Source organism: Podarcis erhardii (assembly GCF_964252035.2).
Source record: "Podarcis erhardii genome assembly, chromosome: 6".
In the NCBI taxonomy this organism is placed as follows: Eukaryota; Metazoa; Chordata; class Lepidosauria; order Squamata; family Lacertidae; genus Podarcis; species Podarcis erhardii.
The window spans coordinates 77597908-77666118 of NC_138510.1; the positions used below are offsets into that span (position 1 = coordinate 77597908).

The 68211-nt window shown below is 39.5% G+C and overlaps 5 protein-coding genes and 1 long non-coding RNA gene across 8 annotated transcripts in view; 2 read left to right on the forward strand and 4 right to left on the reverse strand.

Moving 5' to 3' along the window:
* Nucleotides 1–3424: 3424 nt before the first annotated feature.
* On the reverse strand, nucleotides 3425–11332 carry DR1 (down-regulator of transcription 1). The gene is made up of 3 exons (XM_081866210.1): nucleotides 10758–11332; nucleotides 7057–7220; nucleotides 3425–5432 (listed from the first exon to the last, which is right to left on the reverse strand). Exons 1-3 carry the CDS (start codon nucleotides 10975–10977, stop codon nucleotides 5286–5288), a joined length of 531 nt encoding a protein of 176 aa, XP_081722336.1. The 5' UTR covers nucleotides 10978–11332; the 3' UTR covers nucleotides 3425–5285.
* Nucleotides 11333–14903: 3571 nt separating this feature from the next.
* LOC309343911 (retinol dehydrogenase 8-like) lies at nucleotides 14904–22677 on the reverse strand (the record flags this gene model as incomplete). The annotated part of the gene is made up of 6 exons (XM_081866128.1): nucleotides 22266–22677; nucleotides 21374–21539; nucleotides 20333–20508; nucleotides 18668–18761; nucleotides 16621–16804; nucleotides 14904–15143 (listed from the first exon to the last, which is right to left on the reverse strand). The coding sequence occupies exons 1-6, from the start codon at nucleotides 22360–22362 to the stop codon at nucleotides 14904–14906; spliced, it is 957 nt and encodes a 318-aa protein (XP_081722254.1). The 5' UTR covers nucleotides 22363–22677.
* Nucleotides 22678–23614: 937 nt separating this feature from the next.
* Nucleotides 23615–51269, reverse strand: CCDC18 (coiled-coil domain containing 18). 3 transcript variants are annotated; one of them, XM_081865685.1, is made up of 29 exons: nucleotides 50693–51269; nucleotides 49007–49185; nucleotides 48730–48883; nucleotides 48395–48559; nucleotides 47446–47555; nucleotides 45277–45405; nucleotides 43113–43209; nucleotides 42114–42235; nucleotides 40789–41098; nucleotides 39386–39468; nucleotides 39137–39288; nucleotides 38755–38972; nucleotides 37103–37213; nucleotides 36664–36795; nucleotides 35810–35944; nucleotides 35408–35485; nucleotides 33064–33180; nucleotides 31849–32016; nucleotides 30634–30776; nucleotides 30008–30171; nucleotides 29484–29697; nucleotides 29295–29394; nucleotides 29014–29130; nucleotides 28202–28345; nucleotides 27103–27306; nucleotides 26747–26884; nucleotides 25985–26173; nucleotides 24819–25254; nucleotides 23615–23942 (listed from the first exon to the last, which is right to left on the reverse strand). In XM_081865685.1, the coding sequence occupies exons 2-28, from the start codon at nucleotides 49150–49152 to the stop codon at nucleotides 24847–24849; spliced, it is 4248 nt and encodes a 1415-aa protein (XP_081721811.1). In that variant the 5' UTR covers nucleotides 49153–49185; nucleotides 50693–51269; the 3' UTR covers nucleotides 23615–23942; nucleotides 24819–24846. The 3 variants fall into 3 exon arrangements, 2 of the variants coding, with proteins under 2 accessions (XP_081721811.1, XP_081721810.1); XM_081865684.1 differs by lacking the exon at nucleotides 50693–51269 and having other exon boundaries at nucleotides 49007–50287; XR_014157396.1 differs by lacking the exons at nucleotides 23615–23942; nucleotides 24819–25254; nucleotides 25985–26173; ... (1 more) ...; nucleotides 27103–27306; nucleotides 50693–51269 and adding an exon at nucleotides 27677–27802 and having other exon boundaries at nucleotides 28113–28345; nucleotides 49007–50291.
* Nucleotides 46493–47434, forward strand: LOC309344060. Its single transcript, XR_014157590.1, has 2 exons — nucleotides 46493–46539; nucleotides 46871–47434. It is a non-coding gene; the product is annotated as an uncharacterized lncRNA (long non-coding RNA).
* A 101-nt stretch (nucleotides 51270–51370) lies between the features above and the next one.
* TMED5 (transmembrane p24 trafficking protein 5) lies at nucleotides 51371–55523 on the forward strand. The gene is made up of 4 exons (XM_081866186.1): nucleotides 51371–51677; nucleotides 53931–54028; nucleotides 54207–54381; nucleotides 54771–55523. The coding sequence occupies exons 1-4, from the start codon at nucleotides 51489–51491 to the stop codon at nucleotides 54987–54989; spliced, it is 681 nt and encodes a 226-aa protein (XP_081722312.1). The 5' UTR covers nucleotides 51371–51488; the 3' UTR covers nucleotides 54990–55523.
* Nucleotides 55524–59446: 3923 nt separating this feature from the next.
* Nucleotides 59447–68211, reverse strand: part of MTF2 (metal response element binding transcription factor 2) — a 21800-nt gene continuing 13035 nt past the window's right edge. The window contains exons 9-15 of the mRNA XM_081865933.1: nucleotides 67934–68057; nucleotides 65746–65813; nucleotides 65277–65447; nucleotides 63794–63902; nucleotides 63578–63630; nucleotides 63361–63462; nucleotides 59447–62185 (exon numbers count right to left, since the gene is read on the reverse strand). Coding sequence (XP_081722059.1) covers nucleotides 61831–62185; nucleotides 63361–63462; nucleotides 63578–63630; nucleotides 63794–63902; nucleotides 65277–65447; nucleotides 65746–65813; nucleotides 67934–68057 — 982 coding nt within the window. The 3' untranslated portion in view covers nucleotides 59447–61830. The remainder of the gene's footprint in view (nucleotides 62186–63360; nucleotides 63463–63577; nucleotides 63631–63793; nucleotides 63903–65276; nucleotides 65448–65745; nucleotides 65814–67933; nucleotides 68058–68211) is intronic.

Below are 68211 nucleotides of genomic sequence, written 5' to 3' on the forward strand. Positions count from 1 at the left end.
TTATCACTGATCTTAATTATGGTTCAATAGTTGTTTTTAGTTTTTTATTATTATTACTGCCTTGACATTTTATTACCATCAAGCAATATATAAATCTTGTGAAATACAGATAAATTTCAATTTCTTACCCATCATTCAATGTCCAAAAAAGCTCATAATGAAGGGTCCAGACTCACTTCTTTGGGGAACAAATTTAATAACTATAGGGCTTCTACCTCCATTCGCAACAAATTTAGTGGTGGAACTACCAATTGGGCCCACTCTGATAATCTTTTAACACCCAAGAGGGCCTGTAGAAAATGAGTTGATCTTTTGGATATCTGGACCCTACATTGTTAAAATCAATGCTGAAATTAATGCATGTAACATTTTAAAATACTCATACTTATTATGAAAAAATATCCCTGTTTTTCTTTAAAGTTAATAATCAAACCTTTGTAATAATTAAAGGAAAGTTTCCTTAAGATAGAAAGTTTCACTATTTCTCAGGCAGCAGCAATAAATTATTGTGTTAAGCATGAGCACCACCTAGTGGTACCTAGTGGGGCAACATTCTTACAGTTGTCCACCACCCACACTCCCAAACATAACTAAATTTGAAACACACAAAATAATTTTTCTCGCATGAGTAGATGACAGTAGTTATGAGTTAGCCTCTGGGGAGATTGGAGGCTCAGTTATAACAACCAATCACTTTTGCTGTGCAGCAGACCCTGTAACTTAAACCTTTGCAGCAATAACACTGGGCCAGTAGCTTTCAAGTGTTCGGCGGGAACCAATTGCACTCAAGACATCCACAAAATGACCCCAAACAATTTTGTCCTTCAGGAAGCTTGTGCGAGTCAAGATATTTCATGAAAGCATTTGCTCTTTTCAACAGACATACTTGAGCATTTCCTCCAGAAAACTGCTAATCAAGTACTTGCAGCTCACTGAGTAGCCCAGTGTTATTTGTATATTAATTATAGCAATGAACTTACAGCATGACGTTGTGGAATTAAATTTATGTGTAGCAGTTGTCGCAGGCAATTGCTCAAAGCAGGAAAGAAACGTATGGCCCTAGTTTCACACTTACTTTCTAGTTCATCGCTTTTGAAAACACAGTCTGATCACTAGGTGGAGCTTCTTCGCTGATTACTTTTAAAAGAAACAAGATGGGGGAGGAGAAACAGAAGTCAGTTAATAACATGTACCATATATTGAAGAACTAAATAAATTTAAATTTTATTTATGTTTAAATGCATGGATTTGAGTGTGATTTTCCTTGAGCCACTCTTGAGAAGCTGAAAGCAGGGTAGGGGCTGCTTAACTCTTCCCCACCCCCCTTGCTGTTTCTGTGCTGAAAATTATATACCCACCCTTACGCATAAAACAGCTGCTTTCTGCAAAGGAGCTAAAGGAAGTCCACAACATGTCTCGCTTGGTTCTTTGTGGTGAAATTTGCACTGCAGAACACACAGCATTCCTTTGGTACAAATTTCTGGTCCTGCTAAGATTACTACTCTACTTCAGGAGAAATGGGGTCCACCACTGCAGGAGACAGAAAGCTAGATTGGCCCAGCAAGGATTTTTTATATTAAGTAAAAAAGTCTGATCCTCGCTTCTGCCTGTCTGTCTCTCTACAAACTACCCCGGCTCAAGGCTTGGGCAGGGAACGGAAGGAAAACAAAGCAAATTAAATTGAGAATTCATCTCATTTGATTTGGGATAAAGCTTTTTGTTGCTGTTAAAAGGTTGCTTGCTTGGCAATGCACATATTCCGACATTAAGCAGAGAAAATGCCCTCCTGTGTGAAAACAGGACAAGGGCTGGAATCCAAAGAGCGACTTCAGGCACACCCAAGGATTTCGGCACACCCAGCAGGATTCTTGCTGAGTTGTTTTTATTGCTTTCTTTGAACAGGAGCCTCCCATTGAACACAAAAAGGAAACCGCTTCTGAAAGTCCTGAGTTTGCCATGTGGCAGGGAGAGGTTCTGTTTAAGGATAGCAAGTCCAAAGGCCTCTCTGAGCACAGAGGAAGTACTTGCGCAGCATTTTGGATCCCAGCCAAGGTCTTCTCCCATGCAAGGCAGCGTCATGCTTCCACACCTTCCCAGGCCTCAATTTCTCATTTCAAAGCATGCTTGGGAACATTTAATTATGCCATCACCACCCTGGGACTGATCTTGCATTAACCTTTGCCTAGTGCACTGCAGCCAGAAAAGCTGTTATACATGCCAAGCAGCAAATATTAAATGCACACCCAACTCAATTTATTAATAAACTGCTTTGGAGATGGATGTGGAAACAGCTACTAACCTGAGCCCAAACCACACAATAGCATCACTGCAATTATCACTAACATTACTTAAGATGGAGGTTGGGAGTAGTGTAGGAAAATAACTTCAGGATGTTTTATAATTTCTTACTTTGCAATTTCTGGGCCGTGCAGGTCTTTCACTGCTCTTAGCATACTTCTAGTTCTTCTTCCAGTCGCAAGCATTGGAATTCCGCAACCAAAAATGCCCGTTTTCATACATTCAACTCCAGAAGCTGGGAATTTTTTTAAAGCAGCGCAAATTAATACCAGAAAGGAAATTTTAAATAAGGGATCCAAAGAGAACATTTGCACACAAAATGTAAGGAGCTGATTACTTTGGCGGAAACTGGAGATTTTCCAACTCTGACATTGTCTTGCTTCTATTGCAATTTTCTTTTAACGCAAGACTATACAATAGCTGATATACTTGTTGAATTATTCACAAATCCAGTATTTATTTGACATAATGTTGTATTTAAGAAAAAACCATTAAAACTGACATGAAAAAAGTGAGCTATCTTGAATTCTATACACAATGAATTTAATTCTGCTTGAGATGAAAATACAGCACATACATATTTCTGCATACCAGAAATTTATCATGGAGAAGACTGGAAGCTCCCATCAGGGGAAGTTTCCATTTATGTACTGGATTTTTGGATCATAGCCAGTAAATCATATCAATAACACTTTCTCAAAATATCTAAATAGTCATCTCAAACTATAAAAGTAAATTAATGTGGTTCCTTAAAAAAATTAAAAAGTACTTACTTGGACAGATTTGTTTTTAAAAAACAGCACACTCCTAACCATGTCTTCTTCGAAGTCCTGTTGGAGCTGACACCCAGGTAAGTGTGATTAGCATGGTAGTCCAAAATGTGCTGAAATGGTACAGGATCTACGAACAAACTGTATGTGATGCGACTAGAAAGAATACGTTCTGTCCCTGGAAGAAAATTATGCAAATTGAAAAGAACCAGACCTAACACGAAGGACGCTTATAGGCATCTCTTTGGTGAGAACATCTTGATCCCGTGAAGTTTGCAAAGTTGGTTCATGGCAGAACAAAATTAAGTTTCTCTATTATGTGACAAACTGTGAAAGTTGGATATTGAAACGTGGAATATAAAAACACATTTGAATTTTATTGCTTGAGGAATACAGCATATGAAAAAGCACAAGAATGTTCAAAGGAAAGGTCACAGGGATTCAAACATATTATGATACATACCAGATGCAGTAAAATATTAACCTGAATTCTGCATCAGAAAAGAAGTGTGAAAATGTATATCTTTCTTTAAAAAAAGAAGACTTATTTCAAATAGGAAGGGCAAGGGTGTTACAGTACAAATTAGGAAAGCCAACACTGCACATTAACATGGTTTTACTAGCCTAGTGTTTCTACCTTTGGTACTTCAACCTTAATGAAGACAATCTTTCACCAGATTTTGCCCAATACTTTTCCTGCTGAACAAATATGTTTCAGCTTAACATTCAAACTAATTTATCTCTCAGCTACCAGTGTATAAATAAGGGTGCAAGTTATTTCAGGTGAAGCTCCATAAAACTCAACTAACTGCAATTCAAGATCGTAGTTTGACTCTCAGTTTGGCTCTCTGCTTCAGAGACAAGACTTTCTTCATTCATTCTCAGCTCTTGCATAATTTTCTATAGCCATCAAGGCTGTGCTAGAATTTTTTTTAAAAATTGCAGTCTTGGTAATGTTGCATGATGCATTAATATGCAATGCATGAGATTCTCCCTCCCTGCAAGCAAGTACCAGAAAAATATGCTGATGTATCTTCAAGTATATTTTCAGATTCTAAAAAGGACTCTATTGTTCCTTATTATCAACACAAATAACAATCTAAGCATTGTTATATATATAAAATCCACACCTATAATGCCCCAGAATAATTAGGTCTTGTTGGTCAGTCTTGGGGCTCAGTCACCAAACTGAACTTGGAATTGCAACACTTAGAACTAGTACCCTACTAGTTTCTAATGTAGAAGCAGCCAGTTTCACAGATAAAACTTCTCTATTGGTACACTAGTCTTGAAAACGTCGTGTTAATAGTGTGCTGACAAAAAAAGTACATTGGAGTTAAATGAAGATTCCTCTCATTGCAAGCATGCTTATTAGTTCCAATATTTGCTTTCATAGACCTGACTATTTCAGCATTCTGAGTCAAAACAGAATTAAAACAACTCTGTTCCACCAAACTCCATTTGAACACTTGGAACATGCACGATGCATGTTAATACCACCTAAAGTTAAAATTAAATGGCTGTGAAACAGGAACAGATTTAATTCTTCAAAGCAGACAATATTTGAAATGAAATATTAATGTTGCTCATGACACTGAATTGATGACATAATAAAGGATTGGGTTTGTTTTCACCTCTATACAAAAGAAATTCAATCTGTACAACTATTAAACATACATTTTCCTAGTTTGGCAAAAACGTATCATTTTTCAAGATTGGTGGTATATGAGCACAGAGTATATATTGCCATATATATATCGTTTTTGAAGACAAAGAATTCAATTATGCCGAACCCTTTGCTTGGCTGCGCCGTTCCAATAAACCAAAACAAAACCCAAATTAAAAATTTCTACAGAAGATTCTATGGTTAAAAGGGAAGAAAAATGCAAATGTGAATTTAGAGCCTCTGTATAAATTTTGCTATATTTTATAAACTTTATTGTAACACTGTTTGTTGATCAAATAAGTGACACACTGCTATCTAAAATTTCCATAAACACCATTAAAAATCCAAAGTTGATATGATACTGAACCTTAAGTCTTCAAGAGTTCAAAGAGACAGTTTCGACATGTACAGCACACAACAGCAGACATCCCTAAAATACCAACGGCCGGTCCAAGATGCAGACAAAAGTGACGGGTAAGCATTCATGTCCTGCACAGCAAAACCAGCGAAAACTATTTCCTTGCGGGGACTGAAACTCAGCCCAAAAGATTTCAGATGTCGTCCTCCTCATCTTCATCTTGAGAAGAGCCTGCCTGGTTGGATGCACTGGCCGAGGCAGCAGCAAGCTGTGCTTGTTGGGCTGCTTGCTGCATTTGTAGCCATTCCTGCTGGGCTAGCTCTGCCTGCTGCTGTCTAGCCTAGGGACACAAAACCGTAAGTTCAGTGTCTATAGCATGACCTAACACAGTTGTGCACAGACACACACATGCGCACGGGGAGATCAGTGCAGGAGGTAAGCCAAGAACATTATGGCATCCTCTCGTGATCTGTTTCGAGAGAAGAAATTAGGACCACTACTTCACAAGTGAAACAACATCATCATCCGTGGGTCCATACGTTGCCTAACCCTGCTGCACACTTGAGAACTTCCCGTCGTGTTTAAAAAAACATATTGCTGGGTTTGACACAAACTCCAAATGAGGGATGCTCACGAGAAAAAGTATTTCCAAAGGTACAGCACTTTTGGAAGAGCTAAAATTCCCTAGAGCAGAGTTTCCCAAACTTGGGTCCCCAGCTGTTTTTGGACTACAATTCCCATCATTCCTGACCACTGGTCCTGCTAGCTAGGGATGATGGGAGCTGTAGTCCAAAAACAGCTGGAGACCAAAGTTTGGGAAGCCCTGCCCTAGATTGAAGAGTGTCTTTCTCAGACAATGCAGGGAGAATGGGAAAGAGATCATTTCCCCTGTCCCACTGCACTTTTCAGGTTGGTTGGAGGAAGGGGTTTGTACTAGTCAGATTTGGTTTCCCCTCCACAACTTCTCTTTTGCTGTGGGGAGAAGAGGGACTGTGCTCTTCTCCCTCTTGACTCCTGCATCTTTCCCATTTCAACTTCCTTTCTCAGTACAAGAAGGGCTTAAAAGCAGGAACAGTTCTGTCAACTAAGGCTTCAGGCAGGCTCAACCAATGGACTTGGAATGGACCTGATGCCATCACATGACACAGAGTGTCTTGGAATCCAGTGAATTTTCAGCCAACTCAGCCCCTCCCTCAGAACACTCAATTTTAGCGATTTCCACTGGCAGGGATACAACTAGCAGGGGCCATACCTGCCCACTCATGCAGCCAGCAAGAGGCCAGCTGAGCAAGGAGAGCAGGACACAGGGACACCTTCACCTAATCCAACCCTTAATCCCAGCTATTTGGATTGCTGTCAGGTATGCTTAATGTATAACTCCAGATAGATTCTGCAATCTGGAATTAATCAGAGAGAACCCAAAACCTATACCATTTCAATTACATTAACCCTTGTCAGAAATGGATTTTGGGAGACAGGCTTTTAATGATATCCTGATTTTGAAGCGGAAAGGACACCAAGGAAGTCTGACTGAATCAAATGGTGTTTACTCCAAAATAAGTGTGCACAGGATTACAGCCCAAATTAGTTCCCAAAAATTATCTGTACTTAAAAGAGACCCAAAGAAATAAATGAGAATTAAGTTAGTCATAACCAACTGAAGTCCCATTGATTTCATTTCAGTATACAAAGTTCAGGTGCAACCCTATATTTTTGCATTGACACATTATTTGATGTAGCTATTTCAAGCTAATACATACTGAGACAGTCGCATCCATTTATACCCAAGCTGAATGAATCAAGTTTTGCATATTCAAAGAATGAAAACTCAAGTCATTTCCAAAATTTAGATTTGTATGCAATATCCAAGTCTAGGATGCTTAGCTGATTCATCTTCACAAACTGTATCTTTCCACAATTAAATGTGGAAATATAAGCACTGCATATATTGTTCCCTCACTTACTTTTGCAAATAACTCTTGTTGCTGCCTTAGGAGCTCTTCTTCAGGAATGCCAAGATTTTCCAAACGATTATTAGCCCTTCTTCGCTTTAGTGCTACGGTTTTGCATTCTTGTAAAACTTCTTTTACCTCACTGATGTAGGAGCCAAAACCTAAGCTTTCAAGTGCTAGGGTAAAAAAAGGTTTCTAGTTAGTGAAATTCAAGCATTTTAGGCAACAAGACACCAACTTAACCATCAGACACAGTCGCCACTACCACAAAAAACATACAATGATTGCTATATAGTTACCTTCTGAGGGAGGGAGTAATTTTGGACTACAGAAATCCGCAGATTGGCATATCTAAGTCAGGCCACTTCTTTTAAAAAGACAAAGAACATATGATCTGAAGTTACAGGTTACAGGTAGCCGTGTTGGTCTGCTGTAGTCGAAACAAAATAAAAAAAATTCTTCCAGTAGCACCTTAGAGACCAACTAAGTTTGTTATTGGTTATGAGCTTTTGTGTGCATGCACACTTCTTCAGCTACCTTCAGATATCAGGTATCTGAAGAAGTGTGCATGCACACGAAAGCTCATACCAATAACAAACTTAGTTGGTCTCTAAGGTGCTACTGGAATGATTTTTTTTATATGATCTGAAGCTTCACTTAAGCAAGCTTTGCCTTTTTTCAAAAACAATTCCTTATACTGGGCAGCACTTGCAAGTAAGTGACGTATTATTGACTTCTATCCCTCTACTAGCTGAGTAACAATCTGTTATAGGCTATGTATGGTGTGGATATATGCAAGTTGACAGGGAAGCCTTTTCTACTTTACGAGCAATTTGGTACATGAGATGGTACTGTTTAGCGGCTGCTGCTGCACAAAGGCAAGCTAATCAGACTACCCAACCTGAGGTGTTTTTCAAGATGGGGAGAGAGAAGGTGGGCATTTTGCAGGCAGTAGGCTGTCCAATGACAGGCTGTTGCTAGTGGGGAACACCCTGAGGGGGAAAGTCCACAGGAAATTACCCCTCTGGTGCCTCCCCTTCATGGGGCGCAACAGGAGGCAAGTGCCCGATGAAAATGGTAGGCTGATGGTGGAACGGTTCTGAGTGAGAAGCAAGGAAGTGAAGATTTCCCAAAGTGAGAAACTGAGAGCAAAGGAAAGCTCCCAGGTGAGAGCTGGGTTTCTCATTTTCTGAGGTTGGGCAAAGGGATTAACAGCTAGTTTTGTACAGATAAGTATATGTACTTGTATACTGTTTCTGCACTTTAGATATTCTGCTGATTTCTCCATTTTTTTCAGAAGGCTGTTGTTACTAGATATGCATTAGGTTTCCTAATTGCACCTGAGAAATTGCACCTGTATTTTTCGCTCTATAGGACGCACCAGACCACAAGACGCACCTAGTTTTTGGGGGAGGAAAACAAGGAAAAAAACTAGGTGCGTCTTGTGGTCTGGTGCGTCCTATGGAGCGAAAAAGTTATTACCGTATTTTTTGCTCTATAAGACTCACTTTTTCCCTCCTAAAAAAGTAAGGGGGGAAGTGTGTGCGTCTTATGGAGCGAATGCAGACTGCACAGATGAAACTCAGCAGCCTAACCAGTGGTCATCATTTCAGTGCCCATAATTTCTCATTGTTTCTCCCATAACAACAGTTTGCAATTATGCAAAAGAACTTTAGAAATTAGCATAATTTACATATGTCAGGGACACAAGTGGCACAACTCTCAATATAGGGTGATATCCAAATGTTTCTAAGCCCACTATTTCAGTGGGTCTGCTCTAAGAATGACTTAACATTGTATATCATCCAAAGTATCTTCCTGTATTAGGGTCTTCCTATTACAATAAAAAAAAGTTTAAGAGCTATTTCCTGTGCTACAGCTCTGTGCAGGTAACAGACTTTTGTTCATGTAGCAGAACTTCCTCTCTCTCTCCTGTCCCCTTCAACCCTCCTTGTGTGACCTCAAAATCAGGTCCAGCGGATTGAGGGGAGCTCCTGAGCAGATTTTGTGGGGGCATAGCTGATATGAATGTGCCATTATGCAAGCAGAACTTCTCTGGTGCAGCACTGCACAAAAGTCAAGATGAAGCAGTAATACCCCGAAAGGCTATAGCTATCAACAGCTACTAGCCTTGGCAACCATACATTACTTCCAGGCCCAGAGGCAGCATATCACTGAATACCAGTTGCTGGGAAATGATGATTATCTTCATATTCTGCTCAAGAGCTTCCCAAAGACACTGGGAAACAGGATGCTGAACTTGACAGGCCCTTGATCAAATCCAGCTGTACTGCTCTTACACTCTAAAAACAGGGTTTCCATTTCAGGCATCTTACATTTCTTAATGCTGAAAGTAGTATCATTAAGCAACAGCTGAATGAAACCAAGACTCCAGCTACTTTCACTTTTGCTGTTCTGAATGCTGAACTGAACATGAGTAACATGAATTTTAAAGGGAAAGTAACATAAAACAAAGTAATAGCCTAATGAAATTTGCCCTCCTTTTTTGTAGGAAAGAGCAACTATATATATTTGACTAAAATCCTCTTGTTTTATAAAATGGAAACAATTAGATAAGGAAATAAAGAGAGGAAAAGTTGTTTGCAACAAACTGCAAGGAATCTATGGTAATGTTGGCTATAATTGATGTCATTGACATCCTATGCCTTTTAAAATGTGTTTGGAGGGGGTTATTGGGTTGTAGTTGTTTTTATTTTGATTATGTATTTTGAGGTTTTGTATTCTGATTTTATCCTGTGAACTGCCCTGAGACCTGCAGGTACTGGGCAGTATATAAATTCAATAAATAATAATTTTTTAAAATTAATATTTTCTGGGATTTTAACATATTGTATTTTATTGTTTTGGTGTAATTGTTGTAAACTACCCTGGGATCTTAAGGTTTAATCCTAACCACATCTACAAAGAAGTAAGTCCTATTGAGGTAAGTGGGGTTAGGATTGCTTGCCTTAATTGATGAACAGTGGTTTAGAAATCTAGCTAAATGAAAAGTAGTGGAAAAAATGAACACGTGTGAGAACAATTGCATAATGGCGAACTCCCCTCTCATAATACTCTTTAAACTCTTACATCCTGTTTCTAAAAAAAACACCAAAAAACAAGAGGCTTTTACTTCAACTCAGATTCATGTAGCTAAACACAAAAAGTGCTCACTTTACTAAACCTATAGCTATAATTTGCAAGGAGTTTTAAAGAACTTTACTTGGAAGTTCAACTGACATCAGCAAGTTTCTCAGACGTGCCTGGGAGTTTATGACAAACAAAGATCTTCTGCGTTTCTAGTCCTTAATGAAGCTGTAGCTCTCGGCAAATGCTACGCAGTTGCCTGAAGGGGTGAAATGTTTATCTAGTCTACAGCTCACCAGAGTCCTCCAGGCAATCCAGCCTTTTGTAATTCTCTGCTACACAGCACACTGTAAGAGTTTGGCGGTGGTTGGATGCAGCGCTTAACCAATTCTGAAGTTGTAGCAACAGAAAGCCTACGGAGAATCACAGAATCGTGGAGTCGGAAGGGACCCAAAGGTCACCCAGCACAACTCCCTGCAATGCAGGAACCTTTTCCCCCAAATGTGGGGCTCGAACCCACAACCCTGAGATCGAGATGCTGTACCGATTGAGCTACCCCACAGCAAGAGACCAGAGGGTGGCAAGTGAAGGGCACTAAAGAGGTAAGAGAGCAGGCTGCCCCTTGCCTTGGATGACGTGCTCCGGGGAGATGGTTTTCTTCTCCGACTTGTTGCAGATCTCGTTGGCCTCGGAGGAGATGAGGTGGATGAACTCGGTGCAGCAGTTGACCACCAGCTCCCGGGCGTCGTTGGCCACCCGCACGTTGGGCAGCGTCTCCTTGATCATCTTGTTGATGGCGGCGCGGGGGATGGTCAGGTCGTCGTCGTTCCCGGAGGAAGAAGCCATGGCGGGGAAGCCCCGTCAAAGGCCGCCCAGGCAGCGCCTCCTCGAAGGGGAAGGGCTCCGGGCCGGAGACGGCAGGGGCGGCCCAACTGCCGCCCCGCGCCGAGGTTGCCAGGAACGGGACCGAGAGCCACGCGGGAGCCTCGGCGGGAAGCGGCCAGCCCCTCGTCGTCCCGCCCCGGGCGGCTCCTCCTCCACAGCCGCCCGCGTCACTACAGCAACGGCGACCACCGGCGCCGCCTCCGCCACAACATCCCTTCAGGCGCCCGGAGGCGAACCGTCAGCGCTGCCGCCTCAGAGAGAGGGTCGGGGGAGGGGAGGGGAGCCGGGATGACAGACAACCCGCCGCCGGCGAAGGAGGAGGAGGAGGAGGCTCCGACTTCTTGCTCCCTCCCTCCCTCCCTCCCTCCTCACGCGCCGCGCGACGGTTGCGGCAGGGAACGGGGCTGCCGAAAGGCTCGCGAGGGTCAGCCGACACACAAGGCTGCGGCGCGCGGCACTTCCGCCGGAAGCGCTTTCCTTGCGCTTTCCTCACCCACTCTCCTCCTCCCTCACGCCGCCAGTTCCGCTTCCGGTCTGGCCCGGAAGCGGCTTTGTGGTACTCGAACGGGGTGCGTGGGTCTGGGCGCGGTTGTGGACCCCTTTCTGTCTGTCCCCTCACTGGTGCTTTAGGCTGCTTCCCCCTCCCCCCTCCACAACCTGGGTATCCAGGGCGCTTTTGGGGGGGGACTACAACTCCCATCAGGCCTAGCTAGCAGGACCAAGTGGTCAGGGCTGATGGGAATTGTAGTCCAATAACGGCCCTGGGGAAACACTGGCAGAGACAGCGGCAGTGTAGTTTTCCGCCATCTCGTCGCAAAGGGGCTCCGTCGAGAGCGGTAGAGCGGCGCGTGCGCCGAAGCCCTTCCGGATCGCCGCCTCGGCGGTGCTGGAAGTCCCGGACGACGGGTTGTTGTTGGAATTTCGCAGGCGCAGAAGCTTAGATCCGGGATCAGCTTGGAAAGAACCGTTAAGGCCACAATGCTGCTGTCTGCGATTACGTCGCCTGGGAGTAAACTCCATTAAAACTATAATATTGCGCTGTATGGTGTATCCTTTTAGTTGTGTGATTTATTTATTTTTAAGTTAGTATTTCTATTCTAGAGAGCCAGTGTGGTGTAGTGGTTAAGAGCGGTAGACTCATAATCTGGGGATCCGGGTTCGAGTCTCCGCTCCTCCACATGCAGCTGCTGGGTGACCCTGGGCTAGTCACACTTCTCTGAAGTCTCTCAGCCCCACTCACCTCACAGAGTGTTGGATGTGGGGGAGGAAGGGAAAGGAGAACTTAGCCGCTTTGAGACTCCTTCTGGTAGTGATAAAGCGGGATACCAAATCCAAACTATTCTTAGTTCAAGCCCCAAGTTGGGCGAAAGATTAATGCTTTGCACAAGGTCGCTTCCACTACAGTTCTATGATTTCTCTTGTCTTCTGTTGTGGAAATCTAAATGGGAAAAGAAGGTGGACCTAGACTAGTGAAGCCTAAAACACAACCCTGCATGTGTCCATGAAGAATTGCATATGGCTGTTACCAAGATTTAAAGCCATGAACTTTTTACTAAGATAACTATGGGCTGGGCATTCTCTCAGCCTAATCTACCCCACAATGTTGTTAGGAGAAAATGAGCAGGCAGAAAACTATTTTGCATTTGTTGGAGAAAGTAGCATTTGGTGGTGGGTTAAAGTGGCATTTAATAATGGTACAATAAAATATGTCATAGTCTCTGCTGTGTGTGTTTGTTCCTTACCCACATGTGTGCATTTAGGCTCCCACATCTGATTTAATAATAATAATAAGGTATAAAAGGTGTACCAGGAAACCTGGTATCTTTTGTAGAAGCAATGCATGTGAATATTATCACCATTAAAAGTAGAGTCAAGTTATTAGGCAAACTGCAGTTTTTATTTTTTTAGAGCTAGCAGTGCAAACAGTTCTCTTCCTTGAATGATAACCCCATACACTGCACAGTGTACTTGTTTGGTGCATACATTGCCAGCTCATCAGCTGCTTTTCCTTCTGAATGCTGATTTATTCAGGATTAATAATCTAATACCTATTAACAATTAGAAATATTTGAAAAGCATAAAATGTCTTCAGTACAAGAATGGTTACATTTGACTTTTACTAACTTGGTGGATAAGATTATTCTAAATCCAGTTTAAGGAAAGCCATATGAAAAAAAAACTGCATCAAGAACCACAGGTGAAACCTGGACATTCAAGAGTGCACTACATCTCTTTCAGCTGAATGTACATTTCTAGCCACATTCTGAACCCACAAGTAACATGTAAATGCTTTTAAAATGTGTGAATACAGCTAGATTAGGTTACAAACCACTACATCATTTCTTGCAATCTCTGCTGAAGCAATTTGTCTTCTACCCATTTAATGTACACACAGTAAATTATATACAGTTAGGATCCTGGGTACATACCAATTCCAAAATAGCTAAGAAGAATGTTATGTGAATTGACCTTTATTGTAAGTGCCACCAGCAAACAGTTGTACTTTCTGTAGAGGCAGTATCTAGAAATCCTCACAAATATATGAGAATATGGTATGTTGTGTGGAAGGTATATTCATAGCTGGCAACTTTCCCCTTTTTTTAAGGGAAATTCCCTTATTCCAAATAGGAGCCCTCGCAAGAAAAGGGGAAAGTTGACAGCTATGGGTATATTTAAGATAGAGTAGGAGAGAAGCTTGAACAAAGAAACTGAAAATTGGTTGGAGCAAAGCATATGAGACATAGAGCAACATAGTTTGCTGTGCACGAGAGGGTTATATGCAGTAAGCAGGTAAAAGATATGTTAGGATCCAAAAGGCTTCATTTAAAGATACTATGTGTCTTTTTTGTAGCTTCATCCTTCCTCTGGATAAGCTGCCCTGACAGCTCTGGAACAGCATGTTGAAACTTAGTCTGATCCAGCTGGGCTCTTCTTATGCATAAAGTGTAAAGCTTTCAGGCTGCTGGTGAGAAGAATTGCATCTTTAAAGACTTCTCTAATTAAAAACAGGAACCATTTCACATAGAAACATGGTCTGTTAGGGAGACTGTGAGGCATGATAAACCCTTTCCCCTGACATGCTACTTTTCCTTGTAAACGATTCCCCCCACATGGGGAAACATTAAAAGTGCAACATGTACACACCCATTGCTAGCCTAAAGTGGTATATGTTGCCCTTAACAGATCATTTACACAAAAGCACTATTTGATCTTTCAATAGATTTCACATTATGCCTACCCAGTTTTGCAGGTAAATGAAAGTATGTGTTGGAAAAATATTGAGGTGGTCAGAATAGTATATGGACAGACTTAAAACGAAGAGATTTGGACCATACGCCTGGTACAATTGGCAGATAGCCAGATTTCCTCCATTCTGGGACACGTAGCTTATAATTTCAGTCATGAAGAAACGAAAGCAAAAGACATGGAAGAAGATAAATACCCACACAGGAACATATTGTTTGATTTAACTTGCTTGCTAGATGAACTCGGAAGCTGTGAAAAATGAACGAAGGATTAACATCGGATTGATTTATGGGAATCACCTGGAATAACTTAGAAGCAGAACAAATGTGAGATGATTGCCATCCCCTGACCTAAGAGCATGGGAAGTCAAACAAAGATTTATAAATTGGCATAATATTTGGACTGCTTATTTTATAATTTGGAATGTTTTTAATGTGGCTTTTATTGGATTGTTAAATTTTTAAAAAGAAGTAAGCCCCACCAACTTCAGTTGGACTTGCCCCTAAGTAAGGATTGTGTATAGGACTGTAGCTTCAGTCAGGGCTATTTCAGATGTCTCCCATCCCACACAAGCACTTACACATAAGGAAACATGGAAGTGTGTGAAACAGCCCACATGGCAGCTGAAATCACCCATTTGCTCATTGGGAGGATCGTCCTCCTCCCAAGTCAAAGCTTTTTCTGCTTTTCCAACGCAGCATTTTAATGAAGTTAAGACTCGCACTGAAAACCTTATCATGCTGAAAAACCATTTTGTAGAAGGTATCGATAGGCAGGTCTCCATTTGGATCGGCATATTTCAGTGTTGTAATTGGAGTGTATAATGTGTTGGTCTGGTGGCGAAAAGGAGGATTTTCGGCCAGAATTATCTTCACTGTATGCTGTAAGGATGAGAAGAGAAGGCATGATAACATTCTGGAATTGCAACTGGCCACCACTAAACTAGATTTAAATTTGATGATAAGTGAGACTAAAGAAAATATAAATTTTTTTTGGAAGAAGTGCTAGATTATATTTGAATGAGTGGACATGAGATTGTAAACAAGTTGATAATTTGTTTGGAAAAAATTTTCAACGATGTAAATGGGAGCGGGAGACGTGAGGGAGTCCAAAGAAGTGATGAAATTGTTGTAAAAGAAGTAAGATCGTTTATTATGTGTGCATTTATATTTAAAAACCTTAATAAATATTTATATATATATAAAAAAAAACATTCTGGAATTGCACCAGACTGAGTGTGTGTGTGTAAATATATTTGGAAGTGGGGGTGGAGAACGCAAAGAGAAAAAACTCTGGGGAATAAAATCAGCAGTTTAACTCAACTGTTTGGGTTGCTTACATTGTTCCAGCAATGATGTTTTGAAAGTGAGCTTACTGGAAGAGCAGGAACAGTTTAAAACACACACACACACACACACACACACACACACCTCAGACTATTTTTAATCTGAAACTGCTATATCAGTGACACTCTCAGAACATTCCTTCAAGATAAGTGTCCCCTACCAGTAATAGAGTACTCCTGGTTTCAAATGTGTTACTTGTTTCTGGAAAAATTGAGACCGAAGAAATGGAATGAAGCTTCCACTATCACCCGCCCACTCACCACCAATCACAGCCATTGCTAACAATCGCCAAAGTTATTGGCCACTGCCAATCTCCTGTCCACTCACCACCACAAACGCCAATCCCCCGCACACTTACTTGCCACCAAACGTGCTTTCGCCAGTCATCGCCAACAATCGCTAAAGTTATTGAGCTTTTTTGGAGGGTCACAACTGATCCCCTGCCTGCCCACTTGCTGTAGAAAATCGCCACCATGCCCCACTCTGCATTCAGTATCCGTGTATAAGATGACCCCCAATTTTTGCCTAACGTTTTAAGGCAAAAAACATCATCTTATACATGGAAAAATAGGGTACATAACATAGTAACACACACACACACACACACCACCGTTTAAAAAGGTCATAGACTGTGAATTAGTCAAAAACCTGGGAGAAGAGGAATGTTTTTGCCTGGCGCCTAAAGATATGCAATGAAGATATTATCCACTTGAGCTCATCCTGAACATGCAAGTGATTTCGGTAAGATGCTCAGACAAAGGTTAGCCCATTGCCTAGTTATATTTGCCGTTGGCTAGACTCTTCCTGCCTAAAATGTTATTACTCACATTAACAGAGCCTTGTGAGTACAGATATTTTTAGACTTGGCTGTCACTTCCCCCCACTTTCATTGGATTGTAATTTCATCAGAAGCTGATGCTGAGCAATTGCCAGTCGCATAATGCCTCATAGCTGGTGAACCATAATTATGTAACCCAGTCTTAAATTCCACAAAAACCTTCCAATGCATTACCTCTGCTATGTCTTCAGCTGTTTGTCCCAGGGTCTGGAAAATTTGCTTGTAATTTTTCAGGTAAATATTTACAAACATGTCTGCTGTTTCTTTATCTGCAGCCGAAAGATCCATGTTCATCCCATCTTCAAACACTTTTCTTTCAAACTCTGTAACCACAGGCCCTGGTTCTATTAAACTTAGACTGTTTGGGAAAATAAAGAAACGGGATATATTGTGTAAGTCATCTACTATACGCATAAGATGGTAGATGCAAACCCTTAGTTACTGGGCATAAATTGGCAAAGAGTAAAGCCATGCAACATAGTGCTTGATTTTAGCATTAATTTTAATCCATATCCAGAAGTGAATATTCAAAACGACAAGTTTGTTTTCTTGCATTTCATCCTTGGATATCCTTAGTAAAAGGCTAAAGATTTATACGATCTGAAGATTGTATATGAGTGCTATAACGTGGTTTCCAGGCCAGGGGTCGGAAATCGCGTGCACGATCCAGCCCACAGAGGAATCTCCGTTGGAGTGAACCGGCCCAGGCGGGGTAAACCTTGCAGACCCCTGTCCTAGACACTCTGCCAGTCGACATCCGTCTGTCTCAAGAGACAACGGAGTGCACTTTCAAGAACCATATTGTCAGGAAAGCAGTATTTAATGTCTGGACAAAATACAAAGACTTATTGGAAAATAAAACTCCAAGGTGGCTTTCACCATTGGAAGCTAAGGCCCGAAAAAGACTCAATATGGAGGCCAAATGGCCAAAGTATTGGGAAATATTAGAAAAAGATGGAGACAATTGGAAGTTGCAGAGTTTGGAGAAAATGAAAGACAAAGTGCGAGACTGGTTACACTACGCTCAGATTAAAGAAGTTTTTAAAAATGACAAAAAGTTAGGGTTTCAGGTGGAGAAATCGAAGCTGGAAACAGAATTGTTAGAACCTAGGACTAAGGTACTTTCAAGAATGTATAACTTGCTGTTAAAATGGAACACACAAGATGAAACGGTCAAATCAGCTATGATAAAATGGGCACAGGATATTGGGCATATGTTTGAGGACTGGGAAAGGTTGTGGACTACTGGGATGAACTTTACTGCATGTAATGCTTTGAAAGAAAATGTTATGAAAATGATATATAGATGGTACATGACCCCAGTCAAACTCGCAAAAATATACCATTTGTCTGATAATAAATGTTGGAAATGCAAAGAAGATGAAGGAACATTCTTTCACCTCTGGTGGACCTGCCCTAAAGTGAAGGCCTTTTGGGAAATGATATATAATGAGCTGAAAAAGATATTTAAGTATACCTTCCCTAAGAAACCAGAGGCCTTCCTTCTGGGTATCATCGGTCAGAGGGTGGTAAAGAAGGACCGAACTTTTTTTCTGTAAGCAACAACGGCAGCAAGGATACTTGTCGCTAAGCACTGTAAAACCCAAGATTTACCCACACTGGAAGAATGGCAGACGCAACTGATAGACTATATGGAACTGGCCGAGATGACTGGCAGAATCCGAGACCTGGGAGAGGAGAGGGTGGAAGAAGACTGGAAGAAATTCAAGACTTATTTACAAAAACTTTGTAATTTGGTTGAATGCTAAGAAGGATGCTAGATCATAAATAATTTGGCACCATTAAATTAGATTGAGTTATGAAGATAAGTTAGATTTAGGAAAGCATAAATTTTTGGATAATCATCAGATCATATTTAAATTTCTAGGATTTGAACGTAGGGTATCTGAAACTAGAAAAGTAACATGGGAAAGATAGATAACAACAATGGAAACAAGGCGATAAATTGCTGGAAAAATTTTTATTGTGATGAAGGTAGGAGTGGGAGGCGTGAGGGAGTCCAAAGAAGTTGTGAAACTATGTTGACATATATGCTATATTGTTTATTTTTGTGTATTGTATTAAAAAAAATGTTAATAAATATTTCAGAAAAAAAAGAGAGACAATGGAGTGCACCTCCTGGGGTGAAGTTAAACAGCTGCTTTAGCAGCACTGAAGTAAATTTAAGTTAAAGTAATAAATGAGCCAGGCTGATACTTACTTAAGTTTAAACTTGAGTGCTTGTATGGCTAAACTTTCACAGAATCCTTCCACCGCAAATTTAGATGCAGCATAAACATCATTGAACAAAATCCCTATAGATTAAAAAAAATAGTGAGTTGCTAATCTTAATATACCCTGGGCTGATGATGAAACCATCGTGTAAGAGTCTCCTGTGTACTATACACAACATCAGATCAACATCATTTTAGGCTGTCAGCATTACAAATGCTTTTTTATTTAATGAAAATTAGAGTGAATCACTTTCAAGGCCCAGAAGAAGGAACAACGAACGCACATTTATTTTGCCCCTCTTTCACCTCTTGCCCAAAAGATTTTGCGACAAAGCTCATTTACTAAATGGGATGAATGCACATGCCATCCTTCTTTCAAATCACATCCAGTTTTCAGGGAAGGGGATGGAAAAGGCACCAGATGGTTCCCATCCCTTAGGTTAGGCAAATGTTTCTAAGTCCATGCAAACCGAAAGCGTTTCAGATAACATTTTGGATAGCACACAGGCAAGTAAACTTCAGTCTTGCCGTTGCTTCACCATAAATCTCCAGCCCAGTCCTTTCCCCCAGAAGGGCTTGACATAACACTTCTGTACAGTCTTTGCTGTTGCTACACACTGTGGCACAACTCCATTGACACAATGTTCTGGGTTACAATGCCACAAATAAGGGCATTGTGTTGCAAGAGCAGACTTTGCTCTTTAGCTGCAGATTGCAGCTCAGTTGCCTATAGGACTAAAATCATTGTCGTCATTGATCTTGTTTCTTGCCCGAAAACCACAAGCCAGCTATCTGGCATTCCTTTACTTGAATAAGGGAGGGAGGAAAAGCCACAAAAATCACTTTCTGCTGAATCAGGAGCAGAAGTAACCAGGGCTGAGATGTTTCAGCGTTAGCAAAACTTCAGCTGGTGCCAGTGTTAAAAACTGAGGTATGAAAGCTAGGAGCTAAAGGGCATCTTTAATCTAGGTTATGGGTGCAACAATGGAATGTCTAGGCACATTTTTGTAACAAGAACATAAAGCTGAAAATGAATGAACTGCAGCTAAAACATTATGTTCATTTTTCACATGATCTAGTCCTTCCCCTGCCCACCCCCCTAATATTCTACGAGGGTCTTTTCTCCAGTCTTCCATGAGTAGCTGGAAGTGGGGAGACAGAAAGAGGTCCTCCTTCCCTTCCACTCTGCAATTTTAATCTGAAATCTTGGGTGCAGTACTGTGCCCAGAGCTCAGAAACTACTCGTGCTAATGAAACTCCCTGATGCAAAATGCGCCGTCCTAGAACAATGGGAGTTTCAAACACTGGCTGATGGAGAATTAATTCTGGGGAAGCACAAAGGGCAAATCTAAAAGGTAGTGTTACCTTTAAGCCACTTAAAATGGGATAAAAATGTAGGATGAGATGGCTCTTGAATATGGGAACATAAGAGCCTTCTGGATCATGGAGTCCAGCACCCTGTTCTCACTGTGGCTAACCAGATGCCTATGTTAGATGCCCATAACCGGGAGCCTATTACAAGAGTCCTCTCCTGTGGTTTCCAGCAACTGACATTCAGAAGCATAACTAACTCAAGCTGTGGGATCAGAGCATAGCCATCATTAAACTGCAATACACGCTGCATTAATTAATTAGATGCAATATTACTTTGCCTTGTACTCCCATGACACTGCTAATAATCACGATATGTCCACTTTTTCTCTTCTTCATGTCGGGTAAAATCTCCTTCAGCAGTCGGACTAACCCAAAGAAGTTTGTATCCATCACGTTTTGCATCTCTTTGATAGTCTGGCATTCAATAGGTCCAATGAGTCCCATGCCGGCATTGCTAACTGTATAAATGCAAAACAACAACAACGACCAGCCATCACTTGCCACTCAAGTTGCTCTTATTCTTTTCATGTGCAACAAACGTGTGGGACCACCTATTAACCCAGGTCTCTGGCCAGTTTACAACAATAAATAAAAAATGTAAAACAATAAGCACCATTGCAAACCAGCATCAAAATGCTAGTATGAACACAGCAGCATAAAATCATTTTAAAACAAGCAAGGGGTGGAAATTAAGAGCATGAAATGTGTAACTTGAAAGGGGAATAAAAATATTTTCCTTGGCTGCCTAAAAGACTATAATGTAGGTACCATTAAGCCTTTATGGGGAGGGTATTCCATAAACTGGGATGCAGGTGATGCTGTGCGTTAAACCACAGAGCCTAGGGCTTGCCGATCAGAAGGTCGGCAGAGGTGAGCTCCTGTTGCTCGGTCCCAGCTCCTGCCAGCCTAGCAGTTCGAAAGCACGTCAAAGTGCAAGTAGATAAATAGGGACCGCTGCGGCAGGAAGGTAAACTGCGTTTCCGTGCGCTGCTCTGGTTCGCCAGAAGCGGCTTAGTCATGCTGGCCACATGAACCGGAAGCTGTACGCCAGCTCCCTCGGCTAGTAAAGTGAGATGAGCGCCGCAACCCCAGAGTTCTCCACGACTGGACCTAATGGTCAGGGGTCCCTTTACCTTAGGGTAGTAATACAATCAGGAGCTCCCAGAACAGGCCAGTTATTGTGAGGATGAAATGAGTAGGAAGAGAACTGCCTTGAGCTCCTTGGAGGATTGGTGGGATAGAAATGTAACAAATAAATAAATATTATTTTTTACATTAAAATATATACATAAAATGAATGTTCCATTGGTATTTATTACTTGCCTAGGACATCAATACGCCTTCCTGGGATGTTACTGACACACATTTTAATAGATTCATCACTGCACACATCCAGCTGTTTAATCTCTAAGGTGTTTCCAACAGTATTGCCTGCAGCTTCTATCAGTTTATCCTGTTTGGCCAGATCCCGCATTGTAGCATAAACTGCAAAAAAAAGGAGGAAAATAAATATCACAAACAGCAGTATTTAGCCTTTCCTTTCAGAAGGGTTATAAAAATTAAACACCGATTACATAAACCTTCAGCTCCAGACTCTAAGGTCATAGAAACCCAACTATATTTCCATTTGATAGAGGCTCCAGATTAGAAGAAAATAAAACAGCATGGTCGGAACCTAACACACAATTAACCCATTGAAACCAACTGGTTGCAGCGTTCAGGGCTTCTTTTTGAACAGACATGTATGGAATTCCACTTCCTGAACACTGCAACCAGTTGGTTTTTCTCTCTTTTTAAAAAATTGCATACTTCCATACAAGTGGATAGAGGATTGTGGCTGTTTTTTTTAAAAAAGAGAAAGAAAAATAATCAGCTGACATTAAAAATAGAAATATTCCATCAATTCTAATTTAAACATATAGATCAAAATAAACAGCTCCTGTGTAGCTTTGTTTTAAGAGCAAAGAACTGAGTGGGACTTACTTCTTAATAAGCATAGGACCAGGCTGTAAAATAATGGAGGCTAGTGACATTTGCTTCTCCAAAAAAGAAAAGACCCTTACACTTTTGTTTCTAAAATTAAATTGCAGAGACTGCAAGGATGCAAAGTTGCATCAAGTCATGCTATGTAAAGCTTTACTACTCAACATAGCTCACACTAGGTAATGTTCAGCAACACAGGTGAGCAAAATTAAAGAGAGAAAGTGTTACCTTTGAATCTTTTCTGTTCATCAGTGGCCATTTTTACAGCCAACGCCAACCCAATTCCTGAGGAACAACCTGTGATGAGCACAGTTTTCTGAGCCATTGTGGATGGTAGCAGATGCGCTGGAAGGTTTCCCTTAGACAGTCTGTGGATAGTCTGGTAGCTTTGCAGGACAAAAGCTTAATACTCCCCTGGATGCTTTTATCCACAGGACTTTAGGTGTCAGCAAATCTAAAGGTGCATACCTATGCATTACAGAGCTAAGAAGATAATCTCCGTATGGACAGCAATAAACAAAAATAGATGTTTGGGCATGGTTATATATAAAGGTTGCATAATCTGGCTTGATGATACATTGTAGGGAAGTTAGGCTTTAAGGTTTCAGCAGTTTTTAAACTGAAATTCTGAACAACAAAATATGAAGGGTGAGTTATCATAATTTAAACAGGTAACAGGACTGGAGATCAATTATACCAAAACCTAGAGGACAATACTTTGCCCAAGTTGTATTTGCAAATGCCATGCATCCTTCAAATAGGTGCTTTAATTTCAAAAGATCGGAGGCAACTCAAAGTCAGTTGCCTCCTTAAAAGAAAGTCAATTGGAGCCTTCAGTCTTGGCAATCCCCATTGTAGGGCACAAGTATTGTGGCCGAATTACATTCTTGCTGAAGCTACCCTTTGTTTCAGGCAGTACTGGTGTTGATGGCTGCTTGGACACTGAAGGTCTAGCAGAAACATATCAAGGGGTTCCACAGCAGGGAGACACCGTCAAGGCTATCAAAGAATGTATGGTGGAGGCAAGCCGGGCTGGTCTTTCTTGGTCTTCCCAATTTAAACATGCACTATGTAACACTTCACATTCAGCATCTAGAAGAGGAAACAACTTTCCTTCTGTTATGTGCTGCAATATCTGTTTTCTGTTAGATATTCCTGTTGACATTTTTTTAAATGCCGTGTACTTAAAAAAGAGATTCATCATGAGTAAAGGGGGCTTGTTAGGAGCAAAAGGACATATGTAATAATAGCTCTTGATCTGAATGTTATTGCTAAGGTAGAGGCAGACATGAGAGGCTTATAGAATTATGAATAGCATGGCTTGCCCAGGGATATAGTACATTCCTCTGATCTCTTTCTCATAACTGTGGGTCACCCAATAATATTAATTTGCATTGGGTTCAGAAAAACAAAAGGAAGGACTTATTCACACAACACAAACCCAAAATTCAATACCACAAGGTAAGTTGGTGCCTTTCAGTTTTTAAAAAAAATAAAAATTGGACAAATTTATGGATTTCCCCCCTCACATGGTAACTATAGCAGTGGATATGTAACAGAAAAGCCAAGTAACACAATGTGTATTGTTTGTTTATTAATTCAATAATAATACATTTAGATGAAATATTCAAGTATCAGGAAAAAAGTTTTTTAAAAAATCAAGATCCTTCAGATTTCTCTTTAAGAGAAAAAAACAACACACCACACCTTTATTACTGTACAAATTACTTCAAAACAGTAATAAAAAAATAGAATTGGGATAAATAGGAAGGGATTATGAGTCACTATGTTTCTCAAATATATACAGGGTTTGTATAAAATGGCACATCATTATATTCATGAAGACAATAAATCCATCTGTGGTTGACTGCTTGCCAGCACACTGTTACTTCACAATCTTTGTGCCTGAAACAGATATTAACATAGGCATTAACTAATGTGAAATTCATGCAGACCTCAAGTTCTAGTTAAAATGAATTACTGGTCTCACACTAAGTACTTGAACAAGCATAATAATCACCCAACTGCCCTCCCCTTATTTGATACAGAGAAGGCCTTTGATAGGATCCTATGGTCTTCCTGGGTAATTTACAAATAGGATAGTTTTCCTCGCCCCCCTCATTCTTGGTAAGGAATGGAATAAGCCTTAATTTTTTATTTGTGTTTGGAACCTCTGACCTGTGCAACCCATGGATATACAGTATCCATGCAGCTGTTAGGGAACAAGAGATAGTCTTATTTGTGGATGACATACTACTCACTATCACAAACCCAGAGAGATCCATCCCTACCCTGACAGCTCTCATAAATGATTTTGGACACCTCTTGGGATACAGCATTAACTGGTCTAAATCAGAACTTATGCACTTGATGATATCCTACTATCTATCAAAAGCATTCAATTACATTATTCATAATGCTCTATTTGCAATTACAATCAGGTAAAAACTAGTTCAGAAGAAAATTCCTCAAAACGGTTTTCAGGTTTAGGCTGCACTCCTACGCACACTCACCTGATAGGTAAGCATTGAACAGTGGAACGTACTTCTGCAAAGGATCATGCTTTTTATTTTTGATTGAGCTTGTGTCCTTAAAAAAAGGGGGGGACCCTATATGCACTCTTGATACATTTGTAAAGTCTGTCCACATCTTAGTAGTCATGCTTGCTCCACAAAATGTAACTCAAAGAGGAAACAATATTATCATTTCCCTGCCCCAACTCCAGACAAAGTGCACTGTGCCCTATTTGCCTAAGAAATACTATGGTACAGAAATACATACTTGAATTGTCCTTTACATCAGGTGAAAATTATGGAGAATTTTCAGAACTCATCTCTTTGTTGATATATTTTAGCATGCCACTAAGAGTTTGGAAGTCACTGCTATCACAAGTCTCATCCTCTTCCACAATGTGTGTCAAAGGATCAAAGGAGGATTCATTTGGACTTTTTGGTGAGTCGTGAATTGTGTCTTTTGGCTTCCTACAAATTACCAAAGAATTGGTTGTAAAAATGTTTTTCGGTTTTAATAGATTTCCATCATCTTTAAAACTTGGATCATTAGCGCTTGCAGATTTTCTCTGAGAATGCCTGTCAAAGTCTGGCTCTTGATCTAACCATTGATGAGTGGATATGCTTTGTGGGGCTGATAGTTGCTTGATGCTTTCTGTTCTTTCGTGACCTGCAATTCTAGCTTGTAGTCTTGTTACTTCAGATTCCTAAAAATGTAACAAAAACAAATAACTCAACACTTTAATTAAGAAAATATTATGCCTTTCACATTAGCTTAGCACTGCATTCGGTGACAATGTTTTCAGCATTTTCCTGTCCCACTTCATTGGCTGCCATCTACAGAGGGCAGGAAGACACTGAACATGATTGGGCTTCCTATTTCTTATTCTAGGTATTATCCAGAAATGGGAAGACATAGGTCAACAACAGCCACCCCCTAAAAATGTCTAGTCAGGCTCCAAACCAGGGGAAATTTTTAAGTCCCATAGTTGCATTCCCTGGGGTTGAACACCCATCACGAGTTGAGCTAGAGGCAAAAGTGGATGGAACTCTTAGCAATGGATGGAACTCTTAGCTTTGGATTCCATCATGCAAAAGCCAGAGGTTTGCACACACCCCTACCTTTCCATCTAGCCAAGCAAGAGGCACCATCAAGGACACATTCCAGCCAAGCAAAGGCACTCTAGGAAGATACAGAGTACGGCCACTGAGAGGCAGGTTCTGGGGAGACAGGATGTGGTCTGGGGAGAGTCTCAGTAGCCAAATATGCTCAGAGGACCATCTTTGGCCCTCAAGTCTCACAAAAGCCTAATTGCTAATAATCTTTGGTAGTAAGTATCAGTGAAGTTGGATAATTTTATTAATTTCTCCTTGTACAGGAGATTTTTTGCCATGCTGCCTTGTATGTCAAGAAAACACATTCTTGTGCTTACTCACTTTGAGAAGCAAAGCTTCATTTGCTGCGTCAATCATGTCATTTCTGGACTGAAGCTGTTCTTGTAGATTACAGACAGTGCCTTGTGCATCTTCCAGGTCTAGCTTCAGCTGCTGCAACTGCCCATAAAGGTGATGAGATTTAGATATCGACTCCTTCCGTTTTGTTTCCTCTGTTTCATGTAAGAGTTTCTGAAGAGATAAAGGTAAGACAACAAAATATATTCAAAACTTTATGATCCGTTTATTTAAACTTATAATAGAGGCATGGAACAAACAGCCTTATTAAGCTAATTTCCCAATTGATACATAATTACGGAATTCTTTGTTCAAATGACAGTCCCCAAAATCAAATGTTCTGCTGTTAAAGTCACATCTATCAGTGTTGATTTAGTAATTTAATGAAGGTAGCTAAACTTATGTTTGGGAAGGGATGAGAAAGATGAATGGTCCTGAAGCATTGGGGAAGGCCTATTGCTGAGTAGTACAGCATCTGCTTTGCATGCAGAAGGTCACAGGTTTAATCCCCACCATCTCTAGCTAGGGCTGGGAGAGAACGCTGCCTAAAACCCTGGAGAGCCACTGCCAGTCACTGTAGGTTGGCCAATGGACCTTCCTATGTTCTTCCTTATTTGCAATGCCAGAATCAAGTTTTCCTTTTAAACCAAGGTGCCAGTCTCTAAAATTCCAAGATAAAAATTAACTGTTCATTTCTAATACATCTAAAAATACAACACATGTTGGTAAAAGCAATTTTGTTTTTACCTCTGATGTATAAGACTGCTTTAGTGAATGTATTTCTGCTGAGAGCCTCCTAATCTCTGTTTGCATTCTTGCTTCTAACTGGGCTTCCCGTGCCTGAGCTGCCCCTAGTTGTTCTGCCAAATGATTTGTACGACTTTCCTAAAAGGCAATTATGAAATGAATAATATCAGCAACAATATATTTAAACATGTAGTATATAGTCCTCCTTCCTCCTTTCCCTTTCTGCTTGCAGGGAACCAATGAACCCCCATTAAAGTGAGGAAGCCGTTGCTGCTCCATACACATTGAATTGGGTACAGGAACACTCCTGTATCGGGCCAATTCTGTTGACAGGAAGAACTATGAAAAACGGTTACTTTTTCATGTAAGAGGTGGTTCACTTCTTCCAGTTCAAGAGAGAGCCTATCCACATCTCTCTGAGCTTGAGCCTGTTGACGGCGACTTTCCAGTAGCTCCAAATGGACCTTTTTCATCTGTTCACGTTCTAGCCTCAGCTGCTGACCCAAATCAAGTATTTCTTTGTGCTGTTCTGCCATGAACCTTTCCTGTTCCTCCACCTTCTAAAAGGGGTAAACAATGTGCATTAACAAAACTTAAGCATTTTTACATTCTTTTTTTTTCATTTTTAACATAGCATTCTGCTGCCATGCCTTATCAGATCCATTATCTGTGTAGCCTTCTGTCCTCACTATGATAAATAATCAGTAGCATATTAGGGGACTTAAAAGACCACCATGAGAGGAAGGGAAACAAACAATGAGGCCACAATCCTATATAGACACTTACTGTCAAACTGATGGATTAAGAGCACAAAAAGCTGCTTGCATGGGAAGTAATATTTGCTAATTACTTCTTATAAGTGCAAGGGCACTTTTATAAGTGCCCTTGCACTTATAAAAATCTGCTGTGAAGCATGGGAGGAGAGGTGTGTGTGCGTGTGTATTCAGCAATAATTAAATAAAAAAAAATTCAGACACCCCTTGCTTCCTTCAGCAGGAGCCTTCTGTTTATGGAAGAGCAAATCTGGATTCAACCCCTTATGAACAGGAAGCATTTCTCTCTATCCTTTATGGTTTAGTTTTTTTTTTTATAATAATTTTTATTCATTTTCCAAACACATAATAAAGACAAGCGAAACACAAAACAAAAACATACAAAACATTTAAACATGTATAACTTCATAATCTTATTTTCATGCACCTTCTTTCCTTCGACTTCCCCATACCTCCCCATCATTGCATCCTTGTTTTACGATTCTTTAGCAACCCTTTAGTCAATTTATCTATAATTCCCTTTCATTAAGTTTTCTTTAATTTGTTAATTACAGCTGTAATTCTCTGCTTCTTACCCCTTGACATCTTAACACTCCTCAATCCTTTATGGTTTAGGCTGATGAAAAAATCAGATAGTGGCTATAGTCACAGAGAAAAACCATTATGCAAATAAAAAACTTACTTTCTCAATATCTGTTACTTTTTCCTGTTTTCTTCCAGTTTCCTTTTTAAGACGATTTATCTCTTGATCTTGTTGGAGGATGTTCAACTCTTTCTCCTGAAGTTCACCTTTGGAATGCTGTAGCTTGCTCTCTAAACTCTCAATCTGGCAACAGGGTGTAGGACAGGAGAATTATCTATTTTAGGAATTGTAACAAAAGCCCCACAGCACATCTTATATTCATTATGGGAATCAAACTCTACAACTTCTGTTTAAAATCTACAGTTGGTCAGTTGTGCAGATTCTGTGACAGTATTTAACTCTTCCACTTTAGTTAATGCAATAGCATTTTTCATTAATTGTGGTTCAAGTTGGCTCCTTCCCTTCCATTTTTTTACCCTCATACATATGTAGTTTCAGAAAAGGCATCCTCAGAATGGGCAGGGCCTGCAACTGCTGACACCATTAAAGGAAAAGGGGGTCACCTATGTGGTTGGTACAAAAGAATGTTGCAGCACCAATGTGTTTCAGGTAACTGTTTTGTCTGTCCCACTAATGCACTGATTGTGTATACACAGGTAACATGTGCTGTGAGCCTTATTGTAACTCACTTGTGATTATGGTACTGTTCTACTTGTGCAACTGTTATAATTTTATGCACATTAATGGCACAACATGTATTGCTATGTTTAAAAAAACTATATTGTTAGTTAAGATACACACAGCCCATATACTGTTTCATGCTTCAAAACTTCCGCAAGCTATTATATTAGTAAGGGTTACATTTGACTTCAATACAATAATTTTTTCCCAACAACAGATAATCAAAGCACCTGTCTGTTGCATTCCTTGATCTGCAACTCTGCTTTTTCCAAATTTCCTTCTAATTTAATTATTTTTTGTTCCAATTCTCCCCTGTGCTCACGAATTGACATATCCAACTGTGTAACCTAAAAAGGGAGAGAGAGAGAGAAGGCAGAAACATGAAATAAGAATTAGAAGTTGCTTATTATATATGAAATTATGCACCACAGAGTTGTGGTTATCACTTAGGCCCCCAAAACATGTATGAGGCTTGTCAAAATTCATGAATTGTACTGATAAAAGTTCTAACCTGAGCTGCTCTTTGTTTCAAATCCCAATTCCTTTCTTTTAATATCTTTTCCATCTCAAGGAGTTCTTGCCTTTTGTTCTCAAGTTCATCCTTGCAGTCTCTGCAATTTAAATTTAAAAATAAAGCATAAGGTTTCCAAAGTACTAGTTCACAATGGTGATGAAGCTCAGTAACAAGGGTTCAGCCTACCTTAGTTCTTCTGTTAAATTCTCGATAGCAGCATACTTCTCTTCCAGAGCCAACTGTGTTTCCTGTAGCATATTCCGAAGTTCTTGCAGTTGTCTCAAACTAGTTTTTAGCTTCCCAGTGGCATTCTGCAGGTCAGTCTCCAGCGTTCCTATTTTCTGCTCAGAATCCTTTTGCTGTGTCTCAGCTTGAAGCAGCTTATCTTCTAACTGTTTCACTGTAGTGCATATGGAAAGCAGAAAAGGATGTTTTGTGTGTGTGTGTGTGTGTGTGTGTGTGTGTGTGTGTGTGTAGACTGAGGACTACATACTGAATTCACGGCTGTGTTCTAGCAGTGAAAAAGCTAGCATCTGTGCTAGTCATACATATTAGACAGCTCTGCAAAGATTCTACAGCCCTGTTCCCTGTCAGTTTCTTTCATGTAGGCCTACTATTCCAATGTGTATTATCCTTGAGAAACACATCACATTCATTTCAAAGTAGTTATGTATGGCCTTTGCATTGAAAAAGCACAGTAAAGAGACTACCTTGCTGCGTCTTTTTCTGCAGTTCTTCATGTTTCTCCTCCAAAGTCATTTCCAAGTGGCCCAGCTGCGATGCTTTAGCGTGACCATCTCGTCTTAAGTGAACTAACTCTTTCTCCATGTCTATTAGCTCATCTTTACATTGATCCATCTCTATCTTAATTTGCCTAAACAAGCAGAATTAGAAAATCTCAATCAGTAACTGAAATAAGCATGTTCGTCATGCTATTCTAAGCAAAATATAGATCTACGGCACACTGAGTTTGAACTTGAGTATTTAAGAAGTTGGAACTATGTATCTGTCTCCAAATAAGATGGGTATATAACAGCACAATAGCTTATACCAGCTTTCCCCAAACTGTTGCCCTCTATATGTTTTGAACCATAACTCCCATCAGCCCCAGCCTGCACAACTGATGGGAGTTGTAGCCCTTGATGTCTGGAGGGCAGCAAGTTGAGGAAGGTGGGCTTAAGCTACCAGGCCCTTAATGCTTGAACTAACTTGCTTAAAAAGTTCTGTTCTGGAAACCTCTTCTTTCAAAAGATGATACATTCAGAAAAAGAATTTAAAAGTAATGATATATGCAGTATAGAGATTTAAAAGGACCCATCCATAGAAGAGAACCTACCTGATTGTGCCTGTGAGTTCTGCTATTTTTTGTCTTTTCAAATCAGCTTCTTCAGAGACTAAATGGAGATTCTCGGTAGTTTTTCTCAACTCTTCCTCCATAATTTCCTTCTGTTTTTGAAGTTCTTGCTCTAATTTTAATACCTATTTTTAAAAGGATTTAAGAGAGGTAAGTGTGTAGACATACACAGAACAGCACTGTTAGGCTATTCAATATTTATTTACTTATCCAAAGTTTAGAGAGAAAGCCAAGAAAGAGCATTTGCAGGTATACATCCCCTGAAACCACAAATATACACATGTGCAAGTTTGTGTATTTAGCTTTATCTTAAAGGCCTTTGATTACTGTTTGCCCAATGGATAAAGTTCCTCTCCTTTGGAAATAATTGTTTTCAAGATACATGTCCAATAACAAAAAATAAATGTCCGTTCACCTTCTGATTCACAGGTATAGAGCATAATTCTCCAGTCAAAAGACAACTAAGGCATAAAACTACTGAAGAATTACCAGAAACCAGTTGCAACAGAGAAGTTAATTTTAATGTAACAAGACTGCTGTGGAACTGATGGCTTGGAGACTGCTCAAGTGGTACCACTACCCTAAAGTCAATTTTTATTGGTATCAATGAAAAGTATAAAGCTTCCATATAATGGACACAATGCATTATATGGATTGTAAAACATCACTCAAACAAAATGAAACTAAAGCAGGGAAGTGCATATTTGCACATTCCTAAAAACACTTAACTATGGAATAAGCTCCAACACACGCAGTGGGACTTCTAAATAATCATGCATAAGATTGTACTGTAACTATAGCAACAGGCTATTAGTATGCAAATAAGCTTTTACAAACTTCAGAAATAAAAAAAAAAAGTTGTGCCATTTGCCTAATCCTGTGTATGTGAATTTTGCAAATCTGACGGCAGGATATAATGTGTACAGACCTATGCTGCACTTGTGCCTTTATAGACCACATCCAGTGGCAAATATCTAAATAAACAAACTAATTCTATAAGGCCAACAGGGCTTTAGGCACGTGTTCCTCAAACAGTAGCCCCTCACACTTCATAGGAAACTATTTTGATAGGGAAAGCATTTTCAAGAGCAGCATATGCCATAACATAATTTTGTTTCCCAAATATACATGGTACATGAAAGTGTATCAAATAGTAACATGGACAATATAAATCCTTCTTTACTGATCACTATGTACCTGCTGTTGGAGCTTAATTTGGCTGTCTTCTAATTCACAATTCCTAATGGTTTCCTGGTTTAACATTTGCTGCTGCTGCTGCAGTGTTTGCTGCAGAATGAAGTTTTGTTCACTAGTTGACTGAAGATTGTTATTTTTCAACTTTATTTCTTTGTGCAACCGCTGTATCTGGAAACAAATAAAAAGGATGAAGTATTAACTTTGAGATACATTCTCAACTTGCTCCCATTTCATCATTCATAGGAGAGCAGCCTGACAACATACATAAGCTACTACTAAAACACACATCATCGCAGAATTTCATTATAATATAAAATCAAATTCACATAGTATGGTCTATATTTAAAAACATGCTTCTATCTAAAAAAAAAAAAGGAGAAACTTTGGGAAAAACCTACTTATATTTTAAAATAAATCATCCTAAATTATTATATCTGAATACTGCTGGCACACTTTCTATCCTAAGTCACACTGAAGATTTTAATGCTTCTGTATTTCCTTACATTTCCTACGAGTAAAATATTTTCCACAATTAAGCCAATTCTCAAGTAAAGCTTTTTTTCTGAACAAAGATTCAAATGCCACCACATAGAGCTACCATGATTATGGCCAACTACATGTCTGCCACCTTTAGGCGGAATATTAATATAATTAATATAATATAATATAATATAATATAATATAATAGTGTGTATGTGTGTAAATTTATTATACACTTACTACTAAAATAATTTTGAGAGGACTTACAATATATAAAACACAACAATTAAAACTAAACAAATTGTAATGTACAATTCTAAGAAGCAAAGCACCCCCACCTCCTCTGCAAAGCATTAACATAATCAGAACCATCTGAAAGAGGGGTGACAGTTAAAATGTCCAGAAGAACACAAAGTTGTTAACAATCTAAGAGCAATGTCTTTGTCTTGTGCATAAACAAATACCCATGTGCACACCCACAATGGACCTAGGGTTTCCTGAACTCGCAGAGGGTGGGAAAGTACTGAGTGAGGGGAAGAAACAGCAGATAGAATGAATACACCCCAGCAAGCACCTCTCACTAATTTGAATGAGAAACATTATGACAGATTTTGGAAACATAAAATTGAAAGCACTCACAGGTGGATGAACCTGCACAAATGTGCTCACAATGGCCCATGCACACATTAATGCTCTAATGTAGGCATTAATGACGTAGGCATCAAAAAAGTTTACCTCGTCATTTTTCTTTGCCAGCTGTTTTTCAAATAACACTTTACTTTCTTCAAGATTACTTAAATATACTGCGAGATCTTCCTTGCAGTCATCTAGCGCTGCTTGTAGCTGTCTGACCTAATGAGAATCAAAGGGAGATAAAATTTGGGAAAGAATTGCTCTTCTGAAACACCCCCAGAACCTAAAATTGCAATAAAGTATGCTACTTTTTGTTATGGGTACAAAGCCAATGTAGTTTTAGTTAATAAAACTGGCAGAAATGTAAACCAGTTCTTTAAAATAACAATATCTGAGCATATCTTTGAACAGCACACTTTAAAATGAAGCCGTAAGAAAGTATCTGCATGTTTGCACACCCACGCCACAAATGCTTTTCACAAATTAAAGTATTCCAGGGACTCAAAAATAACCCTGGCATAATCTCATCAATGCAATAAATTGAAATTAAGGTAAAGGGACCCCTGACCATTAGGTCCAGTCGTGACTGTCTCTGGGGTTGCACTGCTCATCTCGCTTTATTGGCTGAGGGAGCCGGCGTACAGCTTCCGGGTCATGTGACCAGCATGACTAAGCCGCTTCTGGCGAACCAGAGCAGCACACGGAAACGCCGTTTACCTTCCCACCAGAGCGGTACCTATTTTGCACTTTGACGTGCTTTTGAACTGCTAGGTTGGCAGGAGCAGGGACCGAGCAACGGGAGCTCACCCTGTCACGGGGATCTGAACCACCGACCTTCTGATCGGCAAGTCCTAGGCTCTGTGGGTTAACCCACAGCGCCACCCGCGTCCCTAAATTAAAATTACAAGAACCCTAATGTTGTGATTCTAGTCTGTAGGTTATACAGACAGAATGTTATAGGATGTCTCATTCTCTCCCTCAAACATACTTTTCTGTGGGTTGTGGGAAACAGGGCAAACTTCATTTTAAAGTATCATGTGATTATGTTTGGAACTCTCTCCCTGATCTACATAGTGCTACCTCTGTCTCTTCTTTCAAATTCATCCTTAAATCCATCTTTCCTCAAGAACCCTATTGGTTATTTAGCCCTAACCCATAAGGAAAATAAATGTATGTGTACATTTGTTCATATTCATTCTTAATCACCCTTGCCTTTCTTCCCTCCCCGTTTTTTGTTGCCAGCTCCATGATTCAAAATATAGATTGTAAGCTCTTCAGGGCAGAGGCCTGTCTGTGATGACTGTTAGCATGTAAAGTGTTTTGTACTGTGATCATGCTATATAAATAATAATATTAACTGAAAATGATGTATAGATGGTATTTGACTCCTGTTAAACTAGCAAAGATCTATCAAATTGTGATATAACTGGTCTGGAATTGCCCAAGAAAGATGTTAAACTATTTTTGTATGCCACAACTGCTGCTCGAATTTTACTAGCTAGGAAGTGGAAAATGCAAGAAGTACCAACTGTAGAAGAATGGCAGATGAAGATGATGGATTTTTCGGAGCTAACTGACCTGACCAGAAGAGTCTGTGACCAGAAGGAGGAGATCAGGAAGAATGGACAAAATTTAATGATTATTTAGTTAAATATGTTAAGTTAAATTAATTGGAAATAGCTTGCAAGTACTATATCAGCTCAGGATTTATATTCAAGTTAAGTGATGAATTAATATGTTTAATGCTGAATTGATATGATAGAATGATGTTAACTGATTAAGTCTATAAGAACTTTGATTTGGAAAACCGTTAAAAGGATATACATTGAAATTCAACCAAGGGGAAGTGAGGAAGTCACTTAACAATGTTAATAAGAGTAATTTTAATAAGATTATGATTTATGTTTGTCTGTTTGTTTGTTTGTTTATAATTTTGTGAAAACCAATAATTTTTTTGGAAAATAATAATATTAAGGATTAGTTTAATAAAGCATAACAGATATAAGTATAAACATAAAATCACAAAGGGGTTTTCTTTACAAATTTAAATAGCTCAAACATTGCTTTGGTGCCTAAGGAAAAATCATTTCAAGGTACTCACTCTTAAATTCTTCCCTTTCATAATGAAATAAGGAGAATAATTGATGGGAAAGAGAGCCTTCAGTATAAATATTTTAAAATTTTGGTCAAAGAAAGGAACAGAAAGCCTACCAAGATGCTTAAGAAGCTAATTAAATTAATAAGTCAATTTTAATCTGTTTGTATGTTAACTTTTGCAGGTTTCAAAATGCATTAGCAAACGTTTCTTGATTTTATTGCTTAAACTTCTTGTAAATCATTTTGAGGTTGTTGTTTTTTAGGATCAGAGGTGTATAAACTTTATGAAATAAAATATTGCAAGACATGAGAAGTCACAAGAAGACAAAAAAGAAAAAAGTGTACATACCTTGATTGTTTCCTCAGTAAATTGGCTCTGTAATATCCTTATTGCTTCCTCTTTCTTGGTTTTCTGATTTTCCATTTCCTGTTTGAATACAGCATCAAAAGAAGAAAACATACCACCTTAAAACATGATTTTACAGTTCACTTTTAAAAAATACTAGTCCACCAAGAAAAATAAACTCAGCAGGAGTGATGGAACTAATAAATCCTGACAGCAGAAGCCTTGCACAAGGACTGTGTAAACTCATCTCCCCTCCCTGAGGAAATCTTAAGATTTTGCTGCTGCCACAGAGCATGCCAGCAGCACTTTCTGAAGCAACAACACACAGCACCATATGACCATATGACAAAAAAAAACCCTGGGTATTTTGCAAGCAGCCCTCAAAAAACAAGACAAAAAAGATACCTCTTTGCTTTCTATTAGCATTAGATCTAGTGATTCAATCTGACGTTGTTTACATAAGATATCTTGCTGTAAAAGTGACATTGTGTTCTCCTGCTCATGGAATTGCTGGCATCTCGTTTCTAGTCGAGACTCAAGCTATTAAAAAGAAGAATTAGTTATTGACCCATAAAGTATTTGTTAGAGAATGACAAATAATATAGCTGCAACAATTGGTTACATTTGTTGGCTACATTGACATGATACTCATTATAACAGGGTCGCCAATAATATATTTATGGGTGGCATTCAAGTAAGTTTTGAGTAGACCTGTTGAAACTAATGGGCCTAAACAAGCCATGTTAATTAATTTCAGTAAGTCTACTCTGAGTAAAACTGTGCGTCTGGAGGTATTTACTAAAGAATGTTCTGCAGCTATAAGTTCTGTGGTATGCTGAATTTAGGGAGAGAGCTGAAAGTCCTCCCTGACATTTTCATTTTTTGATGGAGTTGCTTCTTGAAAGTGCAGGGGAGATAACAAATTATCCATCAGTGAAAGTAGGTTTGTGCCTTTATGAACATTTTTGGGAAGGCTTTCCCTTCACTCAGCTCAATGTCTGCAGCCTATTGCTGCTTCAGAATTATTTTTGTAGCTGGAAAGAACACCAAGGCAAAATCTGAGCTAACTCTCAGAAACAACTTGCCACCTGAAGCTACTTCCTTACACTTAAATTTCAAGTGGCCTCTCACATGTGACTGATCTTATATGTATGCATCGAGCACAAAGGCAGCATGGGAGAGAAACTCAATCTTTTATTAAGAGATCACCAAAATATTTAGGAACTGGGGGGAAAATACTATACAAATTAGAAGCTTACCAATTCAATCTGCTTTTCCAATTCTTTCTGATGCTCGTGATGAATCATCTTTGTTTTTTTAAGCACTGTGGTTAAGTGCCCATGTTCCTCATTGAAGTTTCTTTCTAAGCTGTGAAGCTGAGCATTCACTTCCTAGGAAAAACAACCTCATTATTGAGCTGCATAAATTAATGCTTCAGTGGAAAATTATATGGATCTTTCAGTGCCACGTTATGTCATATAACAAACCAAAGTGCATCTAAAAAACAGTATAAACAGAAATTGCATTGTACTGCACTGTTTGAAAGCACTTAAAGTAAAACAATTTGCTTGCTAAAAATCACGTTAGAGGTAAACTCTGAAAACACTAATGCCTGTTGGTGTATTTGATATAAAATTATATATGTAAATACATCTCCTTCCATCCCAAGAAGTTGTGAATAGGTAATAGGACTTTTACCACTAATTCCCGTTCCAGCTCAGTATTTTTTTCAGCAGCAGTTGTGTAAGCAAGAGTCTTTTCTTCCAACTGTTTTTCAAGGGCTGAGAGCCTAGAGGATTTCCTTGCTGCCTACAAAGAAAATATATAAACTGAGAACACACAGGCTAAATAAGAAAGATTTTTAGCATAAACAATGGTGAAATTATTGAAAGTGTTTCCATGAATGTCACATGCGCTTCATAAAATGTCAGTGATAATACAACTCCTTCTGTCCACACTTTAAAGAAAAAACTTTGTGCAACGCACATTCACAAGTCACCTCATCACCCAGGAATGCTCTATTGTTTCACTAGACATTTTCCATTTCCCACAATCAAGTATCACGGATGAAATGGATTGCACCCCGCTCGCTGGCATGACATGCGAACAAAATATATTGCTACTGTACTGCATTGGGTCTTGTGGGACTATGCCACAAACACTACAATGTACTTTGGGCATTCTTTGTCTAATCATCTAGTTAGCTGCTAAGCTGGATTGCAGGTGCCAACCTCAGCAATCCAATTCAAAGAGGAACTATCACTGTGAAAGAAGGAATGTTCCAAGGATAGAATCTCTAGATGAATTACACCTTTAGGGTGCTGCAGAGGCGCTTTTCCTGTAACAATCAAAGAGGTGCCACTATATGATTAGGGCCTTAAAAAATGTTTTTATTAAAAGATTTTCATGGATAACAAAGGTACGTATATCATATCTGTTTCAATTCAGAGTCCTTTCTACGGGTCGTTTACATTGGGTGTGAAACACTGCCATCATAGGCATTGTGAGGTTGGGGAGAGAAGTGGGGAGAGGGAAGTGGGAGAAAGAAGGGGGCTAGTGATTTTCCATTCTATTGCATACTGTATGTGCGGAGTTTTTGTGTCAGCATCACATAAATAGGTTGATTGGTTTTGTTGGCGGTGCAAGATCATGGTTGGTTGCATACAGCTGATTGCAGTGACTTTTGTTTGTGTGTGTGAGGCGTTGGGGGATGTTAGGTCAAATTAGCCATATTGATTTGTATGCTGTCATTTCCTCCAATGATATTTCCTCCAGAAACAGCATAGCCTTTCACAGTAGGAACTATATGAAATTAAAAACTGTGGGTTGTACCTAAGGCGTTGTGCGTGTACATGCAGAGGGCCTTCTCGATAGTGGCACCCACCCTGTGGAACCCCCTTCCATCAGATGCCAAGGAAATGAGTAACTTTATAACCATTAGAAGACATCCCTGTATAGGGAAGCCTTTTAATGTGTCATGTTTTATTTTTATATATATGTTGGAAGCCACCCAAAGCAGCTGGGACAACAGTCAGATGGGTGGAGTATAAATAAAAAAAATGTTATTACAGTATTATAGTTCCAGTAGCAAAATCGTTGTTGTTGTCATAATCATCACCATCTATTAAATTTGTATACCGCCCTCCATCTGTAGATCTCAGGGCAGTTCACAACATAAAAAGAACTTGTTTTCCAACACGCACCTCCAGAATCTCTGGAAGGTCTCCACACCTTTTAAGGGTGTATAGTGGGCTGGAGGGGACAGGAGAGGAGGAGGAAACACATGGCTGCAGCACTGGATAAGGCTCTAGAGAGCTCCTAAGAATACAGACTTCTTTATTTCTACTTACTTCTCGTTCCAAGCTACTAGATTTTGCAGCTTTCTCCAACAGTTCATCCTGTATTGTTTGAAACTGACTAGTTCGCTGGGCCATGGTCTCCTTTAAAAATGAATTTTCAGCTTCACATTTTTCCAGTTTAGTACGTAGTTCTTCTAACTGTCCATGCAATCTTTGCTTGACCTTTTCAAACTGCTTAGCGACAAGTTCCAGTTGTTGGTGTTTTCTCTCTTCACAAAAGAAACACATGTGTCTAAGGGTACTGATTTATAAAATCTTTAAATTACAGGAGCAGGCGTGCATGCTCTTATTGCTCAGCAGACTGTTCTGAAGCAACAATCCATACCAGAAGAAACTGTACAGTTTCAACTATTGTATATTATAGTATGCATACCTGTTTGGTTTCCTGTCAATTTTACTGGTTCAATTTCTAGACCATTCAATTCTTGTCTCTCACTTTCATCAAAGAGATCTTGACATGGATTACTGGTCATAGTTTCTGCCTGAAATTGCTGAATCAATGCTTCTTTCATTGTCAGCTTTAATCTAGGAAAAAGAAAGAAGGGAGAGCAGTTGTATTCTTCCTTTCTTTTTTGACACTCGTTACAAATGCACGCAATTACTTCAGCTTAAAATATAATACCTTAGCTCTTCTATCAGGGATCTACTTAAATCACAGCAATTGGGACATGATGCTTCTTTAGAATGATGCATGGAATGACTAGCCTGCAAGTTTAGGGGGGAAAGACACATAAAAATGTTGTTTATGGCATAATCGGTCATTATTTGAGGAACTTTAATCTCTACCACCCAACCCAAACTAAAAATGTTTAAATTCTCCTTATCTCAACAGAGTTAGGATTAAGCACATGCTCTTCCACTGAACCTGGCAGGAATTAAAAGTGCTTAACTCTAGTGAAGACCCAAGGTTATGCAACAGGCCATCAAATTGCAAGCCACTTTTCAGTACTGCAAAACTTGGGCGATGTTTAAAAAGTAACATAAAATGTGACATAGATGGGAAAAGAAAATTGCTTAGCTTTCTCCACCATTGTCATTTCTTATCTACTTCCCCCATTATTAGCTTTCGCACTTATGCCAAGATTATAAATCAAAATCTGTGTGACCAAGGGACTGGGATTGTGGTTGATATTCCATCATCTCTGCCTCTTGATTAGCAGATGGGCTTTTCAGACAATTGCATCAGTTGCAACCACTGATGTAATGCATCCTAAGAACTTGTTCAGGGTGCACTGCTCTATTTGAGAGTTATAGAAGCTTTATTCAATTAAGGGAAGGATGTGTAGCACACAAAGCTAGGTAAAAATGAGAAACGTGGGGATATTTCCTTTGAGGCAAACCTTTCAGGGAACAATGAGAAGAGTTACTCAACATGAGTATGTGAAGTAGCAGCAGTTACTTCAAGGTACTTCCTTCTTCAAGGAAGAAATTGTGGTCTATTCTGGAGACAAGTCATTGCTCAATTATCACTTCCTAGACTATATAACCAAAATCCAAACTAACAAACCAATTCTGACATCAATGTGTTTACTATGTAGATAGATTGCAGTGCTTGAAACAACCCTTAATAAGAGTAGAAATCAATGAACACTGTTCCAGTGCAAGATCTAATAAAACAGGTTACTCTATATTCTTTTAACACAGCAATAGTCAGTCCAGTGCTTGGAATTTAGATGAATGTTCTGTTCAAGCAGCGGCCCCTTTAAAATGTATTCTTTTTCTTCAGTAATGAACTATAAAAACTTTAACAAACACTGGGATACTGATGTTCTTGTATGCAGAGGTGCTTATAAAGCTTCCCCTTTAAGAAGCTGCCCTCTGTATCCTCCGACAGTTCACTTCCAAGTTTGAGGACCCTGTGAAAAGCCCTGCATAAATGACAGGCAGGTTACTATTAGAAGACATTGTTGCCCCTTCCTCTGTGCATAAATAGAAGTGCTCCTCCCTTGCACACACAGGCTTTGCATTTCATCCAGTGTATATTTAGTCTGCTGACAGTAACAAAAAACAAAAAGGTTACTGTACCTCTCTTGGTGAACTTTGAGACAACTGGGAAATAATATTTTCTAAGGTTTTTAGTTCAGTTCTTGAATTCTCAATTTCTTGATGATACAACTTGAGGTGATCATTTTGCTGTGCAACAAGAGCTTTTAAGCTAGCAATTTCATGCAATAGGGTATTCTTTTCTTCAAGTACTGTGTCTTGGACCTGAAGTTTATTTTCGAGCTTCAGGATATTCTGCTGAGAGTGCTTCAGTTGCACTTCCATTTCAGCACATTTGGCTTCCACACCTCTTAGATTTTCTTTTCCAATACTATTCTCTTCAGTTAATTGTCTAAACAAATACAAAAGGAGAAAGGTTCAGCGGGGGGGGGGGGGGGGGACGGGACAAGAAAATCTACTGCACCAGAAATACTTTATTTTTTTAAAAAAAACTAGCATGTTTCTGGATTTAATTCTGCATATTCTCTAACTGCAAACACCATGGATTTAAAAACTAAAATTTAAAACAAAAATATAGGGTGATCAAAATCACAAGGAAAAATGGAGTATAAATAAAAAAAGTGAAGCAGATAATGAGCTGGAGCATCTCAACAGTATTAAGTTCAACTTCCATAAGCCATTTTAAGCTAGAAAAAATGTGTTTCAGTTTCTTGTTTCAAATGTTGAAATCTATGGGGTTTCAATTATTTTTGCATTTGTTGTCTTACAGAATGGATTTTTTTTAAAAAAAAAGCTTTTGAGAAATAGGCCAGACTTTTGCTTTCTTTAGAACAATATGAAGATGGGGTGCCTTGTGCTGCACTGCTGGAAGCATCAAGCCACCATTGGATACAATCCGTGACTTCTTATTAAAATTACGAAACCTATGATTTCTATCGGAAGATAAAGGAAGCATCAAGGTGGGGGGGGGGTGTCACTGTAGGGAAGGGTCAATCAGAGGTTCCATGGATTGATTTTGTTTCCTGCCTCAACAACAGGACAAACTTACTACCCACTTGAGAGTGACCTTGTGGCTGCTGCCTAGTGGCAGAACAGACAAGAAGTGAGAAAACAAATCACTTCTAGTAAAAATACATGCCGACTGTTGGACTAAACAGTCATCCAGTTATTCCAATGTGCAGTCAAACTGATCCCTCCCAACGTGAGATGGGTTGAGAAAACTTTGTTTGGAAAAATCAATCAAATTACAGCTTTGCTGCTTTGTCATCTGTCACATGGATTGAGCTGGTCACATAGTGTTGTGCCATTAGCTCAAGGTCGGAGTACTTCATGAACCAAATACCCATTAAAAAATTATCATGTATCCATGTTTTCCATGTGGAGGTGTCAAAGGTGAAACGTTTTACCTCACTTGTTCCTTTGTGCTTTCAAGCTCACTCCTATAGCTATTGCATTTTGCGTGCAATTTTTCTTTCTCTTTCACACAATTCATTAAATTTCTTTCTAAAGTTTGCTCTTCTTCCTGAACCTGAGTAAAAAGAAGACAGTTATCAGCAATACTTAATCTGTTATTAGAGGGGAAAAGTTAAGGCTACAGTCCTGTTTTCAGAATCTTCTTCAGTGAAAATCTACACTGGTGTGGGAGGGAATAGAAATGTTCTGTCCCAATGTTCCCACTACCCAAATTATATAAATACAACTGGAACCTAAGATGTGCAAAGATCAAAGAATTGGTCTCTGTGTTTGTCCAGGTCAGGAGACACCAACCAGATAATTTACTTTTTGCCACTTTGCTATTGATTGCATCAGAATGGCATGTTGGCAACACATTTGAATTAGTATAATCCAAAGCCGGGACAAAAAGGTTTTCAGGTGCTGCATGATGCTATTTTGCTATTTGATGTAAATGAAGGGTTCGCCCCACCTCCTGACCTCCAAGATATCACTGGAGCAGGCCTTTGCCTATAAATATAATTTTGCTTTTGTAGCCATGACATAATATTGATTCAAATTTTATTGGTACTAAGACTCAAAAGGTTATGTCAGCACTGAATTTGCTCAGCAGTAATTAAAGTTACAAGCTGTCTAAAACTATAACTATTCATAATATGTGTAAAGAAAACCATTTCTTCCAATGCAACTGAATGGGCTGTTTTAGCTAGAGTTGCTTCCCTCCAGGACTAGGTTGTGCTCCTGCGCCCTTAACAGTGAACCTGGTGGTTAAATTAAGGGAACTATGCTCTTCTTGGCACAAAGATGATTTCTGCTAGTCAGGCTATAGTTAAAGACATAGGAGCATGCTAGAAGAACATGAATAATCATAGCACTGAGACATGATCTTAACACTGAGACAAATACACATCAAACGCTATTAAAATGATTGACATTTTCTAGTCAAATCTTACCTTTTCCAGTTTCTCACTTATTTTCTCTTTGTATTTTTTAAAAGTTCTTGTCAGCTCCTCAGCATTAAACAAAGCTTCATTCCTTTGACATTCAGTTCTTTAAATGAAAAAGGTATGTCAGTTTTAAACAAACCAAGTGAAGTAATGGTATAATATTATACTCACAATATCAAAGGTTTGGAACATAAAACATTGTAAAAAAACAACACACGGTAACAGACATTCGCTTTTAGCCTTTAGTTTCATTCAACTGCACCTTAATAAATGGCATTATAGATATTTTACACGACAAGGTTTACAGATGTAAATATTTCATCGGAGCATTAACAGTGAAAATTAGTATTTGCTGAGCATTTCCTTCATAGGAACAGTTAAGCATTTGAATGTCATGAAGCACAACAGCGTTCTCCAGTTTGAACGCTGAGAAAAACATGTATGCCTTTCACTGAATGACAGCAATGCATTAAGTAGACTGGGTGCATTTTATTTCTTCATCATTTTCCAAGCAATAAATGATTCAACCACTAAAGAAAGGTGAAATACATCACATCTAAAATATGAGAATAAATACTCCCTGCAATACTGAAAACATAAAACTCTATGATAATTATGCACTGCTAATTTATTTCCACAGCACTGACAGATATATAGAGGTAATGGGGATATGCAAACATAGTTAAAGCTATCAGGGAACGCTGCAAGAACCCTGATCTACTCTGTCTAAGGCTGGGGAACTCACAGCCTATGGGTCCTATTCACCCTGCTGATCAATTTCATCCGGAGTGATTTTTCCTTCATTAAAAGGGACACTCTGGCTACAGCAACATCTGATCCACTCTGGGTTCTGGCTGTGGTGAGCATTGGGCCACAGCCGGACACTCATCTCTCTAACTCCTTCTGGGCTCCTCCACTCAGCCTGTCCATTGGCACAACTTGTCCCTCAGCCTATAGCATCTGGGAAGCCAAGAGTGGGCTGAAAGCCAAGCAACAATTTGGCTGGCATGCTTCACTTGGCACACAGGAGGGCACAAAAGGCAAAGCAGCAAGTGGAACTCAAATTGCACCTTGACTGCCATCTCCTGTGCACATACAGAGCACGAATTAAGTATTCTTGTAAACCACCCACTTTTGGCTTTGTCTCTGTCTACCACTGGCTCCAACCCAACTGACTTTTCCCATGGCTCAATGGCCATTCATATAAACCCACCTCTGTTCTAAGGTTTTGTTCTGACATGATTTATTTCCTGGAAATTGGGAGTGGGCTTCAGGAACATGCTTTTATGTAGTCCCTTCCTTGCTCCTGACACAAGAAGAAACCAGGAGAAGATAACTTTAACTTGATATCTCCCTGATCCATTCATGTTGCACTGTAAGGGAGACTCAATGGTCAACTTAATATGGAATCTATTGGTTCAGTCATTCACTTCTCCCCATAGGGAGCAGAATAGGGCAGGGGTAGAAACACACAGGGGTGTACTCAAAAGTAGTGCTAAGTAACTTCTTGCACCAGTAGAATAACCTCAGCTTGTGCAAGGAGTCTTTTTCCCCCTCCCCACATGCCTCTTAAATTTGTTCTGGGGAGGGGTCTACCAAGCCTCCAGAATAGGTTTTGGGATAGCATGCAGTGCCTGTGAGAGGAAGGGGGATAGTCCCATTGTGCAAGTGAAGTAGTTCCACTTGTGCAATTATTTATTTGAATAGCACTCATATACCACAGACTACTTCCAGTATCTCTCCAGGAGGAAATGATCTCTTAACAGCTTTGATGTATCTATGCATAGGCAACTATATTTCAGTTTAGGCCTTTTTGGATCAAGGTTTGAAATGCTTAAACTAGGATTTACTAAATGTAATATAATTGAGAAAACATTATTGCAAATACTTATTTCTATTCAATTTGAGAAGTTGTTTTAATCTGTTCCAAAAGCAAAACAGACTAAAAATTTGTTTAACGGTAAAAAAAAAGTCATATACATCTATATGACATGGTACCAGTACTGCCAGTCATTCCAATTTTTTTCTTATTTAATTAGGATTAATTCTGAAAGAATGTTGTGGGTTTTGTTCAACATAAGACAAAGCATATTAAAACAAATAATTTGTAGCAAGGAGATATGTCATCAAGCTATCAGAATAAAAATCAAGCTCTTATGTAATTTGTCACCTCTTTCCTTGTTTGCATTGTTCAATTAAATCAAATCTAATTTCTTTATATTCCTCCTTCAGCTTCTGGAAAGAATATTCTTTTTCCATTAGCCTTTTCTGGCTTTCCTCTAATTTATCTTCTGCTTCTCTAAAAACAAATCAGAAAACAGCATTTTAAACAACACATAATACTCACAGATGTGTATGCGTAATTGTGTGCATGTGTACACACACACAAATAACATGAATGTATCTCGTTAAGATCATCATGTAATGGAGAGAATTTCCCCCTTCCTCTAGCACACAAATTTGAGAGAAGTGGCCAATCAGATATCCTACAGATCAGGTTTTTAAAATTCAAACTAGTATTTTGGTGGGTATATACAGATGGTTTGGATCTTGTTAGCTATACCAAGTGCTTGCCTAAATGAACAAACAAGTTTTACTAAGCATTTTGCCCAAAGCAAGCAAGCCACAAACTTTCTCCTTTATTCCTCCTAACAAGAGATTTTAAAAATCGAAAAACCTGATCAAAACTAATAAATATAGAACTTAATTTCTATTGGAAAAACAGTAAGTTCAAGATGCAATAAATCTGCATAAGTTATTGGGGAAGATAAAAATATAACAACTATCAATTTAGTTGTTTGGTGGGATAGAATAGAATAGAATGATAGCATAGTTAAATTTGATGGGTTTAAGGAAATATCATTGTATTATTTATTAAATATCAAGGAGTTTTGTGAGTAATTATTACAATTTAGAATTTTGTTATGTTAATTTAAAGCTGTGCTGAGTAGCCAACTAAAACTATCATGCTATGTTGAATGCTTTTAAGCCATTATGGTGTTTTATGTCCTACTATGGAAAGTATATGGGACGCGGGTGGCGCTGTGGGTAAAAGCCTCAGCGCCTAGGGCTTGCCGATCGAAAGGTCGGCGGTTCGAATCCCTGCGGCGGGGTGCGCTCCCGCTGCTCGGTCCCAGCGCCTGCCAACCTAGCAGTTCGAAAGCACCCCCGGGTGCAAGTAGATAAATAGGGACCGCTTACTGGCGGGAAAGTAAACGGCGTTTCCGTGTGCTGCGCTGGCTCGCCAGATGCAGCTTTGTCACGCTGGCCACGTGACCCGGAAGTGTCTCCGGACAGCACTGGCCCCCGGCCTCTTGAGTGAGATGGGCGCACCAACCCCAGAGTCTGTCAAGACTGGCCCGTACGGGCAGGGGTACCTTTACCTTTACTATGGAAAGTATGGAGGCAAACCTTTTTGAATAACAATACAGTGGTGCCCCGCAAGACGAACGCCTCGCAAGACGGAAAACCCGCTAGACGAAAGGGTTTTCCGTTTTGGAGGCGCTTCGCAAAACGAATTTCCCTATGGGCTTGCTTCGCAAGACGAAAATGTCTTGCGAGTTCCCGTGGTTTTTTTTCGCTTTTTTCACCCTTTTCCTAAGCCGCTAAGCCGCTTCTCAGCTGATCGTTAAAAGCCGCTAGACCGCTAATAGCGCTAATCCGCTAAACTGTCAATGGGCTTGCTTCACAAGACGAAAAAACCGCTAGACGAAGAGAATCGCGGAACAGATTCTTTTCGTCTTGCGAGGCACCACTGTAATAAGAAAAAAGTATGATCAGAGCAACACAGCAGATCTTTCTGATCTCCTCATCTGGACTGTGAAAGAGGTGAAGAATAGAGTACACCAGCCTGCAGCTCACCATGGCTTTGGTGAGCTACAACCAAGTGTAGTCAAAAACCATGGTTTACCATTGTGTCTTAACTGGACCTAATTGCATTTGCCTGCCTAACACTATGAACCTGTTTGCAATGAGTTAATTTCACTGAGACCAATAGAATTCTAAGTCAGAGGTTGGAGATGTGTACAAGTAATTCTAATTTTGCTGTGAGTTTTCCAAATTTGAAAAAATAGCATAAACACTCCTGTTTTTAGGAGATAAATCACATGAAATCCAAGACTCTTTACTCACCCTCACTATGAGGTGCCATAAGTGAGCTAGGCTATCTATTTTAGGATGAAGGTACCACATTCAAACAAGCATTATATAGCCCCACTCTCTCATTACTTCCCGTGGCAAGGAAAAGGATCATGTGTGCATCTGAGACCCATGCTGAAAAAATGGATGAACCAACCCTGAAGATTTGAAAAAAACAAATAAAAAACAAAGGGTTCACTACTTTAGAGCTTTATCTTGTGCTTGAACTTCTGCTTCCAAACTTGCTATCTGTTCTTCTAACATTGGGATGCTGACAGAGTGTGTACTCAAAGTAGATTCAAGGAAAGATATCTAAAATATAAATACAATAAGGAGAATCCATTAATGAGTTGTCTCTTAACTTCTGAACATCATAGTCACACACAGAGCCATTTGAATAGGAGTTTCTTTTGGAGAAGGCTATTCCTTCATTAGTTCCCAAAAAGCTATCTCTGCTATACTGTGGGGTTTTTTTAATTAAAGAAAATTACAAATAGTCCAATCATTGAAATTAATACTGTTCAATTATATGTAATTGACCAGAATGAAAATATTTTCTGTATTTTATTCTCACTTCATTATATCTACCCAGTATTGTTAGTAATTAGTAATCACTCACTAACATTCATTATCAAAACCATGAGCCAGAGATCTGAAATTTGTTTATCTACATAGTCCAAGGCACACATAACTACTAGGAAGGGGTAGTAAAGAAGGCTGATCGCCGAAGAATTGATGCTTTTGAATTATGGTGCTGGAGGAGACTCTTGAGAGTCCCATGGACTGCAAGAAGATCAAACGTATCCATTCTTAAGGAAATCAGCCCTGTGTGCTCACTGGAAGGACAGATTGTGAAGCTGAGGCTCCAATACTTTGGCCACCTCATGAGAAGAGAAGACTCCCTGGAAAAGACCCTGATGTTGGGAAAGGTTGAGGGCACAAGAAGAAGGGGACGACAGAGGACGAGATGGTTGGACAGTGTTCTTGAAGCTACAAACATGAGTCTGACCAAACTGCGGGAGGCAGTGGAAGACAGGAGTGCCTGGCATGCTCTGGTCCATGGGGTCACGAAGAGTCGGACACGACTAAACAACAACAAAATCTTTAGCAAATCAGAATGCCTCAAAATTTTATCTTATTCAAATACCTACCCGTGCTCTTGACTGATTCAGTTCATAGTTAATTGTTTCAATTTTATTCATTAGATGATGGTTCTGAGAAGTCAAGGATGCATTTTTTTCGCGGACTATATTCAATTTATCCCTTAGTATTTCATTTTCTTCTTCCAGGCTTTTATCCAAAGACAGCGAGTAACACTAGAAGGCAGAGAACAATATTTGCAACAAATACCAACCAAAGTGATTCATTCATCTTATTTTTTTATGATTAACATTATGAACTGACCTATAAAACTAACTCCATAAAAATATTATATACAAACTGCCAGAAAGAACAAACAAAGGTTCATCAAATTCTGAATAATTACTTTGTTCCTGTGTTTCCTTGAAGAATCCCTGTTATGCCAAGGCATTCTGCTCAGAGAAGATTGAGTTGAACAATTATGTAATTCACTAGGATCAGTGAGATCTTCCATGGTTAAAATCTCAAGCGTGTCATCAGAATTATCATATGAATTGGTACTAGAGGAAAAAAAACAAATATCAATACCTTCCCTTGATTATTGCAGCAATTTTTCCAACAGACTATCAAAATTAGGACAATTTGCAACAAATATATTTGTAAACAAACACAGTAAGTTTTACCTTTGGACACATACATAAAGCTCTTCTCCTAAGTCTTGTAAATTTCTTTCCGTTTTCTTTAGCTGACTCCTTAATGACACAACATTTGCAAACAAGTCTTCCTCATCCGTATCGTGGTCATGAGAAGTCCATAAGTTACGTTCCATTGATATTATACATTTGTCTAATGTAAAAGATAACTACGAAAAACATATCAATAAAGCACCTTCCACTTTTTGAAGAAGAACCCCTTTAAAAAGACAGAGAAAATAGCCCTCTTTTTCAGATTTTGGCTTTATAGTATGACAGAATCATGATATAATGCTTCCTGCAACCAGCTTGCAAATTTGGAGTTGGCCTCTTGAACATGTACTTCCCTAACACTCTCCCCTTCCAGGCATTCACAATGGCCAGATCAATTCAGGCTTCCTCCAATACTGCTTTGTCTACTGTCATTTTGGCTATTTTACTTTCACATAATTACCACTGTCCTTTTTACATTTCATTTCAGACCTCAGACCTCTCCATTTGCACCACAGTGCGCCTATATACACCAATTTAAGATTACACCTTTGACATCTGATGAAGAGGGCGGTCCGCAAACACTTTCCCCATGATAAAATGTGTTAGTCTTGCAGGTGCCACAAGTCAATGCTGTTTTGTCACAACAGACAAACACAGCTAACCCTCAGGGGAGAAAATCCCCCTCATAAACACTATTTGCAAACAAGCTTCAGATAAGATTATAAAGTTTGTAAAGGAACTGTGGTTTGTTCCTCTGCATTCCAAGCACAAACAAAAGTAAGGTTAACTTTGGAAATTGAATTGTTCTGGGGGAAGGCAAGGGGTGAGAATTAAATTCACTTGCAAACTGTATTTTGCAGAAAGCCATAGCAGCACTCAAGTAAGGTTTTGTTTGTTTGTTTTTTGCTTGCTGATCTGTATGCCAATGCAGCATGGCTTAGCTGCTCCTTGCTCTTCTGAAAAGAGCATTTTAAATCCAAATTTTAAAATGACATTTTTGAGGGTGCATTTCCATAAACAAAGGTGTTGGGAGACCAAGAACACCAGGGTGATAACAGGCTCCCCGCTACCCTACCACCCAATGGTGACCCAATCTTTTGCCGACTGCAATGCTGCCTTTTACAGCATCTGGAACAGCTCATTTCTTATACCCAGCTCTTCAGTGGTCTGCTGCGACCCGTACATTGTACTCCGGCATCTCCAAGGCAAAGCATTGCCATGTGTGATGGGCTATTCCAGTACACCCCTTTGCCTAGCTGAAGTTGACCCGTTACTAGCAGCGTTTTCTCAAGTTTGGGTCCCCAGCTGCTGTGGGGACTACAAATCCCATCATTACTAGCTAGCAGGGACCAGGGGTTGGGGGGTGAATGGAGCTGTAGTCCAACAGCAGCTGAGGGGAGCCAAGCTTGAGAAGCACTAAAGCTGTGCCTCTCCTTCCTGATGTTTTACTGGACTGCAACTCCCATCACCCCTGACCCAACCTTGGTCGCGCTGGCTGGAGCTCATGGGAGCTGGAGTCCAGAATCACTACCAACCAGCCTCAGGCCTCACCTACTTATTTCTAGCCATTCAGTCTTGTTCCCCGGCCCCCACCTGCTGCTGCTGCTGCTGCTGCTGCTCTCCACTCTGCCAGTCCCAGAGAGCACCAACCCTGCACAGCTTCTGCCCCGGAGGCAGGCTGACCTTCTCGCCTCAGGGGCCACCCTTCTCTCTAGCAGGCGGCGGCATTTTTCCAAGGAACCGCCTCAGCCGCGCGGGTTCCAGCCCAGAGCGCCTCGCGTTGCTTAGCAACACTGCCTCCACGCCTCTCCCCCTCAAGCATACAGGCCTCGCGCCGTCCCACAAAGCGAAGGCGCGTCCCCTTGGTTTCCCCATTATAACCAGCCCTAACCGTTTAGCTACTGCACTCCGTTCCGGACTCAATCCCTTCAGCCAGAGCGGCAGCCCTTGCTTACCCCAGGCCCTCTCTGAGGAAACGCCTCTTTCAATCAGTGCGGCCCTGTCGCTTCGCGCGTTCCGAATCGCGGCCCTCGGGGCGACCCGTCTCTCCTGCGTTCGAACTGCGCGGGCCGTAACCTGACAGGTGGGGGGGGAGGAGACGGTTGCGGGCGAAGCGGCTACTTAAATCCTTCCGCGCTAAAGCTCTCGGGAGCCGTAGTCCCTCCTCCCCGCCCTCCCCGCTTCGCCCCTTCCGCTTCCTTCCCGGCCCTCAACTACATTTCCCGCAGTGCCTTGCGGCGGCCGAGGACCCTCCTATCGGCGGCGGCGGGCACGCGTTTTTTTCAAAACGAGGGGAAGTCGCTCCCCTCGCGCTTTTTCCTCCTCTAGGCGGAGCTGCGGCGCGCCGTGCATTGTGGGTACCCAGCCTCGTTCTTCGCCTCAGAAGACCTGAGTCGAGCGAGGGAGCGAGAGCGGACGGCGAGGAGGTGCCGTCTCCTCCGGAATTTCCCGCTTCCTGGGTTTCGAGGGCTCGGCGGCGATGGAGGCGGAGATGCGGCGGTGCCTGCTGGCCTCCCTCCTGCCGCTGCTCTTGCTGCTGCTTCCGCCGGGCGCCTCGGCTTTCGCCACCGCCTTGGACAGCGACTTCACTTTCACCCTGCCCGCCGGCCGCAAGGAGTGCTTCTTCCAGAGCATGCAGAAGGAGGCCTCTCTGGAGATCGAGTATCAGGTGAGGGAGGGAACCGGTGCCCTTCCGAGTTTCCTCAACTGCTTGGGGTAGGAGCGCACGTGTGAACGCGGGCACCCGCGCCCAACGTGCAATCTCGTGTCCGGGCGAGGACCAGCTCGCGTGTTCGAGTCGTAGGGAAATCCATTCCCTCGGCTGCAGTCAGGATGCCTCCTGCAAAGCGAGTGGAAACGCTCACAAACGCCCTGCATGTCAGAAAGGAAAAATGTGTGTGCCTTTTCTGAACCTCCCTTACTTGCTGCACAGCCACATAGAATCATAGAGTTGGAAAGGGGACCCCAAGGGTCATCAAGTCCACCCCCCTGCAAGGCGAGAATCTCATACGTGACAGATGGCGAGCCAATCTCTTGCTTTAAAACCACCGAGGAAGGAGACCCGTCCACCATCACTCCTGGGAGGTATTGTTTGGGGCTCCAATATGCAGACCTGTGTCTGTTAGCACTGTATGCAAAGAGGCTTATGTCCATGAAGCGTGCTTCGGATAGTAATTTGCATTTTGTTTTTCCATAGTCGGGTAGAGGTAGTAATGCTGGGTCCTTAAGAGGAAAGCCATATGCTGTGTTTTCTGTTGCCGTGAAGTAAAACAGGACCTTAACTATAAAAGATGGGGTGGGATGGCATGAAAGTCACCTTTAGCCTCAAAGTACCAACCTGAATATTTGGATATACCTGCAGGATCAGAACATTAGTGTATACAGTGCTACCTTGGGTTAAGTACTTAATTCATTCCGGAGGTCCATTCTTAACCTGAAACTGTTCTTAACCTGAAGCACCACTTTAGCTAATGGGGCCTCCAGCTGCTGCCACGCCTCCGGAGCACGATTTCTGTTCTCATCCTGAAGCAAAGTTCTTAACCCAAGGTAATATTTATGGGTTAGCGGAGTCTGTAACCTGAAGCATCTGTAACCCGAGGTACCACTGTAGTTCTGAAGGGCCAGAAAGAAAGCCATGTGAGTATTACTTCCCTCTAGCTTCAGAATGACAATTGTTTCTTTTTTTTTTACATGGAGGAAACAGGCTAGATAAATGTCATGAAAGGCTGGGTCAAACTGGTTTGCGATCTTGATCTGATGACCTTAGCCAAACAGAGGACTTCTGAAATTTATTTAGAGCCACGTAAGCCAAATATGTTGAAATAGTGCTGAATGGAGGTTTGAGACAAGGTGGAAATGAGCAGCATTTCTGCTCTAGTTGCATGGAATGCAACTGGTACATGTTCCTGTGGTGGTATTTAATGGAGCATGATGTATGGATGTAGAAATTAGGGGTGTGGGGAGGGGGCATGCCTTGGAGAGAGGCCCAAGGGCCAGATAGAAAAGCATGGAGGGCTGCATTCAGAGGAGCCTGAGGTTTCCATCATCACATTGGGAAGTAAAGAATAATACAGTCATACCTCAGGTTACAGCCGCTTCAGGTTGCGGACTACCGAAACCCGGAAGTACCAGAACGGGTTACTTCCAAGTTTCAGTGGTCGCGCATGCACTAAATCACACTTTGCGCATGACCAGAAGCGCCAAATCGCAACCTGCGCGTGCACAGATGCTGGTTGCAAACGTGCATCCCGCACGGATCACGTTCGCAACCCGAGCATCCACTGTAATAATAATGAGTGCATTTATTTTTATTTGCTTTTCATCCTTTTTGTCAGCATATCTTCCAAAGGCAAGTAATGTTTATTAAAAAAATGAAGAGGTCTTCAAACTGTAATCTAGAAACTGCGTTAAATGTTCCTGGAGATCACAGTTGCTACTCAAAGGTGTAAGGTCTTATGTACACCGACATTCTTTCTTAAAACATCTTGTCTATGAATGCAGCTCTGCTGAGAGATCACCCACCTCCTTTTGACTTATGTTCCTGAACTGTTTCCATTCCAGCTGGTTTGCTATTTTGTTCCTCCCCATCCTTTTTCCTTTTGTGTCACAGCTTTTTAAATTGTAAGCTTGAGGGCAGGGATAGTCCTGATTTTTATTGATCTCTAAGCTGCTGTGGGATACTTTTTGGGCAAAGAGCAGGGTAAAAAAATCTTTAAACAAACTACTTTTGCCAACTGTATTTATAGTTTCCTAAAAAGCTAAAATACATAGTAGTAATCTTAGAAAACATCTCAGTATTCATATAGATTCATGTGGATTTGTCTTCAAGTAAGATTTGAATATTAAACATTATTCATTTTAGGTTTGCCTTTTTCAACAGAAATTACACTTTGCTCTTATACGCTGTTTGTTGACTTTACAGGTTCTCGATGGAGCAGGTTTAGACATTGATTTCCATCTATTATCACCAAAAGGTGAAGCACTGGTTTTTGAACAGAGAAAATCGGATGGAGTCCATACGTAAGTTTTTAAATGATTTCATTAAATGTTAGTTAAACCATTTTTAGTGGCATTCTAAGAGCTTAGTAATTAAGACTTCATTCCTGAAATGTACGAATGGGACTTCACCGGAGGGGATTTTTCTGTTCCCTCTTCCCTTCCTGCACTCATTAAAGTGTAATGTCTTTTGTGTTTACAGGGTGGAAACAGAGGATGGTGACTATATGTTCTGCTTTGACAACACATTCAGCACTCTGTCAGATAAGGTTATTTTCTTTGAACTGATACTGGATAACATGGGAGATGAAGAGGAAGATTGGAAGAATTATATCACTGGCACAGATCTTCTGGATATGAAGCTAGAAGATATTCTGGTATGTATCTACAATCCTTTTTAAAAAAACTATGGAGTGAATGGCTCTGTACGCTTGGAATTTACTTGCTCTCCTCTGCTACTACTATCTGGTAATGATCACCCTATTGAAAGCTGCACAACTATCTCTAGTGGCCTTAATTGTGATAAGTATATTATTGATTAAATATATAGCCTAAATTCTGTAGCATGTGAAAAGAAAGGGAAGTGTACATACCTCAGCTTTGGAAGTAACAGATGCAAGTTCTCATTTTGAGGCTTTGGAACTAAGCACGGTGGCAAGGAGTTGGGGCTCACAAGGGCATTGCTATATTTTGTAGATGAGTCTGCTGTGTTGAATTGTGTGCTTCTCTTTTATTTTTCTAAAACTAGTGTTTTGATCTTTATCAGGAATCGGTCAACAGTGTGAAGTCCAGGCTAAGCAAAAGTATCCATATTCAGACCCTGCTCAAAGCATTTGAAGCTCGTGATAGAAACATACAAGAAAGCAACTTTGACAGGGTAAACTTCTGGTCCATGGTCAACCTTGCAATAATGGTGGTGGTGTCAGCTGTTCAAGTTTACATGCTGAAGAGTCTTTTTGAAGATAAAAGGAAAACTAGAACGTAACACCAGTGTCTTAAACAGCATTAAACAGGGGGAAATGCAATACACTGCTAAAGAAAAAGGAGATTGGTGTTTCTTCCCAGCTTGTTTTGAATGAACAGTTTTTAACATTCGTATGTGACTTTTTAATATGAGCAGAATGCTTTTCTTTGCTCCAATAAATTGCAATAACTTGGTTTATTAAGATGGTGGATAACTTAAAACTTGCCTGAATCTCCTCAGCCATCTATACTGCACAAATTTTTTTGCAACAAATTCAGATTTTATATTTACCAATATTTGATACTATGTCTTAATGACTGCTAGCCTAAAGGTAGTATTTTAAAAAGAAAAAAGATTCATGAAGTTATGAATTGAATTGTGTATTTAGTATTTGAGTCCTGCCTTGGATATGTCAGTTAAATGGAATATTTGCTACAGCAAACTATGCTGATATTTAAACAATATTTTTAAATGGGTGTAAGTGAAGACTCTTGTGCCTTATTTGTACTAATTAACAAACTTATTCAACAAAAATTAACTGGCATCTAAAATGTATATTGCTTCCAAATTCTTTAATTTTCCTCACTTTGTGAATTAATTTTAAGTTCAGATCAGGGTTTGTTAGTTTGTTGTAGCTAGCCTTCATAATTCAAAACTGCGAAAACACAAACTCAAGAGTGCTGAAAGGCACCAGCTTTCCCCTCTGGATTATTTATGTAACACGAACCCTGCAAGTGCCTAGGCATATTAGCAACCAGTTTTGAGGCCAAGTAGCCACTTACATGCATACATGTTTGTAAAAGGACTCATTATATCCAATTTGGGGGACTTCGTGAATCGCTTTTATTCTACCACCCACACAAATTAATAACATTTGAGTTTTTTATACACAGGCACATCTAATGTGTTTCAAACCAGGTTTACTATAATAGCACATTCCCCTCATACACCAGAGGGGTGGTCAACCTGTTGCTTTGCCAATGTCTCACTCCCATTAGCTACAGCCGGTATACTCCATTGTTAGAGATAACAGGAGTTGTCATACAGCAACATTTAGAAGGCTAGAATTCATAGCTGTCAACGTTCCCTTTTTTTAAAAGGGAAATTCCCTTATTCCGAATAGGATTCCTCGGAGGAAAAGGGAAAAGTTGACAGCTATGCCTTAGATACTGTAGTTCTGAATATGTGAGAGAGGATGTAGATAGAATGCTCCAGTTTTCATGGTTACTGGGTAGGGTAGCTGAAATTGACTTACAGCTAAAAGCCCAGTTTCCCTTATTGTGATTTTTAAAAAACAGCAAGTTTTCACTTTTAAATTTTAGCTTGAAAATTTAAATATACAACTTAAAAATAGCTGGAAAACTTGCACTGTGATTTATGAATACATACTCAGAAGCAAATCCTATTATGCAGTGGAACTTGGTTCCTAGTTAATGGGCTAAGGGTTACAGTGTGAGTTTCCAAACTTTGATTAAAGCAGTTAACAGTTGCTCATCAAAATGCCATGCATGTTTGCATGCTGAGATGGCTCCTATGGCTGTAATCCAGCAAACCTGGATGTCCCAAACTGATTTCTGAACATGCATATGTATATATATATTCCATGCTTAGCATGGTTAACATGTGTTGGGTTTGTTTGTTTTTTTGCTTGAAACTACACAAATAACATGTCAGCTGCTGAATTCAATTCCCATTATGCTAAGCAGCTTTTGGGGGGTAAGTGTAGAAATGACCTCAAACATAGCTCACGGTTTTGAACCACCAGGTAATAATTCTTGTGAACTTGAACCTATTTTTCAACAGTATTAGGTGTCACATACGTTACTTTTGCCACAAAGTTAATACTGGTGTGGCTAATGATACATAAATTGTTACCAGTTTATAAATATAAAAATTATTATGTGAACATATAAGCATATTAAGTTACAGGTAGCAGACCAAGTAGTTATTTACAGCTGCTACAGTGGTAGCACCTATGCTTATCCTCTTCTGCCCATATTCATATTTTACATACCAATGGGTCAAATAATTGGGCTGATTTAAATGAGACTTAGTACTAGTGACCCATAGCTATACATTTTGAGGCTGCAGCAATGGGATCTCTAGCTGGCTGTAGTTATCTACTAAATATCAGCAGAAACGAAGTCTTAAAGCCAATTATATGAGAATTATTCCCAATTTGAGGCAACATAGTATTAAATATGTCATGCAAATGTGGATGCCAAGGTTTCAAAATATAGGATCTTTTAGCACTGTAATGTTAAAAAGTATCTTTACCAAAAAGCTGTGACTAAGCCTTCTACCTCTCGGTTTATGCTAATGCCAATTGATCTGTCCTTTACAGTTCTGGTTTCCAACAAAACTTAACATGTATATAAAATAGGGTGATAGCCAACTACATCGTACCCATTCTCAGTCATCCTCAGCAGACCTATTAAAATCAGTGAACTTAATTTATTTGGATACCATCCACATTGCTGGGAACTTAACAAATTGCCTACTATGGCACTCATGGTTCTGCTGTACATTTTCATAATGCTACAGAATAGTGTGTGCAATTCCACAGGTAAGAATGAACAGAGCAGTAAAAATGAACACGACGGTAAATGGATAAATTTCTAGCTGTGAAATGGATTTAATAAAGGAATTCTAAACTTAATGTGTCTTCAGTGTTTATTATTTGATTTCTTACCCATTTCACCTAAAGTCCCAGGGCAGGTCATAGTTGAAATTGCCTGGCAGGCCAAATTGGGGACACAATATTGGCTCTCGGGCCATAGATTCCACATCCCTGTTCTCTATATTATCAATTCATCCCAGTTACTCAGACTGCAAAATTTAGAAAATTCAAATATGCATGGTCATTATATACTCATGAAGCAACCAGACTTATTTTAACTACTGACAAGTAAGCAAGCATAGCAGTACTTGGCAACAGAATCTGATTAATAATTCCCCCCCCCCTTTTTTCAGTGGAATAACTGATTTATAGCAAGAAGGTAAGCAGCAAGCAGAAATGCTATATAGATAAATAATTTTTCCATTTAGTCTTTGAAGTTAGGGCAAATAATACAAAACAGGCTGCTATAAAATCAAGTATTATACAAGCATGGCTTAGTTTTCAAACAGTGATTGTGGGCTGTGCCATCTCCAATTTCAGTTTGGGACTCATAACAATATTTTCTACACTCAAAAATCTGCACCAAATGGGATATTCTCTTTCTGAAGCACTATAGTCCAGCAACTGCATGGTGTAGTAAGCTATCAACAGCATAGTTAAATTTGTTAGTAGACAAACTGGGAGCAATGACTCTATCTCATATGAGGAGTTCCATCTGAAACAGGAGAAATGTTGAACAGCCATAACAGCCAGGCAAGATTAGTACTAACTAATGTCTGCATTATTAACAAAGCTGTTCTTGTGACCCCTGGCAAAATAAAATTCCTGTGCCATTTTCCCTCTCACCTCAATTTGTTCATATGGCCTCTGCCGGTGGAGCGGGCAAACACTGGTTACATTTATTTCACGGAAGGACAGGCAATTCCCTTGCTCCAATGCTATGACCTCAAAACAAAGTATAGCAGCTGCCACCATAAAAACTGATACTGGGTGATTTAGTTCCATCTGCTTGCTAAACGCGGGGTCGCTATTTTTAGCACTGCAACTTATGCAGACCATTGAAAATTACAGTAGTTATCTGGAAGCTACTGAGAATACCTAATTAATGAAGCAAAACTATGCAAAGATAACATCTTTAAGAATACAACTCTATAAAAACGCAAACAAGCATTCAAATTTTGTACAGCAGAATATAATTCACTAGTTTGTTTTAAAAGGGTCTCACTAGAGATTCTGAACTAATAACAGAAATGGATCAAATTAATGTGGTCTCAACTATGGCATACAGGTGCTAAAACCAATACTGAATTGTGGACTACTCAATCTAAAGATTAAATAATAACAACAATCATCATCATTATCCACCTATCTGACTCGGTGGCTTAGAATGGGCTATTATTTAGTGGTCTAAATAGTTTTCTCACATTTGTAATCTACACTGCCAAATTTTATGTCCTGCAGTTTATAAAAGCTGAAGGAGGTTATATAGTAGTCAACATGCAATAATGCTCTTTCAGATCCTAGAAAGGGAGGAGCAATGTTCAGATAATTAGCCTCATTCCCATATTTATGCCAAAATCAATCCCACTGAGTTAAAGGAGACTGCATTGCCAAGCTGCTGTGTTCTTGCATTTGCACTTGTCTGAACATGCCTAGGATTGTGCTGTTGCCTAAATCACTTGGAAGAAAGCTGCACTGAAGATTGGAGTAGGAAACCTTGGGACTGAGCTACAATCCACATTGCTTAAATCCAGAACATGTTTATAAAGTCCCATTGAATTTACTTAAGGAAACACACTTAACTCAGGCTTTAAGATATAACTACAGTTCACACCTGTATAACAAAAATAGGGACAACTTCTTAAAAATACACACATTTAATGTTGATTTTAAAAACGTGAGAACAGTTTCAGCAATACAAACATGTCAACCACTGTGACAAAATGAGAACAAAAACAGCTAAAAATATGTTGATAGTTTGTCAATTTCTCTCCCCAACTCAATTCCAACTGCGGTCTTTGTATGGAAGCCCTACTGCAAATACTGCTGGTGTTTGATGTGAATTACAAAGATTGTGGAAAAGAAAATTAATGAAAATCTGGCTGTTAACATCACAACTACAATTTGCATTGTCCCAAGAGACCAACATTCAAAAAGTAACCTGGGTCTTATCAAAATATTGCAGCTATAGGCAAGGCAACTTTAACTTAATAGCCAAGACTGTGTGAGGGGAAAAGAGATTCATGTTTCTAGTGAAGGCAAAGAAAAGTATACTTAAATTATCACCTTTGTAAAGCTTGTAAGTTTACTGGCCAGCCACAAGCACAGAACAACATATTTTGTCTATGCTTCCTTTGCCTATATAAGGTGGTGACAAAAGATTTATTTCCCTTAACAATCATAACAGCATTTTGTTTTTAAGTCAATTTTAGTACAATTAGGTTTAGCCATACAGCCTCTCACTATTTAAAGTCATATTTTTTGTTTTGTTGGCAAGCTCGTGTCTGACAGTAAACCATTAGGCAGTAAAATGAGAAACCATCAGAAAAAGTAGTTGTTTACACTCTTTGGCAAAACAAAAAACAAATAACAACTCAAAACCAATAAAGAAAATACATCTAGCCCCGACAAAAACACTTGTTATTTTACAAGTAAAATAAAGTTACTCATTTAAAACTTGATTCATATTTATAAGAACAGAAGAGGTAATATTGTAATAAAAGCAGTATTGTTACTTCAAGTGGCAACATACTGTTTGTTGACCCTGTGCAATTAAACACTTTGCTCCAACTATGTTTATAAACATGACTACAAAACATTACATACAAAAGGAATATTGTGATTCCTGCAGACTTTTTAATTAACTGGGAGACAAAATTTACAATCAATGTGTCACAAATCCTTTTTTTCTCCTAGCCAGAGTTTATGTTCAAATTTTCAAGTTCAGATTTGTGTCAGACAGCTAACTTTCTCCAACATTAACTGAGGCTGCAATACTGTGCAGCCAGGCTGCTTAGATCAAGAAGATTTACACCACAATCCTCAGCATGTCTGCTCAGCAGTTTGTCCCATGGAGCTCACTAGGGCTTACTCCCAGGTAAGTGAGTACAGGATTGCAGCCTCAAAGCAACCTGGTCCACAATAGATGAAATTATTCCCATATTTCTTAACCTTGGCTAAGATATAGCAAAAGTACTCCTGCTAATCCCTTCTCTTTCTAGTGATGTACATTACATCTGCATCAAGATAAACACTAACCACTGTTCGCTGTAACTAGTTTGCAAACTCTGGTTTGAGGCAACTATACATGGATCTCTAGCACTATGTATATGTAGTGCTGAAACATATCTTAATGCTGAAAGGAAGGGGAATCTGCACAGGAGGGACAGGGAGGGATTATGTGAACCTGAAAGGTATACCAAATCTTTTCATCACTGGGCCTCTATGTGGAGGATTGCAGCCTGAATTATTTTCTGAAGGCATATGACATTAACGACTGCACTCACTGCCAAAACACACAGCACTCATTTGACACATATTCTGTAGTATGTGGCAAACAACAGCACCCATTAAAGCCTGAGAAGAAATGCTGCTGTGTAAATACTGCAACTATTCCTGATAAAATAATTATGGGATGTATAGTCAAAAGCTGCCCAATCCCATAATTTATATTGCATAGGTCACAATCACACACATATATACACATGCACACGTATGTGTATATATACACACATGCAAAGAATATATTAAAAAGACAACGAAGTCTAGTCAAAGAGCAATTTACAAGCTCAATATATTTTTTTACACTTTGCTTGAAAGATTTCAATATTTTACAGTCCTCAGTAGGAATTATATACACTGCACCTTATGAAAATCTAGGGTTGTCAAAGTAGAAATACACTTTTGCAAACATTTGAGTAAGAAAAGATTACGAAATCTTACTAAAAATTTGTTCTAGCTACAGAAAATATTCTCTACCCACATGGAATGTTCTCTAGACAAGTCTCTTCTGAAGTCGTGCACATTTAAAAGCAAATGAAATCCCAGATTCCCGCCCTAAACAATCTAAATCCTTATCTTAAAAAAATCCAGCCTCATTTAAAAAATGGTAGAATTCGCAGCACAATGTTTTGTACTGTTACGAAAGAAATGTTAAGGCTAACTTGGTTTCCTTCTGCACTCCTGATTTATATAAACAGTGCCTATAAATAAACAGTGCAGCAAACATGTTCAGTACTACAGTCAGGAGGCAGTTGCTCCTTCCCACTCCACAAGATACTGCACTTTTCCATCGAGTGTCACTCGACGTGCCAAAACACGGTATTTTTCACCACAAGCTATCCTACCTGCTGCACCAAAGTAACTGGTAATGGAGTTTTTAAGATGATTAAGTTGTAACTCCTGATCTGCCAAGTTATTAAGTATTTCTGTATTAAGTTCATCATACTGGTAATCATCTTTGCCTTCGTCATCTTTCACAATTTCGGAATTCTGAATCTGGAGTGCTTTACGTGGAAGGCGCCCTCTTCTCCTTAAGTGTGGGATTGCAGCTGGCCAAGTTCTTCCTGTTCGTGTCCTTTTCCTGGATTCAGACAAACTACGGAAGATAAGAAACAATAATTTAAGGTTGAGGGTTGTATTCAACATAGCGTTTAAGTGAACTTTCCTTCAGAGCAACTATTTCTCCTTACATAATGTTCTTCCCCTGTGCGACCCCAAAATCTGCTCCAGGGGTTCCCCAAAACCTATGACAGGGTGGGATTGTGGGGAAATGTCCTGTTGCACCAGTGGAAATCCTTGGAGGATAGCAATAGTTGAGCTCCACCCTCATAATATAATTTGCATCCATGGCCTAGTAATTTTCCAGTTGGATTATAGCAATACATATGTTGGATTATAGCAATACATATGTTGGATTATAGCAATACATCTGTTGTATTGCTATCCTCCAAGGGGCTATCCTTGAAGGTGATCAAAGCTTCAGTTTATGCAAAATACAAGCATCGATTTACACATATCACTGCTTGCTTGTTTGTTTCCAGGCCCAATTCAAGATGCCGGTAATTACCAATAAAACCCTGAACAATGGGAGTCTACCCTTTGTATATCCCTTTCCTTCTTCTTGTTTGTATTTTTCTACTTTATCTTGTTTTCTGTATATGTGTGGGTATATATCTATATCCTGCACAACTTGAGACCCAAATACAAAGCAATCTGTATGTGTTTTAATATCTTTTCCCCTCCATGTGCCTTTCTTATCAGATATGGTACTCAAAAAAACAACACGGGACTTGCACTGCTGACACCCCCAAACTCTGAGACAGTCCCTAGAACAGTCTACCTGGTGGCAACCGTTGCGATTCTTATAGTATCAGGTAGTTTGCTACTCTGTTTCAAGCCAATTTGATTGACTGCATTGGTTGTTCTATTACTGTATTTGTATTACGACTGTATACTACCTTGAAACCCTGAAAAGAATGAAGGGTGGTAAAAGAATTTTAACAAAATTGCAAATGGTGGGTGTGGAACAGGAGACTGCTGAAAGAAAGGGATGGAAAACTTTTCTGTGACCTTTCTAATTTCTCGGGACCCTATTTTGTGCAATTACCTCCTCTTCCTCCAGCAGCCCCCCATGGTTGAGACTTGCCAACATTCCAGAGAGAAGTTATATTAGAATCCGAGCCAACGTGTTTCATATAATTGGGTCACCTTTCCAATAACAGCTGCAATCCATCATTTCACTCACACGGCATAAAGCAAATGGCAGTGTACCTGTAATGCTTGGAAATACTGTTTGAGGTAGTTTCTTTTGTACTGGCAGCACCTGTGGATTCCACATCTGAGGTATTGGATGAATGTGCAGTTCCATCAGATCTGAGCCATTTCATGTTGCCATGTGATAAAAGTAATCAAATATTAAAATCTGATCTGATCAGACATTAGCCAAGCAAGAACAATACAAATTTAAGAGTACATTTCCCCTACTCACCCAGTAGTGCTAGGTAAATCCAAAGGAGGAGATTCTTGCACTACAACAGGTTCCTTTTCCCAAGGGGAAGGAAAAAAAGAAGAACAGAACTTTTCAGGCTGTGCAAATACTTGCCTTTTCAAGGAGATATAGCTTTTTATTTTTAAATACAGTTTAACATATTGGCCATTTTTAAGTCGATAAAGTAATCAGCGAGTAAATGAAAATGCCACTTACTAAAATAGATGGCTCAGACATCTTCTGGATCATTTTTCTGGTATATGGGCCCGGTGGACGGCCTACAGATTTTTTCTTCCCCTTTCGTTCTACACCATTAGTAACTTCCCTAGAAGGACGCCCACAGTCATTTTTAAAAGATACCCCAAAAGAATGTATGTTTGAGTATTATTTATGATTTCATTTTTTTACCATCATCATTTATCAAACATGATTACTACCCTGAATATATATTCACTGAACCTATATAGTTCTTTCTCTATAAGAAACTCACGTTGTGACTTTTTGTTACACACTAATAGGACCCAGAAGATAACCACTGCAGGAATGCATGCATGTCTTTGAATAATAGGAGAGCTGGGAGTGTATTAGTCTTGAGGCTTTGCTTGGCTGCACAGAGACTTGTTCATGTAGTCTTAAACTATGTTCTTTCTTTATGTATGAATATGGCTATTGCCAAAGAGAAGCATCCCCATTAGCAGTGCTACCACTTATCCAAGCAAAGGAAGAAGAGCCTTTCTTCATGGTCTTGCCCTATGTAAGCAGCAGAAATGCAGAGATTGCTGTTCTTGTTAGTTGTGAACTATGGGGAAAGAATTTTAGCGTTGGCACCAGGAGGATGTTGTTGGAGCCCTTCATCCTCACCATACTGATATACTTTTAGGCTAGCACAATGCGATAAAGGCCATAACTCACATGGGGAAACATTCTAGAAATATATGATGTAGTACCCAATCTGGGTCAGACTTTAAGCTTTATTTATATGGTACTTTTATATCCTGCCCTTCTTCCAATCTGAAGTTCAGAGTGGCTGAGAAAGAATAAAATTACACATCAATAAATCATCATTAAAACCACAAAGTCATAGTAAAACAGAAAAACAGCAGCAGCGGCACCATAATTTATCCAATGATTAATAAGCCTGGACAAATAAAATTGTCTTTCACCTTCTAGAGTGGAGAAAGACTGAATCTCACTTGGGAAGGAGTTTCATAGGCAGGTTGCCACCACTAAAAATTCTATGTCACTTTGCTCAAGAAACAGAAATTTAAGACTGGGCAACTGTTGTGTAATACTGCAGATTCCACGGAGGACATCTTCAGGAGGGACATTTTGTTCTCTGAACAGATATGAACCCAACCAATAGATTTAATTTGCTTATTATATAAGGATTATTACTAGAAAGCACCATTTTACAGTATTAGCTTATGCACAACAGTAATATTCTAGGCCTAAACTAATTCTATTAAGCAAAACTTCAGTTTCAAAGAGAAAGCATAACATATTAACCAGTGCTATTTGAAGATATCCTACAGAAACAACCCCCCCCCCATCATTCCTGCAAACTGCCACTGAAATCAGTGGTAATTAATCTGGCATTAATAAATTTGTATATCTAGATACTTAAAGTATCAGGAAATGCATTTACCAGTTATTTGCCAAATAATTTATTTACTCCAACAGAGAACAAATCATGATTTACCTCTGATCAGGCACAGGTTTAGATGACTTTCTGCCTTTAATTTTGAACTCGTGTGAAGTTCCCTCAGGCTCTTTCTCAGCCTTAAAAGCAGCATTTGGTGGGCAAGGGGGAACACGAATTCTCAAACCAAACAAATGCTTTTTCTTCTTTATTTCCTTTCCAGACATAAACCTACATTGTTAAACATTAAACACAGAACATGAAGCTACAAGTGTTTCTTTGAATATACACATAAACCCCAATTTAACTTACTAGCACCAATATTATGTCCCTTCTTTAATTCCCTTCAAATGCAGCGAAAGGACAGCTAAACACCTAACTTGTATCTCAATAACTACAGATTTGACTTTAAACAATTTTGCAGTGCCTCCTCCTGCTGCTACCATGGACATGTTTTTAGGGAATCATTCAAAGAAACCTCAGGACAAAATCAAGAAGAGAAAAGTGTATAAAAACCCTATCAACTTACATAGTCTTGTAATCATTTAATGCCTCCAGAACATGCTCATATCTTTCAGATTTTGGTGTGTCTGCCAGCTGTAAAGTATTAAGAAGTGATTTAACCTACTAAAAGTTACAGTAAAACTTCTAATCACAATTATTACCTTCAGCCATTCAAAGAGACAAAGTGTATTTGTATTCTAGAATTCCTACATGCATTAGGAATTCTAGAGTAATATTCTAGAATACCTACTGCATTTGACTATTAAGACAATGAAATTTGAAAAAGTAGTATGCTGAATAACTTCAACATCCTAACAAGGTAGTATGGAAATTGTAGGGGGAATTCCTAAATTCCACATCTGTTCAAACAACTAAGCATAGCATTCATGTTTAGGAGTGTTTTATTAATAAAATAAAGCAATAAATGTTAATAAAATAACATGCTTTATTTTATTTACATATTACCAACAGGTTACTTCTGTATCAGGTACAATGAATAGTTTTGACAGAACTAGACTTAGAATTCCTTGCATTTTAATGAAATGCTGGAACTGAACATGACAGGAGTATGAAAGGAATACATTTAGAATATGACTGCTTTTTAAAAATCAGCTATAAACTTTTGTTGACTATCAAACAAAGCAGCTAAATAATAGAATTGTTTTTTGGAGTGTGATGGGCTACAGAGGGAGGAGAGGAGAATGAAGTCTTATTGAGATTGTGTGCATAGTGCATTATTCTGTCTCAGTGTTTTTTTAATGGTACATTTATGAATTTTTAAAACATTGTTATTAAAAATAATTTTGAAATCCTCAATCTTTTCTAGATTAGGTGCAATCAGAGAAAAGTAATCACCATCCAGCCTGTTATTTTTGGTACTGAATTTACTTCAACTATCATTATAATGACAGGAAAACAAGCATTTTACAAATAGAGTTAACCATTTTTATTAGAGGTAAGCACACAGAAAATGATGCCAGATTTGTGTGGCACACATTTTACACAAATAAATGCAATAAAGCGGTTAGGGTTTTTTTCTAATAGTGTCATCTTGTACAACAGAGCTGACCACTTTGCATGGGGGGTTTCCCCAGCCCCCAAGCATTTTGGCAGAGTGGGGGGGCCCTTTTAGTGGTATGTTTAGCAAATTTTTCAGGTCACTTCTGCGTTTGGCATTGTCAATCAGGCGGACATTTATCGGTTGTTGCCTGTACATAAATTATGTTTCAGGCCACTGTCATGGTTTCCATTCAATTTTGTGCATAAAGGAAATCAGGCTGTACCTGCAAAAAAAAACCTATGCTTCTATGGAGCTGCCACCAACTCATGCACTGACTTTCTTGAATTCTCTTCACTCTTTTCTGTAACCGGTATTACAACTTTTTCCATGACTTGATCACGTTCATAAACCTCCCCCTCCCTATTATACCCCACCCTTCCTTTCATGAGAGCTCAGGATAGCTAACAGAAATGTAACATTAAAAACAAAACTAGAACCACAATGCAAAAAATCAACATTACACAATACATCAAGAGCAGCCAGTGATGTGGCGCAATGATGAGAAAACACATTGGGCAACAATGCTTGATCAACTGGTAAATTACAGTAGAGGGAAAGGTGGGGGTGGAATTAGGCCACGATGCAGTCCACAAGTTGCACTAAGAGCTTCTTACTGGCCTGGATCACATCTCATATGAAACCACAACCAGTTTAAACCAACTCTTTAAAACTGTGGCTTACTATGAATGAGCAGTGCAAAGTTCCTACAGTGTTTGGTTTGTAATGTTGTCTAAACACACTTGTTTCTTTCCAGACAAACAATGAGTGGTAAGCCAAGGACAATCCTTGGTCACCATTCTTGATTTGTTGAAGAGAAACAAATCACACACTCTGGTTTGCTTTGTCTGTGGTGGAGCAACCACAATGGAACTCTCAGGCAGTGTGCACCAACATAGTGATCATTTACATTAAACCATTGTTTGTTTTAAGCTATGGCTTAATGTGCTAAATGACAGCCTTTTGTAGCTACTGGTGTGCATGTTAAAGTCCCTCGCTTACAACCCTAACGTAATCCTCTGAAAACCAGCTATCATTTCATTAGAACAGGAATTTTATACCCTTGATATATTCTGTAAATGGACTAGCCCATTTTTTAAAAGTCTACTGATCACAATAGTTTGACCTGATGACCAATAGCATTTCAACAACTTACCTCACCAGGGTGGAGTCGATCCCAGTTTTCATTAATGTATGTCATGAGTTCAAGCTCCGAATCAAAGTATTTCTTTTTGTGAATAACACTTAGGTTGTAAAGGCATAGGTGTGCTATATCTACCCTAGAATTCAAAAGGTTTTAATAAAAACAATTAGGAAATTTTAAAATGTCATAGGTATGAATCCCACCCGGCTAAAGTAGTGATGTGGCTGTTCATAAATCAGCCATCATACTGTGCTACATTAAGGAACTTCACAACTTTATAAACTACTGGG

Excerpts from the sequence above, each read along its gene's own strand:
- DR1 (XM_081866210.1), bottom strand. The coding sequence starts at position 10,977 with ATGGCTTCTTCCTCCGGGAACGACGACGACCTGACCATCCCCCGCGCC. Across the intron at positions 7,221-10,757 it reads CCCGGAGCACGTCATCCAAG|CACTTGAAAGCTTAGGTTTT; the intron begins GCAAGGGGCAGC and ends TTTTTACCCTAG. Across the intron at positions 5,433-7,056 it reads AACAAGAGTTATTTGCAAAA|GCTAGACAGCAGCAGGCAGA; the intron begins GTAAGTGAGGGA and ends TTGTGTCCCTAG.
- CCDC18 (XM_081865685.1), bottom strand. The coding sequence starts at position 49,152 with ATGGAACGTAACTTATGGACTTCTCATGACCACGATACGGATGAGGAA. Across the intron at positions 43,210-45,276 it reads CAATGCAAACAAGGAAAGAG|AACTGAATGTCAAAGGAATG; the intron begins GTGACAAATTAC and ends TTTCATTTAAAG. Across the intron at positions 39,289-39,385 it reads TCCCTGATAGAAGAGCTAAG|ATTAAAGCTGACAATGAAAG; the intron begins GTATTATATTTT and ends TCTTTTTCCTAG.
- TMED5 (XM_081866186.1), top strand. The coding sequence starts at position 51,489 with ATGGAGGCGGAGATGCGGCGGTGCCTGCTGGCCTCCCTCCTGCCGCTG. Across the intron at positions 51,678-53,930 it reads CTCTGGAGATCGAGTATCAG|GTTCTCGATGGAGCAGGTTT; the intron begins GTGAGGGAGGGA and ends TTGACTTTACAG. Across the intron at positions 54,029-54,206 it reads AAATCGGATGGAGTCCATAC|GGTGGAAACAGAGGATGGTG; the intron begins GTAAGTTTTTAA and ends TTGTGTTTACAG.